Source organism: Capricornis sumatraensis, chromosome 8, assembly GCF_032405125.1.
Source record: "Capricornis sumatraensis isolate serow.1 chromosome 8, serow.2, whole genome shotgun sequence".
Lineage (NCBI taxonomy): Eukaryota > Metazoa > Chordata > Mammalia > Artiodactyla > Bovidae > Capricornis > Capricornis sumatraensis.
In genome coordinates this window covers 7,764,285-7,832,560 of record NC_091076.1, presented here as the reverse complement: position 1 = coordinate 7,832,560, position 68,276 = coordinate 7,764,285, and the positions used below count along the sequence as shown (strand labels likewise).

Below are 68,276 nucleotides of genomic sequence, written 5' to 3'. Positions count from 1 at the left end.
AGGAAAGATACCCCTGCCACCTCAATGCCCTTTTGGCTGCTCTCTGGCCAGACATTCATGACCACCAGCTCAGACCTGTCTGCTCTTTCTCCCCAGTGCCAGGTGCCTGAGCCAGCCAGCCTGGGATCTCCGCTCACCCGGGAGCTCCACCAGCCTCCTAAGTGGTGCGCCTCTCAAACTGCCTGATCTCTTGGCCCAGAGGAGACCTTCGCTGGCTGCAGTGCCAATGGGACATTAAAGCCCTTTAACGTCTCCCACAACTCCCCACGTGTGGTGGCCTCAGCTCACACTTCCAGTTTCATCTCTCCAGCTGCTCCTGATGCCCCCACTTCCTGTTCCTCAAATGGACTCTGCTTCCTCGCCACACTTGCAGTCTCCTCTGCCTGGACAATTCTGGCCCCGCTTCCCTGGCCTAATCCTGACATGGCCTTCTTGTGACAACTTAGAGGCCCTCTGTCCTGGACACTTCTAGGCTGCTCAGTGCCACTGCCAGACCTCCTCGACATCCAGCACTTGCCCACCGAGGCACTGTGGGCAGAGTCCAGGCTCACAGTTTACAGGTTGGCAGCACAGGTGTGCTCTCTTCAGCATTTAGGTTCTGTTCTGCTGAGCACTGGGTGGGAACCCGGTGGGACAGTAATCAGTGTGAAGTTCTAAACAACCATTTATTAGTATGATGGCAACAGTGGTGGAAAATGCAGAAGCAACTTTATTTCCACAGCTCATCAGACTCGGAGAAGGCAATGGCACCCCACTCCAGTACTCTTGCCTTGGAGAATCCCATGGACGGAGGAGCCTGGTGGGCTGCAGTCCATGGGGTCGCGAAGAGTCGGACACAACTGAGCGACTTTGCTTTCACTTTTCACTTTCATGCATTGGAGCAGGAAATGGCAACCCACTCCAGTGTTCTTGCCTGGAGAATCCCAGAGACGGGGGAGCCTGGTGGACTGCCATCTATGGGGTCGCACAGAGTCGGACATGACTGAAGCGACTTAGTAGCAGCAGCAGCAGGCTCAGTGACTTCCTTTGAGCCCCTTGCCCTGCCTTTTATGGACACTTTCTAAAAGAAGAAGCTGCAAGGGTGTTTTATATTAAAATGTTGCTTAAGCCATGGACTCAAAGTTCTAACAGGCCTCAGAGCCACCCACAGCCCCCCTCCCAAGCTGGTTTCTGCTGTGGAAGCTGGAAAGACATTTTAAAAACATGTCATTAGGTCACTCTTTACCTAAATTCTCCAAAGGCATCAATACACCTCCAGAAACTGGGTCACTTATTCATTCATTTACCACCCTCAGGTTGCTCAACTGTCACCTCCTCCGGGAGGGCTTCCCTAGTTAGGTTTCCATCACCCCACATGTCCCACTTCCTTCCCTGTTCCCTGCTTTAATCCTTCCAGGACACTTATCACTATCTGCTATCCCAAATACCTCATAGGTCATTTATTTGTCTATCTGGCTCCCCCGTGAAAATATGAGCCTTGAGGAGGGTGAACTGGACTTTTCTCTGCTGTGTTCACAGCTGTATCTCCAGTGCTTAGAACTGTGCTTGCCGCATGAGAGATACTCAGTAGGCATTTCTGGAAGGAAGGAATAAATGAGCTCATGAAGTCTCAACTGCCTCCAGGCATGCCATCCTGGGCATCAGTCCTCGTTCGCATGCATTGTACAGGGTGCTACTCTCTTAAGCTCATGCCAGCCCTATTTCATTTGCCTGCAATGCTTTTTCTTACCTTCATTTGGAAAACTCCTATTCATCCTTCAAAACCAGCTCAGACTTCATTTCTGTATCACCTTGACCCAACTATCTGTATGTTGTTCCTACCTATGAGTTCCCACTTTATTTTGACTCTATTGTTCACTCCAGAGAGAAATACTGAGTTCCTTCTATCTGCCAGGCACTGGTCCAGGTGATGGGGAGACAGTAGGCAGCAGAAGCGTTCCCTGCCTTCAGGGTGCTTACAGTCTGGTGAGGAAGACAAGCAATGGTCAACATCTAAACTTGTGATGCAAGGTCAGTGTTAACCAGAAAAACAAAGCAGAGTAATAGGTGAGGTCTATTTAGCTCAGATGTTTAGAAAGACCTCCTCCTTTTGAGGCGGTGACATTTGAGCCAAACACCCAGCAAGGAGTGAAGATCTAGCTGGGCTGCTGTCTGAAGATAGAGGGAGCAGCCGGGGGAGCCCCTGAGGGTGGACATGCTCCATCAGGAACACAGAGAACGAGGTGCAGGATGTTGGGAGAGGAAGGTGGACAGTGGGGGTGGGGTTGCAGAGACCGTAGGACCTTTGGGTGTGGAGGGCTCTGAAGTTTACTCATTGCAGTAAGGACTATCACGTATGCAGCCCAACCAAAGGCCAGGTCCTGAACCCAGCTCTTAACGGTCCCCCCGAGTTGTGTCCTTTCTGCACAGAGGAAGAAGGGAAACCCCAAGGTCAGGTTAGCATCTGAGGTCAGGTTACCATCCAAGGTGAAGAGGCAAGTGTGAGTAGAGCCTCCCCGCCCTCCACCCCACCAGGCTCCTTGGCCTCCTTTAGTCTTCACAAGGGTCCTGCCAGGGGGCAGGGATTTTTGGATGAGGACAGTGAAGCTCAGTGAAGGAAAAGACCTGCAGCTATGGAATGCAGCAGCTGGGACTCTAAAGCCAGCCCATCTTAACCCTGAACCAGTTTCTCGCAGACGGTCTTGGCCACTCACATCAGAACCCCGACAGGCAGAGTGATCGCTGCAGTGCAGCACCTCTGAGGTGGGTTCTGGATGGGCAGGGCTCAGGGACCTACCTTTGGATGAAGGCCTCACCTGGTCACTGGGCCAGGTTCTCCCTGTTTCCCTCCACTTCTTGTCTCCTCCCTCTAGACTGGGGGCACCTTGAGGGCAGGCCTGGGCTGAGAATGCACTGTCATGCCCCTGGAGCCCAGCGTGTATCTGGCACACAATTTCTGCTCAGCACTCAGGAATTTCTGAATCTCAGCTGCAGAGCCCTCCTCTCTCCCCAGGTTCAGGGCCCCTGGCACCTACAGCAGTGCAGGGGAACTGCTGATTAGTGGGACAGAGAGAGGTGGCCAGCCCGGGTGAGTGACGTCGGGGATGGGAAGGGAGGCGTCCCCACCTGGTGCAGGGCATCTGCCTTGCTCGTGTGCTTCTGCCGGCTTCTCTGGGCGGCCGCCCGGTTCTTCTCTTTCTTCCTCAGCTGCCTCTGATGCTCCTCAGCGTCCTGCAGGGGCCCGACAGGGGCGGGCTAGCTGTAAAGCCATTCCCTTCTCTTTTTGGGGGGTCAGCGCCATGCGGCCTGTGGCATCTTGGTTTAGCTCAGGTGTTTGGAAAGACCTTGTCCTACTGAAGCAGTGACATTTGAGCCAAACACCCAGCAAGGAGTGAGGGTCTAGCTGGGATGCTGTCTAAAGGTAGAGGGAGCCGCCAGGGTTCAAACCCGTGACCCCTAAATTGGAAGCCTGGAAACTTAACCACTGAACCACCAGGGAAGTCTTAGCCATATTCTTCTTGAATCAAGTCCCCGAGGGTCCCCTTTCCACCAGAAGCCCTCTCTGGCTCCATCGGTGTCCACACACCCCATCACAGACACAGCACAGCTCGGTGGAATGCCAGCCTCACATACATACCACTCACAGCTCATGACGGGGCAGCACACGCCCCAGACAGAACCCGCTTTACACCTACAGGCTCCTTATGCACCGTGTTGCTCTGGGTAGATCATTCACTTCCCTGAGCCCCATTGCCTGATCTGCCCCAAATGGAGGCACTGGTGCCTTCCTCACCGGCTGGAAAGCTGGCAGGGGTTAATAAAAGTCGCAGTTGTTCTAATCACTACTGTTTCCACTGTTAAGGCATTGATTTCTCTAGCCTGAGCTCCTTCTGTGAGGACGAGACGGGGGGTGGTTCTGATTCTACTCTGCGTTCCCCTGCCCAGCTCAGGCCCAAAGCTGATATTCATTTATCCCACAAATATTTGCACACCTACTATGTGCCACGCACTGAGCTGAGGGGACACAGCAGCAAACATAAGAGGCAGTACTTCCTGCCCTCAAGCTACTTGCATTCTAGTGGGCCAGCAGCCTAGAATGAGAGAATGAGTCCCTTCTGACAGAAGAGCGGACGCAGAGGGTGACAGCTGTGACTCTCCCCCTTCACTGGGGTTCATGAGCTTAGATGAATAGTTAACCCACATGCCCAGGGCTCTGGAAAATCAGACAAGAGGGAACACTGGAGACCCCACAACCCCTCCCTCAGGTCACTCTGGGAGGTGTGTTCTGAGTGTGGGGACCTCAGGCAGGACCCTGGCCTCCCTCGCTGAGGACTCTGCAACTCCTAAGTTCCTGGCCACAGCAGGCCCCTTGCAGGTGCTGGGGGACTGAGAGACTGGAGCCTTGAGGGGAAAGACCCGCCATAAGAGAAGGGCTTGAGCCTCTGGTACTTGGGTTCTGGACTAGAGGCAAGGCCTCCAGGGGAACTGTGGCCAGAAAGCTCGGGGAGGAAAGAGGAGGCTCCTGTAATGGCAGCGTAGGACAGGTAGGTGAGGAGAGAGCTGTAATCAGAGGCCAAGTTCTAAACTGAAGCCTGGATCTGCAATGTGAGATCAGGAAAGCCCTCAAGCCAAACCCCTAAGCAGACTGAGGCCCAGAGATGGGTGTGTGAGGCCTCCGTCCCCCAGCCCCCCCCCAGCCCCTGCGCCGGCCCCGGCACCCTAGGGCATATTCCCCTTCTTAGCCCCTGAACCTGCTCCCCTGCACTCACCGTCCTGGTCAGAGGCCCATCGCCCCCGCAGAGGTGCATGGTGGGGAGGAGAACACGGGCTCACACCGGTGGGGCGTCCCTCAGCTGCTGTGACCTCCCAGTGCCCTCTTGGGGCCCAAGGAAGTGGCAGCTCTTTAAATCCCCGGTGACCACTCCGCCCCCAACAAGCCAAGTTTCAGTTTCTCCTAAAGCCACCGGCTGCTCAGAATCCCAGGCTCGGCTTGGCTCACGTGGCTGGAATTTCCTAACATGAACGGGCCTTCCGGTTGGGCCCCTTTTCTGGGATGAGGATGGTGGAGTGTGGCCGGAGGAGGGGGGCTGAAGGCCAGGTGTGGGGAGGCTGTTGTAGGAGAGGGCGGGCAGGCTGCCAGAGACAGAGCCAAGAGGAGAAGCCAGTGGGGCACCGAGGGCTCACCAGGGATGTGGGGGCACCCCTGGGCTCCACAACTGCAGGAGCCAGGTTCACAGCCCACTTTTGGCTCGTTGGAGCTGTGCAGCTTTGAGAAGGTGATTTACCCTCTCTGAGCCTTAGTTGCCTCATCTGTAAAGGGAGATGATATAGATATCCACTCACATTCTTGATGTAGGGACTAAGCAAGATAATACAACCACCTCCCCCAACCCTGTGAGACTAATAATGTTGAGACAAGTCTGCAAAAATAAGCAACAGCCCTTAAATAGATGAACAGATGGCTAATGGCTGTGTTTTCATACAACAGACCACGCAGCAGTAGAGAGAGTGACTTCTAGCAGTTACGAGCACAGCTCCCGAGCTACGTGACTCGGGTACATCATTTCACTTTTCTGTGCCTCTGTTTCCAAATCTGTTAAGTGGGGACAAAGATAATTTTGTTGCAAAGGTGACGTATGTGAAGGCACCTGAAAGCATGCCTGGTGCAGAACGAGGGCTCAACCAATATTCACAATTGTGATGCGATGGAAGAGTCAAAGCTGCGTGTATCATCATGTCTAAAAGTTCATTCCTTCCACTTGGAAGAAAATGACAAGCGGCAACCAGATCTGAATAACACCATTTCTGAAATGTTGAATAATACGGATATGTAATTATGTAGGAAAAGTATAAAAATATGCATGAGAATCAGAAACACAAAATTCAGAGAGTGGTGGCTTGCTGGGGGTGGAGGTGGAGAGGGACTAAAGGGGACCCACAGAGACTTCAGTGTGTCTGTGACATATCATTGCTTCAGCTGTGGGAACACAGTTGTCTTGTGATAGTATTATTAGCTACACTCTGGGGTCCTGGAGAGGGAAAGGGCAACCCATTCCAGTATTCTTTCCTGGGAAATCCCATGGATAGGGGAGCCTGGTGGGCTACAGTCTGTGGGGTCACAAAGAGTCAGATACGACTTAGTGAGTAGACCACCACCACCACACTTTGGGGTAGTCCTGAAATGTTTCATAATAAAAACTTTTGTTAAAGATCTAAAAAAAACCTGAAGCCCCAGGCAAATCTGTATGATTTTTGTATGCTGTATCTCTAAGACAGACCATGCTTGGGAGCGACAGCAGTTCAGGGGATGGTGGAGCCATTAATCCCCATCCAAGAACAGCATCATAACTGATATACAGTGAAGAGTCAGTCCTGTGGTCTGCTGACCAGAGCATCTGGGGGTTGTGCCTGAGTCTCAGGGGCTCAAGGCTGATGGTGTGGGTAAATACTGTGGATTCCATCTTCTGACAGATAATGGTGTCCTGAGAGATAATGTGTTGAGGAGTTCACAGCTGTCTCTGAGCTTATTAGAAAAGAACACTGTCAGGAACTCCCGGTGGTTCAGTGCTTTGGACGCAGCACTTTCACTGCCGTGGCCTGGGTTCAATCCCTGGTTGGGGAACTAAGATCCCTACAAGACTCATGAGCAGCCAAAAACGAGAAAAAGAAAAGAACACTGCAATTGATTAGCAATGTCTGCCATGCCGTAATTGATCAGTGATGCCTGTCATGAGCAGGGCGTTGACAGCAATACTCCCCTGCTACCCACCCCAGTATTCTTGCTGGGAGAATTCTGGGGCAGAGGAGCCTGGTGGGCTACAGTCCATGGGGTCACAGACAGTCAGACACAACTGAGAGACGTGGGCTTCCCCAGTAGCTCAGACAGTAAAGAATCTGCCTGCAGTGCAGGAGACCTAGGTTCAACCCCTGGGTTGGGAAGATCCCCTGGAGAAGGGACTGGCTACACTCTAGTGTTCTTGCCTGGAGAATTCTGTGGACAGAGGAGCCTGGTGGGCTGCAGTCCACAGGGTTGCAAAGAGTCAGACAGGGCTGAGCGACCAACACTTTCATGCCTACAAGTGGGCATGAAACCTGTTTCTGCTTTAGAGTCAGACTGGACTCTGACACCTGGCACTCTCCTCACCAGGTCTAGCACCTGGGATCTCAGTGTCCTCTTATATATGCTGTGGATGACCAGGAAATCATACCTGTTTACAAAATTGATTTGAAGATGGGAAAGAATGAAATGAGAAGAGAGCTCTTTTTTTTTTTTTGGACATAGACTGGTGATTCGATTCTTACATGATAGTATACATGTTTCAATGCCATTCTCCCAAATCATCCCACGCTCTCCCTCTCCCTCTCCCTCTGAGTCCAAAAGTCCGCTATACACATCTGTGTCTCTTTTGCTGTCTCGCATACAGGGTCATCATTACCATCTTTCTAAATTCCATATATATGTGTTAGTACACTGTATTGGTGTTTTTCTTTCTGGATTACTTCACTCTGTATAATCGGCTCCAGTTTCATCCATCTCATCAGAACTGATTCAAATGTATTCTTTTTAACGGCTGAGTAATACCCCATTGTGTATATGTACCACAGCTTTCTTATCCATTCATCTGCTGATGGACATCTAGGTTGCTTCCATGTCCTGGCTATTATAAACAGTGCTGCGATGAACATTGGGGTACATGTGTCTCTTTCAATTCTGGTTTCCTCTGTGTGTATGCCCAGCAGTGGGATTGCTGGGTCATATGGCAGTTCTATTTGCAATTTTTTAAGGAATCTCCACACTGTTTTCCATAGTGGTTGTACTAGTTTGCATTCCCACCAACAGTGTAGGAGGGTTCCCTTTTCTCCACACCCTCTCCAGCATAAAAAATATGGTTAGATGCCACGAAGTAGGTGGCAATGCCTTAACTGTATGCATGTTGTTAGGCCCGAGAGCCTCTTCCATCCTTGTCAAGGGGAGTGCTAACCTTCTCTCCTTTCATACAACACAAGAGAAGAGAGCTCTTTGCATATTGTGAAGTACTATCTGGCTAGACTCCATTCCCATTCCTGAGATTTGTGGGGACACAGGAGGAATTATGCCACCTCATAATTTTAAATGCCTGGGTACACTTGGGATTGGGCATGACAGCGGGGCCTGGCCCTCCTTGTGTGTGAAGGGCCTGGGGGAGGAGGCTAAAGTGGGGGCACCCCATGCAGTGAGGCTGCCCCAACTGCTCTGAATTACTTCTGTTTCCCAGAAACCAGGAGGGCTGAGGCCTCTTGCCCGAGGCGGGCACCTGAGGGGCTCATTAGGCCATAAGCTCCTCAGGGAAGGATCTAGGGGAGCCACAGGCATGATGTAACCAAGGAAAACACACCTGGAGGTGGGGAGGGAGGGGTGAGTAGGGCTAGGGCCCAGGTATCCCCACCTCAAGCTCCCAGCCCCAGACATAGACCCCAAGTGTTCCCCTCTCAAGACTTTGGCTTCCGGCGGAAGAGCGACAGCAAGTGTTCCTGTGACCCCTCTCAGAAGGCCACAGCCCCAGAGGAAGATCACAGAAGGCAGCATTTATGGCTTGATGTCCCTGAGGAGTGGCAGGGAGTCAGGGACACAGAGTGGGTAATGTTTAACCGTGAATGGCCGTGCCAGGCTGGCAGAGTAGGCTTCAGGGCCACCCAGTCCAACTTCTTACTTAGAAGGTGAGGAACTAATGCCCAGAGAGGCAAGGTCATCTGGGGGAAGGGGGCGGAGCTGGAGGGGGGACACACCACCTTCCTCCAAGCCCCGTCTGTCTCCACACCCCGCATGGAAGGCCCCAGTCTATGAGTCCCAGGACTCGAGCACCTCCATGGATGAAGGCTTGGAGGCCTCCCCAAACCAGACTGTCAGAGTGAGCTCCTGGGCAGCAAGATCGCTGCCTGTCTTACTCTCTGAAGCATCTCCAGCACCTCAAACACTGCCTCCACCTAATGTTGTTGCTGTTCGGTCGCTCAGTCATGTCCGACTCTGCGACCCTGTGGACTGCAGCACACCAGGCTTCCCTGTCCTTCACCATCTCCTGGAGCTTGCTCAAACTCATGTCCATAGAGTCGATGATGCCATCCAACCATCTCATCCTCTGTTGCCCTCTTCTTCTCCTGCCCTCAGTCTTTCCCAGCATCAGGGTCTTTTCCAGTGAGTCAGCTCTTTGCATCAAGTGGCCAAAGTACTGGAGCTTTAACTTCAGCATCAGTCCTTCCAATGAGTATTCAGGGCTGATTTCCTTTAGGATTGACTGGTTTGCACTTGATTAACGAACACATGAGTGAAAGTCCAGCATGCAGGCAGCTTGCCAGCAGGGAACCCCACCAACTTCCTGGATGAGTTAAATACTTTCGCTTTCCTCATTCCTAGGTTCCTGGGGGACTCTCCCTAACTAACTTCTTCATTTTACCAGTGGGGAAACTGAGGTAACAGGAGGGGACTGTCACACAGCTGGTTGGGAGAGGCCAGGATGCATTGATTACCTTGTCCCAATTCCCTCCCACACCTCCTAGAGTGAGAGAGATGCCCAGGGTCTTCAGTCACCCCCTCTCTTTCTAGGCCCTGTCCACGTGCACCCCTCGGTTGAGGCCTGGCCTCTCCAGGGCACCCCAAGTGAGCTTCAGATGATGGCAAGGAGAGAAACAGGCCAGGTGCCAGCTGGTGGGGCTGAGGCTGGCTATCGACTTCCTGCCATGAGCATGGATGGGCCCTCATGGAAGCTAAGCCTCAGCTGGGAGGGGTTCACAACCGAATGGGGTGTAGGACGCATGCCCAGCATATTGCTGGGCAGGGCAGGAGGGTGACAGCCTGCCTCTATGAAGGCGTCTGTGGCAGGCAGACAGCACTTCCTGTTGGGGAGATCAGAGGCTTCCCAGAGACAGGAAGGAAGGACGTTGTCTTTGGGAAGGACACTGAAGAACGGGGAGAGGGACTTGACCCAGGGCCCGGAACTTGATCTCAAGCAAGTCATTTAACTAACGGGACTTCCCTGGTGGTCCACTGGCTAAGAATCTGCCTGGCAATGGTGGGCATGTAGGTTCAACCCCTGGTCGGGGAACTAAGATCTCACATACTGCAGGGCAATGAAGCCCACGAGCCGCAACTACTGAGCCTGTGCACCGCAACAAAGACCCTGCATGCCACCACTAAGGCCCAACGCAGCCAAATAAGTAAATAAACATTTTTAATTACAAAAAAAACCTAACTCACCTCTTTCTGGCTTATTGTAAAATGGGGGTAATAACATAAGTATCTAGAAGTAATACATATGAAGTGCTTAGAACACTGCCTGGTGCACAGTAAGTCCCATAAATATCTTTTAAGCTTTTAACAGGTGCACTTAATAAAAAACTGATGGACTTTTTGTTCACATACCGCAGGCTTGTATTTTGGTTTTTTCATTATTACTTTTATTACTATTATTAATTTTAGGGAAAAAAATGGCAGAGTGCAAGATCAGGCATGAGTTTTTTTTATTCTAATGAAATACAGCTAGTGAAAAGAGGGTTAATGAATGTGTCCATATGTAAAGAGCAGCACATATTTGATGAAAACTGCTCAAAATTTCTCATGCTTACAAAGGAGTCTCAATAAGAGGTGGGAAATGAGCTGTCTCTAGACTCTTAGTTTATAAATGATCTGGCTAGGCTTAGGTTACTGACAAGTTTTGAGAATACCAGCTTCAGGCATGGGTTGATCATGATGCCCAAACAAGGCCATCAGGAGTCAGTGCTTCACCCTACCTGCTCTGTCCCTGACTGGCTTCATTCTCAGGCAGCTCCTGCTCATGGTGGTAAGACGGCCACTAGAAACACCAGCTTAGCTGCCCCGAGAGGGGCAACCCTGCTACTTTCCCATTATTTCCAACAAAGATATCAGACCTGGCTCTGCTTGGTCTGCCCTGAGTCACGTGCCTGTTCCTGACATCAGTCACTGTGGCCAGGAGACAAGGTGAGATAGGTACGGCTGGGGTCCCCTAGGGGCCAGGGGTGAGGGAGGGGAACTTGCAGAGGGCTTGGGGCACTGTTGGCAGGAGAAGGGGGACCGGATGCTGGGCTGATGTCACCACCTTGGCTGAGATTCAGATATGAGGAAGCTGCCTTTCCGCAGTATATCCCTTGGCCGGGTCATGTCCCCAGCTGGGACAGGCTCAATCCCCACGTGTCTCTCACACCGAGCCCGGCTCTCTCTCCTTTTATTGCCTCACAGGGACCTGTAAGTGGGAAAGATGAACAATGCTGGGCAAGGACGGGTAGTGACGTCGTGGGGACAACCCACGGCATAGGGAGAAAAGGACTGACTTTCACTTCAGCATGGCACCTTCACCGTGGGGGTTCTCATTAAAGCTGGAATCTGCAAATAGCTGGGCCTCCCAGGGAGAGGGCAACTTCATGGGGTCTCTGTGATGCCATTACCTCCCAATCCTGCCGGGTCCCCTGGGGCCTCCAAAGCTTTACGCTTCTGATTCTCCGCTATTTCTTGAATGTACATGTCTTTCTGGGAAGCTGACTCAAACCTCTGGAAGAGGGCAGGGACTATAAATAGTAAACAACCGAGCCCTGAAGAGTGGGCGAGCCTCCCAGGGATTCTCGGGTATGGCAAGAGAGATCACAGCACATGGATTTCCCCAGGTGGCCCAAGTCCCACACAGGTTGAGTTCAAATCCCCGCTCTGCATCTTCTATTCATGTGAACTTGGATAAGGCCCTTAGTTTCTCTGGGCCTCAGTTTCCTCATCTGTATAATGGGCCATGGTGATAACTGAAACCACATCTGGACAGCAGTCACTGGCAAGCTCCTTCTTGTCCCTGTGTCCCTGGCTGGGCCTCCCTAGTGATGTCACATTTAGACTGTCCACTTTGGATGGTGGAGAAGCCCAGGCTGGGCACCGTGCTGAGATCCTCGACACTGGAGAGCAAAGACCGTCTCCCTGGCCTTGGAGGGAGCGTTTCCCTTCTTCAAACAGTTCTCTCCCCCTGAGCTTCTGTGTCGGTTCCCACGAGAGCTCTGAGAGGCAGGAAACTCTCACTAGGAGGCTAGTTTGGGAGGCGGGCAGCCAGGGTCATGAGCAAGGGCTGGAGGACTGCGGTGGGATGAGGGCTAAAGCCCAGCCCCGAGTGGCCAGCAACTCATGAGCACAGACCAGAGAGCACTCGCCACAGCTAGCCCAGCCCAGGATTCATACCAAGGGTGCCAAGAGCTTTGGCAAGGCAGACTGGCAGTACTTCATGGTCAGAAGATTCTAGAGATTGTCATCCAGTCTCCTTGTTTTACAGTTGGGGAGGGGACTTGCCCCGGGGCAGGGAGGCAGCAGAGCCAGGCAGGTTCTGCTGCAGCCCCGGATTCTTGTCCCCTGTGACTTCTCACTTATCCAGCTAACGTCTGCCAGCTCTGCTGTGGAAATAGCAGGGACACAGGGCGCCCTCAGAAGAGCAGGAAGCACTCTCACTTGAGGCAGAAACCTGCCATGGGTCCTTGGGAGAAGGACTATGACCTTCGTCGTTGAAGCACCGTTGAAGACGGGGCCTCCCATGGGTCCTGGGCCAGGTGGGGGCCCCCAGTCAGAAGCAGCCCAGGAAGTTGTCCCAGGAGAACTGGGTTCACCTGCAGCTCAGGGACTGCCAGGGACGAGGCCTCTGGCAGACTTGGGCCCTCTCTGGGGCTCGATTTCCTCATATGTAAAACGAAGGAATGTGACCACTGACCTCTGAGAGCCTTTTTGCTCTGGGTGGAGGTTGGGAACAGCCTGAGGCCTACGGGAAGGAGACACCTCTAAGCTGGAGGGAGTTCCTGCCATTTGAGAGAAAAGAGTCAGTATTTTACTGAAACGGGCTGAGCACCGAACCGACGGTGGACGCACGGCCACCGAAGACCCAGCGCTTCCTGCCTTCCACGGCAGGCCCCAGCTCCCACTCGACACCCGCGGGTAGGCTGCCTGTGAGACGCCCTGCTTGGCTGGGGCCTGGTCTGGGCGTTGAGCTCTATGGGGTCTCAGAGGAGAGGGTGGGGGTCAGGCCTGGGCTGAGAAGCTTGGTGGTTAGGAACAAAATTGATGAGGCTCTGCTGCTTTCGGGCCACGTGAGCAGCTAGAAAGCAGTTAGCGAACCCTTTGCCCCATTCCTTTCACTCAACAGATATTTACTGAGCATCTATTATGTGGTAGGCCCTGTTTCAGGTACTGTGAACAGCTTAAAAAAAAAAATCCAAATCCTGCTGTTGGGACTTTCCTGGTGGTCCAGTGGTTAAGAATCTGCCTTCTAATGCAGCGGACGCAGGGGATTGTGAAGCCTTCTTTACATTCCTTTTATACTGATACATGGTAGTTACTTTAATTCTCAGATCCACCTTGCATGGCAAACATAATTAGTATACTGTTTGTACAAAGGAGACAATAGAAACTCAAAACGGTTAATGATTTGACCCAATTCACAAAGGTGATGGTGGTTCAGTCATTCAGTCTGACTCCGCGACTCTATGGACTATAGAACACCTGGCTCCTCTGTCTATGATTCTCCAGGCAAGAATACTGGAGTGGGTTGCCATTTCCTTCTCCAGGGGAACTTTCTGACCCAGGGATTGAATCTGGGTCTCCTGTATTGCAGGCAGCCTTCTGCATTGCAGACTGATTCTTTACTGACTGAGCCAGCACGGAAGCCGCCTGCCTTCTAATGCAGGGGACGCAGGTTTAATCCCTGGTTGAGGAACTCAGATCCCACATGCCTCAGAGCAACTAACCTTGTGTGTCACAACTACTAAGCCCGTGAGCCACAATGAAGATCCTGTGCAGCCAAAATAAAAAACCAAAACAAAAAGAAACAAATCCGTGCCCTCGTGGTGCTTCCATTCTTGAGGGGATGGAGGTGTAGGGGAGAATAAATTGGGATCAGTTAAGGGAATTACATAGGCTGATAGGAGGACTTAGGTGTCACAAGGGAATACAGAGCAAAACAAAGGATTTGGAGAATGTGGGTAGGGGATTGGGCTGTTTCAAACTTAACAAGGGTGGTCACACTGGACCTCGTTGTGCTATTTGAACAACAACAACAAAATTTTGTTTTTTTTAAATCTTTTTTTGGGGGCGCCACACCCTGTGGCTTGTGGGATCTTAATTCCCCAACCAGGGATTGAACCTGTGCCCTCAGCAGTGAAAAGCACGGAGTCCTAACTGCTGGAGCCCCAGGGAATGCCCCTATAAAATTGTTTTGAGACGTTGAACGTTTGAGCAAAAAATTGGAGAGAGAGAGGTGACAAGGAGGTTTGCGTTAGGGGTGCAGGTCATTCGGAGGACTGACCTGCAGGGGCGGAACAGGCGATGGGGGCATAGAGAATGGGGAGCACTCTTGCAAGGGGCTGGAAGGCCACTGAAGCCCTTGGGCTCCAACACTGAAAGATACAGGAGTGCCCAGCAGACCGTGCAGGGCTTTGAGCAAAGGACGGACATGATCTGACCAGAGGTTATAAAGGTCCCTTCACCTTGGGGAGGAGGAGCAGCGAACCGCTGGAGAGACTGCTGCGGCCATCCAGGTGAGTGGAGTCCTGGCTCATCTGTCTAGTGGAGGTAAGAATGGTACCGGCCTCTCAGGTTGCTGAGTGAAGGCGCAGCAGCTCCTCCCTCGCCCCCTTCCCCACCCCCCCGACCCGGTCCCATTCACCAGGCCAGGCCCTGGGGAGACAAACAAGAAGCAGCTGGCACAGCCTTGCTCTAGAGGTTGCCAAGGCATGGGTCAGATGGACGTGGAAGAGCTCAGATTTTCAGGTTCTTAATCATTCTTATGGAGAAGGGAATGGCAGTCCACTCCAGTGTTCTTGCCTGGAGAATCCCATAGACAGAGAAGCCTGGAGGGCTACATAACAGTTCATGGGGTAGCAAAGAGTTGGACACGACAGAGCAAGTGACACACACACACACACACAATCATTCTTAAGATTCTGGAAAGGTCTGAGGATGCCATGTGCCCTGAGGAGGATGACTGGGCTGTAACAGCTCATTTTGTCATCTGGGAGTTGGAGAAGATACCTCCCCTGGCTCCCACGAGAGGCATCTGGGCTGAGATGTATAACGAGAATGCTCAGACACTCTGACTTGCCATTCGAGGCCTTCAGCTGTGGCTTGCATGTTGCACACACATGCACTGGGGACACAGTGGCCCTTGGATACTTCAGGCCCACTAAACCACCACCGTGGGGGGAATGGGGTGGGGGTACAGGAGCAAGCCAGAGTAGGACCGTGGTCCACAGGCAGCTGTCGGTGACTAAGTCGTGTATTCAACCCTCCCAGTCTTCGTTTACTCGTTAGAAGGACAAAAGCTGCCGCCAAGTGCTGGGTGGAGCTTTCATCATACATGTGTGGTCCCCAAAATAAAACTTGCATCACAGATGTTTCACCAGAGAGAAAAACAGGAAGGATTCCTTTGATCAAAACTGTAACTTTTTAAAGATATATATATAAGATGGCAAGCTTCTTCACACTACTTTTTTTTTAACTCTATTTTTTTTTCAGCCACCCCTCCCATGGCATGTGGGATCTTAGTTCCCCCATGAAGAACTGAACTCTCTCTTCCTGCAGTGGAAGGATGGAGTTCTAACCACTGGACCGCCAGGAAATCCCTGTAACTTCATTTTAAACAACCTCAATTGAACATTACAGTTTAAAAGAATCAAATAGGAAATTGATCTGGAGCAACCTTAAATATATATACAAATAAATAAAATATATACTTTGATATATATTCTTTGCTGGGCTTCCCTGGTGGCTCAGCAGTAAAGAATCCGACTGCCGGACTTCCAGAGTGGTGCAGTGGATAAGAATCCCCCTGCCAGTGCAGGGGACACAGGTGCGACCCCTGATCTGGGAAGATCCCACATGCCTCAGAGCAACTAAACCTGTGCACCATATCTACTGAGTCCGTGTGCCGCCACTACTGAGGCCCAAGTGCCCACAGCCTGTGCTCTGGAACAAGAGAAGCCACCGCAGCGAGAAGCCTGGGCAAAAGCAGCAAAAACCCAGCGCCGGAATAAATAAAATTAAATTTAAAAAAAGAATCCGCCTGCCAATGCAGGAGATTTGGCTTTGATCCTTGGGTCAGGAAGATCCCCTGGCGAAGAAAATGGCAACCCACCCCAGTATTCTTGCCTGAGAAATCCTATGGACATAGGAGCCTGGCAGGCTACGGTCCATGGGGTCGCAGAGTCAGACACGACTTAGTGTCCAGGTGTCTTAGTGTCTGTCTTAAACAACAATAATACTACTCGGTGCTAATGCTTAATGATCAACAGTTTTACTTAAGTGAGTCTTTTCCCTCGTTGCTTTTTAAAAATTTTATTATTGTTGTTATTGTTCCATAATAACAAAGTTTCCTTTATGATTATAAAGGTGATGCAGGAAGTGGACTGTCTGGATCCAAAAGGTTACACCTCTGGGACTTCCCTGGCAGTCTGGTGGTTAAGACTCCGTGCTCCCAGTGTAGGGGGCACAGGTTTGATTCCTGGTTGGGGAACTAAGATCTCGAATGCCATGGGGTGTAGAAAAAAATTCTACATGTCTTAAAATTAAAACCGTAAGGCCAAATTTTCCTCCTCAGATATTGGATGAATATTCCCTTTTAGAAGGCATCTAGAACTCTATCCACAAGTTAAAATTCACTTACTTAGTTCCAAGAAACTCTCCCTTCCAAAGCCGGTTTCAGAGCTGTCAGGATTTGGGTATTTTAAGCTCCTGAGTCTTTCCTGTGAATATGTATATATTCAAAAGATATATATATATTCACAGTTATATATAACTACAGCTCTAGAGATCTTCTTTCCCAGTTTTCTTTCAAAGGTATTCCCCAAAGATTTTATTTCCTCAAGAGCAACCTTTCCTCCTTTCCATAAGGCAAATGAAAATAACTTTCACCAGGCTCCTAACAGGGCTTTCCAGGTGGCGCTAGTGCTGGAGAACCTATCTGCCAACGCAGGAGACGGTAGAGATGTGGGTTTGATCCCTGTGTCAGGGGCGTGCTGTAGTCCACGGGCTCACAGAGGCGGGCGCGACTTACTGCCTTACTCACAGCAACAACAGCAGTAGTGAAGTAAGACCACCCAGAAGTGCTTACAGCAATAATTTTAAGTTTCCCTCAAACCTGCTCCAGCGTTAACAGCGGAGTTGCAGCAGTTTTCAAACTTCTGTGACTATGACCTTGTGAGTACATATATTCTGATATAAATCAGAATCTGATATAAATATCAGAAACAAACGTGCTAACAAATACCACGTACCTTCTCTTCAAGGGCACAGGCAGCAATGTTTTCTTTTATTTATTTATTTGGCTGTGCCAGGTCTTCGTTGCAGCACATGGGATCTTCAATTTTTTGTTGCAGCATGAGGGATCTCTGACCAGGAATTAAACCCGGATTCCCTGCATTGGGAGCAAGGAGACTTAGCCACTGGACCACCAGGGAAATCCCAGAAATGTTTTCTGTTTTGTTCCTTCTGTTTAATTTTTGCTCATGCTACCTGGCCGAGCTATATGAACCTGGTATCTGTGTGGTCCAAACAGTCAAATATGAGCAATTTCATATGGTCCAATTTATCTGCGACACTAAAGTAACTCTACAATCTACTTAATGGGCTACTTAGTATCCCATAGTTTAAATAACATTGTTTAGGGGTTATTGTCATTTTAAAAATTAAAATGGGCCTGAAATTCATTTTTTTCACTTAATATGGCCTGCACATCTTTCCATGCAGGTATTGGGTTGGCCAAAATGGTCATTCGGGTTTTTGTAACATCTTATGAAAAAACCTGAACAAACTTGTTGCTCAACCCAATACTACACCTTTCTCAAAGGCTTAATAGAAACCACCACACATGATTACCCCAACTTAGGTAACTGATGTCCACTGAAGACTCTTCGATTTTTTTCCAATTTCTTGCTGTTCCAAACCATGCCAAAGTGAACTTCCTTGTCATAAACGTTCATGTGCTGGTGCTAGAATTTCTGTAGTGTAGACTCAGGGAGGCATGATGGAAACACACTGTGATCTTAGCTGTATTTCAAAGCCTTTGAAGAAAAATTACTGTCACTTTTTCCCCTTGGGGGCGCTTGTGGAGCGCAAGTGGTGCTGACCGAGGGGCCCCACCAGGCACCCCTTTCTGTTCAGCCCTCATCTCTCTACAACCTTCTTCTGCAAGATGGGAAGTTCCAGCTCACCCCAGACCTCTCCCTCTGTAGACAAACACCATGGAGGAACCCAGAAAAACAATGCTCTGTACTGCCCACCAGACCTAGTTTAAATTGCTGCCCAATTTCCTTAAACTCTGGGGACTCCACTATCACATCTACAAAAAGGAAATAAATCTCTTAGGCTTGCAGGGAAGATAAAGCAGGAAACGTGGATGCTTTATAAAATGTCACAGAAATCATTCTTTTCAGCTAGTGCTGCACTGGTGTTTCCCAGTCATTAGACACAGCTGCTTCTACTGCCTACTCACATTCACCCCATCGTTCTCTTGGGAAGGGCTCAAAACAAAGACACTAAGGCTCACCCTTCATTTTTTATTTTAATTTTTTGGCCTCCTGGCACAGCAGGAGGGATCTTAGTTCCCCCATTAGGGACTGAACCCACACCCCCCTGCAATGGAAGAAAGAAGTCTTAACCACTGGATCGCTAGGAAAGTGCAAGGCTCACCTTTCTTTTTCTTGGAGTGGGGCACTGAGTGGCATGCTGGATCTTAGCTGCCCGACCAGGAATAGAACCCCTGCACCCTGCAGTGGAAGCAGGGAGTCTTAACCACTGGGCTGCCAGTGAAATCCCAAGCTTATCCTTCTGAGTTTACAATCTGCAGAGTCCCTGGCCTCGGCTTCCTCACTTATTCTGGACTTGAGAACGTAAAGAACCAAACTCTTGGACAAAGTCATTCATTAAACTACAAATATTTATTGAGCACCTACATGTCAGTTATGCTAAGCACATGTGAGCATCAATTTTCTTATTGGCAAAATGAAAAATGGTGCTTCTCAACAGAGAAACTATGGGCATCTTGGGCAGAACAATTCTTTGTGCAAGTCTGTCCAGTGACCTCTAGACGACAGGCGCTCTGCCTTGTAATTGGAACAACCCACTGACAGCCCTACACATTTCCTCAGGGGCATTTCCACCCTGGATGAAGAATCCCCAGCCGACCCCCTACGATTGATTTCGGAAGCCAGGGAATGAGGGGAAGCCCTAACACTGGCAGATTTAGGATGACGCCTTCCAAGGCCCAAGACAGCAGGATCTGGATCCTGTTTCCGCGGAACAAAGCCCTACGGTAGCCCCAGGGTGACGTAAACGGCCTTGGGGCTCTCGGTTCTGACTCCAGAACTACTCTCTCTGCAGCTAAGACACAGCACCGGAACTTCAGGTTTCCGTTCCAGTCGGGCCTGAGGTCCTGGAAGCGCGGTGCCCTGGTCTCCCAGGAACTGGGGATGCGAAGAGTTAACGCGAGGGGCCGCGCAGAAGCGTCCCCCACCCGGCAGGCTAGAAGGATTGTGCATCCCAGCACCTCCCGGCGCCTTCGCGGTCACGTGGGAATGAGGGCGGGCCCAATCGAGGAGCCAGCCAATAGGCTGTGCTGTCCGTGGGCGTGACAGCCAATAGGAGCAGGGAAAGGGGTCCCGGGATACGAAGAAACGGCGGCCGGGAGGGGGCTACTGGGACATGGGGCTTCTGACCATACTGAAGAAGATGAAGCAGAAAGAGCGGGAGCTGCGACTGCTCATGCTGTATCCTTCCTGACGCCGGAGCCGGAGCCGCGAGGGTAGCGGGGTGGGGCGGGGGGGGCCCGCCGGGCGGGCAGTGTCAGGCGCCCCCTACCGGGCGCTGCCTGTGCGGCCGGCCGGCCTGTACCAACTGCCCATTGTGCGTCACGCTCGTGGGCCCTACCATCGCTTTTGGCGGGGGGGAGCCGGGAGGAGGCCGTACCACCGGCTCGACGCGGTGGGGGGGGCTTCGTTTCCAAGATGTGGGCGTCACGGCGCGGCGGCCGGACCAGGTGTCCCAATATAGGGGGAGGCGGGGCTGGAGACTGGAACACTACCACCCGTCGGCCCGAGCGTGGGGCCGCGGTCCTCCCCCGCCCTGGGCGCCTCCTCCCCTAGTTGGAGGGTGCCAGGCCTCGGCCCCGCCCTCAGGGTCGGCCTCTCGGGGGCGTGCGGGCCCCGCCCTACTCTCCCTGTAGAGGGCGGAGGAGGGGCGCCGTCTGCGGGTCGCTAGGTTCGTGTGGGTCCGACGGTCCATCTCTTCGCTGTCTCACGGCCAGTCGGAGTCCCCGCGGTTGACGGCTTGTAGGCCCGAGGGCCTTGCCGATTTTCTGAGTCTCGCTCGCAGGCGTGCACATCCGTTCCCCCCTTTCGTGCCAGGCTGTGGCGGGGTGGGCGGCAAGCTGAGATCCAAGAGCTGGGCTTGCCTCACCCCCAGCAGAGAGGAGACATTTATGTGCACAAATAACTTAGTAACATTTACATCATGTTTGTTTTTAAGACAGGCACAGAGAATTCACTCATCCAATAAACATTTATTGAGCGCCTGTTAGGTGCTAAGTTCTGTCCTGGGCGGCTAGGGAAAACAGCAAAACAAACAAAAATCCTACCTTCGGACATTTTGTGTGATACTGAGGGAAGAAAATGTTAACAAAGTTAATACGTAAAATATATAGCACTTACAGAGAATAATCCTGCATAAATGCGGTGGTCAAAGAAGACCATCCTGAGAAAGTGACAGTTGAGTCTAGACAGGTGAGGCGTGAATTATGTAGAGATCTGGGGAAAAAATGTTTAAGCAAAGGAAACAGCAAGTGTCAAGGTCTCCGAGGAGGAAGCCGACTGGTGTGTTCAAAGGACTGTCAAGGAGGGAAGTGTGTGACCTGAGGGAGTGAGAACACCGAAGGCGAGGTCAGATGGAAGAGGTATTTCAGGTGGGGCCTTTAGTTCTGAAATTTTCCTCTGTTTATTTATTTTTGTGGATTTTTTTTATGAGGACCATTTTTAAAGTCTTTATTGAATGTTACAATATTGCTTTTGTTTTATGTTGTTTGTTTTTTGGCTCTGAGTCCTGTGGGATCATAGCTCCATGACCAGGGATTGAACCCACAGCCCCTGAATAATTGGAAGGTGAAGTCTTAACCACTAGACCACCAGGGAAGTCCCATATTTTTGTTATTTTTTTTCAGTAAATTTTTTTTTTTGCATTTTAACTTTATTTTGCATTAAATTTAAAATTTTTAATTTAATTTTTATTTTGCGGTTGATTTTGGGGCTTCCCAGGTAGTGCAAGTGGTAAAGAATCTGCCTGCCAATGCAGGAGACGAAAGGGACAGGTGTTCAGTCCCTGGGTGGGAAGATCCCCTGGAGTAGGAAGTGGCAACCCCTTCCAGTATCCTTGCCTGGGAAATCCTATGGACAGAGGAACCTGGCGGGCTACAGTTCATAGAGTTGCAAAGAATCAGACGTGATTAAGCACACACATGCACATTGTTAATTTACAATATTGTGTTAGTTTCAGGTATATAGCAGAGTGTTTTGGTTATATACATATATACACACATTCTTTTTCCATCCATTTTTTAAGATGGTTGGATGGCATCACTGACTGGATGGACATGAGTTTGAGTAAGCTCCAGGAGTTGGTGATGGACAGGGAAGCCTGGTGTGCTGCAGTCCATGGAGTCAGAAAGAGTCGGACACGACTGAGCGACTGAACTGATTCTTTTTCAGATTCTTTTCCCATATAGGTTATTACAGAATATTGAGTAGAGTTCCCCATACTATACAGTAGGGGATGTTTCCTTTAATGAGAAGTGCAGAGAGGAAGTGAGAGCTGAGACCAGTTAGGCTACTGCAGTAACACAAGTAAGGTAGGATGGTAGCTTGGATCAGGATGGAAGCAGTGACGGACGTTGATTTAAATCTTGATAGACTAGCAGCAGTTGCTGCTGGATTGGCCGTGAGCTTTAGAAGAATGGTGTCAAGCGTGGCTCCTAAGCGATAGGATGAATGAGGAGCCACTTGCTGACAGGGGAACACATTCAGGGGGAAGATGAGAGCTCAGATTGGGCCTGTAAGATGCCGCTGAGACATCCTAGAAGTGTTACCCGGGTGGCTGGATCTAGAGACCAATGTCCAGGGGAGCAGCCAGGTGGGACGTACGAATTTCAGAGTCATTAGCAGAAAGATGGTATTTGAAGCCATAATTCTGGGTGAGACCACTGAGGGAGTGTGTGTGGATAGGGAAGAGAACCTAGGGGCCGAGCTCAGATCAAAAGGTCAGGGCGATGAGGAAGGGTGACCAGAAAAGTCAGGAGAGCCAGGCAAGGCCGTGTCCCGGAGTGGAGGAGGGGGCTGGCCAGGAGCAGGAGGAAGAGCGCTGAGGATACCCGGTCAGTGGAGAGCAAGGCATCTCTAAGGACTGACTTGGCTAGAGCAGTTTCGGGGAAGCAGTGGGAGCAGAGGTCTCATGGGTTCACAGAGGAGCAGGAAGACAGAAACTGCAGAGGGTGAGTATGGACAACAGTCCTGAGATTTGCTGTAAAGGGAACGAGATAAAGGAAAAAGTTGGGGGGAGAGGGGTCAAGAGAGGGTGTTGTCCGCTTCTTCTTGGTGGGGGAGACATCTGCTCATCAGCTGATGAGAATGATCCAGTGGAGAAGGAAGCAGGGTGATGGAGCTGGGCTGGGGGGCGATGAGGAGAGCAGTCAGCCACCAGTGATCAGGGACTAAGGGTGCGTCTCGGGAGAGGTCCTCTCACCACCCCCCCGAGTCCCAGCTGTAAGCCCCCATGGGTGTCAGAAGGAAAAAGGAGGGTGGTTTTCTCCGGCTGGTGAACTTACCCATTTGTTTGCACACTCAGCACCAAAGGCTTTAGAATATTCCAGAAACAAAAGGGCCACGGTGGCTGCCTCCAGATACTTGCTCCCTGGAATGCTCTTCTTCCCCTAGTCCTTCCAAAAGCCAGCTCCTTGCAGTCTGGGCCTCAGTCCAGCTGTCTCACACTGGAGTGGAGGCTGCACAGGGCAGGGACTGTGATTCCAGGGCACCCCCAGAGCCAGAGGTATTCTGGAGCAGCGTAGGCCTTAAGCATGGGGTTGGCAATTAGTCCATCAGGTTTTTCTGTAACATCTGTGGCGAAACCGAAGGGACTTTTTGGCCAGCAGAACATTTTTATTTTATGTCTTTGTATTATTTGGCTGTGCTGGGTCTTCGTTGCCGCACAGGCTTTCCTCTAGTTGCGGTGAGTGGGGGCTCCTCTCTAGCTGTGGTGCGCGGGCTTGTCCTGGTGGCAGCTTCTCTCGTGAAGCAGGGGCTCTAGGGCCCGCGAGTTTCAGTAGTTGCGGCTCCTGGAGCACAGGCTCAGTAGTCGTGCACGGGCTTAGTTGCTTCTTGACGTGTGAAATCTTCCAGACCCGGGAGCGAACTCAAGTTTCCAGCATTGGCAGGTGGAATCTTTACCACTGAGCAACCAGGGTAGCCTGGCCAACCGTATATATTGTGGGATGAATTAAGAGCATCTGGTCAGAAGATGATATATTTTCACATTTATCGTGTAGGTCAGGCAGGTACTCAACATACTTTTATATGTGGTCAGAGAGGGGCCCTGGGATGATGTCACCAGCCCGCAGAGCCTGAGGGCTTCTCCTTAACCCAGCGTGCCCCCAGGGGCCTGGACAATGCCGGCAAGACGACCATCCTCAAGAAGTTCAACGGCGAAGACATCGACACCATCTCCCCCACACTAGGCTTCAACATCAAGACCTTGGAGCACCGAGGGTGAGCGGGGTCCCCGAGGGTGGGCCTGCCCAGCGCAGGGCAGGGAGGGCGGGCGGGGGCCAGACTGACCCTGCGGCCCCCACTGCCCTGTCCAGATTCAAGCTGAACATTTGGGATGTGGGCGGCCAGAAGTCCCTGCGGTCCTACTGGCGGAACTACTTTGAGAGCACCGACGGCCTCATCTGGGTGGTGGACAGCGCCGACCGCCAACGCATGCAGGACTGCCAGCGGGAGCTCCAGAACCTGTTGGTGGAGGAGGTGGGCAGGGGGCTCCCCCAGTGTCCAGGTCCCAGTGCTTCGTGCACCTGTGTGGCCGTGTGAACACTACCCTCAGCCGATTCCCCGCGGGGTCCATGATCCCAGGGGGACGCTCATGTGGGATCTGTTCCTTCACCCAGCCCTCACCACATGTCCAGCACCCTTGGGGAGGCAGAGACAACCTGTACGCCCGCCCCGGGGAGGCTCACAGCGCCATGAGCAGAGCACGGGTCCGTGTGGACTGAGATGTGGGTCCATGTCCCTGCAGCATCACTGCTTCCCCACCCTGAGCTTCAGTTTCTGCACCTTGAGCCGGGCTTTGGGGAGGATGACTCGAGGCTGGTGTGTGAGGCTTTGGCAGGCAGTGGAGTTGGACTGTTTGCTTTGTGACCTTAGGCAAGGCACTTAGTTTCTCTGAATCGCCACTGCATTTCTCAGATGGGCATTATATTAATAATTACGGTGATCTTAAAATGTACTGTCTGGGCCAAAATGCTCTTTAAATAAAATTTTAGATTTATAGAAAAGTTGCAAAGATAGTGAAAAGTTACCCATGTATCTTTCACCTGGTTTCCCTTAATGTGAACATCTTACAGAACTGCCAAACATTTGTTAAAACTATTTAAGAAGAAATTAACAAGTTGCTGTTAACCAAACTACAGGTTTTGTTTGGATTGCACCAGTTTCTCCATTAATGTCCTTTCTTTGTTCCAGGATTTAATCCAGGTTACTCCATACATTTAGCTGAAAATCAGGACCCTTTTGAGAGTTAAAGAGGGAGTTGTTAATAATTATTTAGGGACAACAGGCCTAACCAGCAGTCGAACAGGTCCAGTGAGATCCTGGCTGTTGAGTGTTCAGCCCTGGCCTGGCACCTCAAGGCCCTTTTTAAGGGCTAGAGCCACCATCCACCTGGAAGGACTCCCGGTCACAAACACACAGAGGGAAATAACTGGAATCACAGGCAGAGAGGAAGGCCTCTCAGGGTAGTGGGACAGTTAGGGGACTGAATGAACTTGGAGGAGGGGAAGCTCATTGCCCACAGCCCCACAGGCCCTAGGATAGTTGCATTCTTTTTGATGTCAGGTCATCAGGTCAGAGCAGTCTAGGAGCAGAGGCTTAAGGATCATCTTGTCCATCACCCCCTCCCCTTGTCTCTAATGCCTCCCCTTGTCCCTCACCCCCTCCCCTTTTCCATCACCCGCCCTTGTCCATAACCCCCTCCCCTTTGTCCATCTCCCCCTCCCCTTGTCCACAACCCCCTCCCATTTATAGAAGAGGAATCTGACGAACGGAGGAGAGAGGTGCCCACTTGGGTGTGACTGTGCTGGAACCAGGGTCTCACCCCAGCCCACAGCTCCCTCCAACCCATAACGGCTGGACAGGAAGGCCGTGTTCACACTGCCCACCCTAGTTGTGTCTTTGCAACCACCATGGGACCTTGCTCTAATCTTCCAAACTGCTCTCTGACCCCAGCTGCTCTGGGTGATTAGCGCAGGGGCTGGGCTGCCCTCTGAGCCTCCACCCCGCCTCAGGGTAACTCTGTTTCTCTTCTCCAGCGCCTGGCCGGAGCGACCCTTCTCATCTTTGCCAACAAGCAAGACCTCCCCGGAGCACTGTCCTCTAACGCCATCCGCGAGGTGAGTCCAGGCCTTGGCACAAGCTCACAGAGGAAAAGGGGCATGTGATTCTTTGTTGATTTATTTAGAAAGCATTTATTAGCCCCTGCTGTGTGGCAGGACCTGTTCAGGGTCCTGGAGATTCAGTGATGGAAGACAGAGTTGTGCTCCGCAGCCTGGGGCATGGCAGACCGGCAGGTAGATTGTCCCCGGGGACAACTAACTGGCAAGCAGTGGGTGCCTTCTCTGTGCCAGGCTCTCTGCATGGACTACCTTACTCAGTTCCCGCCACAACCTCCTGAGGCAGGAACCATTATCATCATTCTACAGATGGTGAAGGAGGCTTAGAGAGGTTAGGTAACTCACCCAAGGTCACACAGCCAGGAAGCAGACAAGCCAGGATTTAAACACAGGCCTATGTGACCGCAGGTTACATCTTAACTCTGAAGCTTGAATACCAGAATGAGAACGAGTGGGGTTAGAATCTAGGTTCTGCCACTGATTAGCTGTGTGACTTTGGGCAGGCTGCTTAGCCTCTCTGAGGTTTTCTCCTCAGTGAAATGGCCAACACAATCCCTGGCTTACGGAGCCTTGGGGGTGAATGGATAAGAGGACATTTGTAGGGCCCACAGCACAACGTCGGGGGCCCTTGTTGCGATCTTATTATAAGGGGTAGTGCTGGCATGGTGGTGACAGAGAGCCCAGGTGCCCTGGGAGGCCAGCAGATCTTCACCAGGGGAGGCTTCCCAAAGCAGACCTTTGATGGGGGCTTGGATTTCCCCGGGGCCAGGGGAGGGAAGGGGCTGAGGGTGGGCAGGGCCTTTGGTCCCTGGGGCCCACCGTCACCTTCCGCCCTCCCAGGCCCTGGAGCTGGACTCTATCCGTAGCCACCACTGGTGCATCCAGGGCTGCAGCGCCGTCACCGGGGAGAACCTGCTGCCTGGCATCGACTGGCTCCTGGATGACATCTCCAGCCGCATCTTCATGGCCGACTGAGCCGCTCCTGATGCCCCCCCACTCAGCTCACAGTCTAGGCACCCCCCACCCCCCCACCAAGCACCATCCCTGGAAGGGTGGGAGTCCGCCAGCCCAACTAACAGCCCCCACCCCCCTCCATACCCTGCTGCTGCTACTGCTGCCCACTGCTGCCCTGTGGCCAGCCGGCTCCCGAGGCGGGAGGCCTGTCACCCTGGCTGTCCCCCTGGCTCCTGACCCGGCCCGCCTGCAGCTGCGGGACCAGGAAGAGAGGGCTGTGGCTGGGAGGGGGCTGCCTCTGCTGCTATCGAGGCTGTGGGCCTCACCATTTGCTCAGCTGTGAGAATAAATTGTTCCCCACTCCCATTCCTGGCTGAGTCATTTGTTGATTCTGCAGCCCTGCAGACTGCCTAGAGCCCGCAGCCCAGTGGGGGACGAAAAAGACATCATTTCAGTCAGAGGATCAACTGTCGCTGTATCAGGGGAGTAGCAGAGAATTACAGAAGCACGGGACAGGGTATTGGAATTCCCTTTGGAAAAGTTCAGGTGGGCTTCCCAGAGGAGGTGACACGAAAGCTGAGAGTAAAGGATGAGTAGAAGTTTTCTGGCCAGAGGAAGGGGAAGGACAATTTACTGGAGCAACTGCTACCTTCAGAGGTATGAATGAGGAAGAGGAAGGCACCCCGACATCAGGGCTCTCAGCTTGCCACACGGAACATGGGCTGAATCTCAGCTCCCGGCTTCCCACTGCAGCCAGGCATCTGTGCACGGTGGGCAGCCTGCACGGCTGTGTGAAGCAGCACTGGTTCAAGCAGAGGGACTCACAGGACAGAGGCCTGAAGAGCAAGGGCTCTTGGGAAACGGAGGGGTGATGACTCCGGTGTAGGAGGACGTGGACGTCAGGCCGGTTAGCTAACCGAGAACAGGGCTAGGAAGTGACCTTCCCTGAAGGCTAAGGGGCACTCTTTGAGGCAAGGGCCAGGGTGGGAAAGGATGGGAACTGGGGGGACCCCAGGGCCCCCATCCAGGTGGCAAGATAAATGGATATTTGGACAGGGCGCCCTGCTTGTAGTCCTTCCAGTGGGGGCTTACTCTGCAGGGCTCTGTTTGAAGTACTTCTCACTTACCATCCCATTGAATTATAAGCCCAACCATACATGTCCCCATTTATGTAGGAACAAAGTGTCCAGGAGGTCATGTGACTTACTCAAACCACCCAGCTAGGAAGTAGAGGGCCTGGGATTTGAACCCGGCACACTGAGCCACCACATCCTGCTCACCGTTTTGTTCTCTGCTCAGAATTCCAGTGCCAGATGGAATCTGGCATAACGTGTTTATGAGGGAAGGTGAGTTTTCCTGAGGGACAGGTGAGGAAGAGACACAGATTCACTGCTCCAGGAGCCCTGCCTGGAGGGTGGAGACCGCCGCAAATCTGCACTCTGTTAGGATGGAAGAAGGGAAATGGATTTTGGATGGACAACCTTAAAATATAAACTTGTCGGGACACCCCTGGTGGTCCAGTGGTTAAGAATCTGCCTTCCAGTGCAGAGGACGCGGGTTCGATCCCTGTTTGGGGAACATGCTGTGAGGCAGCTAAGCCCAGGTGCCGTAACTACTGAGCCCTCGCGGCTCGATGATGACCCCATGTGGCAAATAAAGACCTGACGCTGCCAAATAGAGTAAGAAAATCAGTATTAAAGTGTTTAAACTGTCCATCACCATAGAAATTGAGAACCACCTGCCATGTCTTCTGTGCAAGATAGACACCATGTCCCAGGCTCCCATCCCTATGAGGAGCAGAAATAGCCAGTCCCCAGAGCCGAACCCTGGCTCTGCCACTCACCGACTGATGAAAAGCTAGTTGCTTAACCTGTCTGTGCCTCGGGGTCCCCATCTGGGTTGAAGATAGTGTCACCTACTTCCTAGGGTTGGGAGGAGAATCAGATGGGTGGGTTGCCTTGTGTGTCGTACGCACTATAGGTCAGCTGTAATTATCTTTATTTGAACCAGTAGGAGTTCAAGCAGATCCAATCAATGTGAATTCAGACATCCACTGATCTGGGTGAGTCAACCCAGTGTTCAAGCCTTCCTAGGGGCCCTTAGTAAGCAGCATGCTTTCACTCAAAGGTGAATTATACATGGCTAATGACAAATATTTCCCAGGCAAGAATACTGGAGTGGGTTGCCATGCCTTCCTCCAGAGGATCTTCCTGACCAGGAATCGAACCTGGTCTCCCACATTTCGGGCAGATTCTTTACCATCTGAGCCATCAGAGAAGTCCAGAGACAAATAAGAAAACTAACAAGCTTACAGTCATCACAAGTCCTCTGAATGTGGAGGATGAGCTGCAGCAGAAAGTCTGCATCACGTGGTCAAGCCGACCCAGTGGGAACGTGGGGAGCAGACCCCCTGCCCCTGTGCATTTGCAGCTCTTCCTTCTCCCCTGCCTTCTGAGAAGGCTCTTCTGTTCACCTCTACCAGTGATGGAACACCTGATGGAAGGAGAAAGGCCAGGGGCTAAGCTGACCTATTTGGGAAAGGTCTTAGATGGATAAAGAAGGCAGAAATGGGAGAATGGGGAGCTGCTGGGCAAGGGAGGGGAGGGAATGATGGGAGAGAAGGGGACTTGAAGCCAGGGCCCTGCCAAGAGAACTCTGAAAACCAGGTGTGTGTGTCTGTTAATCGCTTAGTCCTGTCTTGACTCTTTGCGAACCTATGGACTGTAGCCCACCAGACTCTTCTGTCCATGGGATTCTTGAGGCAAGAATACTGGAGTGGGGAGCCATTCCCTTCTCCGGGGTTCTTCCCAACCAAGAAAGGGGTCTTCAGAGGAGCCCTGTGTATGCTGTAAGAGGGGACACAGCCCATCCCAGCCTCCTCATGAACACCTCCGGATGAACTACCCTGTTTCCACCGCTCCCAAGAGTCTGGTCTGGGAGTTTGCTTTGTGTTTCTGAAGTTATAGCACCCACTCATCTGAGTTCCAGTAAGAAGAACGGCCACACTTGCTACTCCATTTAGGCTTCACAGCGTGGTGGTGGTGGGATCAGTCAGGGTCCTGGGTGCGCTGTCCAGACACAGATCACTGCCTTCAGCAGAAAGAACGTTTCTTGGACAGATACTGGGAACTCAGGGCATATCAATGGAGATTGGACAGCTCCAAAGGCTGGGCAGCCAAACCCACAGCCAACACTGTACTCTAGGAACAACGTTGTCCCCTCACCAGGCACTGTGCCTGTCCCTCACTCAAGAGTCAGGTCTTTCAGGAGGGAATCCCCAACCTCTACTTGGGACCTGGGGCAAGGAAAGGAGCTGGTACCTTTGGATTCTGAGCTAAGAGGCTGGAGGGCTGCACATACTAGTGAACTACCTTGAAAGATCTGGTGCTATGATGCTAACAGAAAGGCAGGGGTGAATGCTAGACGGACCCACAAAGGAAAAAGAGAAACATCCACTGCAGCAGATTCTATATCAATATGCCCATTCTAGAGATGAGAAACTGTCGCTCAAGTAGTTAAGAGAAACTCTTGTAGTTAGTAAGACATGTGGCTTCAGAACCCATGTCACAACTGTACTTCTCTGGAGTTCTTTATGTTCCCCTAACTTATATGCAGAGTAACTAATGAGAAACGCTGGACTGGAAGAAACACAAGCTGGAATCAAGATTGCTAGGAGAAATATCAATAACCTTGGATATGCAGATGACACCACCTTTATGGCAGAAAGTGAAGAGGAACTAAAAAGCCTCTTGATGAAAGTGAAAGAGGAGAGTGAAAAAGTTGGCTTAAAGCTCAACATTCAGAAAACGAAGATCATGGCATCTGGTCCCATCACTTCATGGGAAATAGATGGGGAAACATAGGAAACAGAGTCAGACTTTATTTTTTTGGGCTCCAAAATCACTGCAGATGGTGATTGCAGCCATGAAATTAAAAGACGCTTCCTCCTTGGAAGAAAAGTTATGACCAACCTAGACAGTATATTCAAAAGCAGAGACATTACTTTGCTGAATAAGGTCCATCTAGTCAAGGCTATGGTTTTTCCTGTGGTCATGTATGGATGTGAGACTTGGACTGTGAAGAAGGCTGAGCTCCGAAGAATTGATGCTTATGAAATGTGGTGTTGGAGAAGACTCTTGAGAGTCCCTTGGACTGCAAGGAGATCCAACCAGTCCATTCTGAAGGAGATCAGTCCTGGGATTTCTTTGGAAGGAATGATGCTAAAGCTGAAACTCCAGTACTTTGGCCACCTCATGCGAAGAGTTGACTCATTGGAAAAGACTCTGATACTGGGAGGGATTGGGGGCAGGAGGAGAAGGGGACGACCAAGGATGAGATGGCTGGATGGCATCACGGACTCGATGGACATGAGTCTGAGTGAACTCTGGGAGATGGTGATGAACAGAGAGGCCTGGCGTGCTGCGATTCATGAGGTCACAAAGAGTCGGACACGACTGAGTGACTGAACTGAACTGAGGGAAGGAGAAGGTAATGGCACCCCACTCCAGTACTCTTACCTGGAAAATCCCATGGACGGAGGAGCCTGGTGGGCTGCAGTCCATGGGGTCGCGAAGAGTTGGACACGACTGAGAGACTTCACTTTCACTTTTCACTTTCATACATTGGAGAAGGAGATGGCAACCCACTCCAGTGTTCTTGCCTGGAGAATCCCAGGGACGGGGGAGCCTGGTGGGCTTCCGTCTATGGGGTTGCACAGAGTCGGACACGACTGAAGCAACTTAGCAGCAGCAACAGGGAAGGAGAAAGGGAAATGATTTGCCAATGTCGGGCACATATTGAACACAATAAAATTTGAGGGAATGGATGAAAGAAGGGAATTGGGAAGCAAAGAAGTCTTCACGACCCAGATAATCACGATGGTGTGATCACTCATCTAGAGCCAGACATCCTGGAATGTGAAGTCAAGTGGGCCTTAGAAAGCATCACTACGAACAAAGCTAGTGGAGCTGATGGAATTCCAGTTGAGCTATTTCGAATCCTGAAAGATGATGCTGTGAAAGTGCTGCACTCAATATGCCAGCAAATTTGGAAAACTCAGCAGTGGCCACAGGACTGGAAAGGGTCAGTTTTCATTCCAATTCCAAAGAAAGGGAATGCCAAAGAATGCCCAAACTACCACACAATTGCACTCATCTCACATGCTAGTAAAGTAATGCTCAAAATTCTCCAAGCCAGGCTTCAGCAATACGTGAACCGTGAACTCCCTGACGTTCAAGCTGGTTTTAGAAAAGGCAGAGGAACCAGAGATCAAATTGCCAACATCCGCTGGATCATGGGAAAAGCAAGAGGTTCCAGAAAAACATCTATTTCTGCTTTATTGACTATGCCAAAGCCTTTGACTGTGTGGATCACAATAAACTGTGGAAAATTCTGAGAGAGATGGGAATACCAGACCACCTGACCTGCCTCTTGAGAAATCTGTATGCAGGTCAGGAAGCAACAGTTAGAACTGGACATGGAACAACAGACTGGTTCCAAATAGGAAAAGGAGTACATCAAGGCTGTATATTGTCACCCTGCTTGTTTAACTTCTATGCAGAGTACATCATGAGAAACGCTGGGCTGGAAGAAACACAAGCTGGAATCAAGATTGCCAGGGGAAATATAAATAACCTCAGATATGCAGATGACACCACCCTCATGGCAGAAAGTCAAGAGGAGCTAAAAAGCCTCTTGATGAAAGTGAAAGAGGAGAGTGAAAAAGTTGGCTTAAAGCTCAATTCAGAAAATGAAGATCATGGCATCTGGTCCCATCACTTCATGGGAAATAGATGGGGAAACAGGGGAAACAGTAGCTGACTTTATTTTGGGGGGCTCCAAAATCACTTCAGATGGTGATTGCAGCCATGAAATTAAAAGACACCTACTCCTTGGAAGAAAAGTTATGACCAACCTAGACAGTATATTCAAAAGCAGAAGTATTACTTTGCCGACTAAGGTCTGTGTAGTCAAGTCTATGGTTTTTCCAGTAGTCATGTATGTATGTGAGAGTTGGACTGTGAAGAAGGCTGAGCTCTGAAGAATTGATGCTTTTGAAATGTGTTGGAGAAAACTCGAGAGTCCCTTAGACTGCAAGGAGATCCAACCAGTCCATTCTGAAGGAGATCAGTCCTGGGATTTCTTTGGAAGGAATGATGCTAAAGCTGAAACTCCAGTACTTTAGCCACCTCATGAAAAGAGTTGACTCATTGGAAAAGACTCTGATGCTGGGAGGGATTGGGGGCAGGAGGAGAAGGGGACGACCAAGGATGAGATGGCTGGATGGCATCACGGACTCGATGGACGTGAGTCTGAGTGAACTCTGGGAGATGGTAATGAACAGGGAGGCCTGGCGTGCTGCGATTCATGGGGTCGCAAAGAGTCGGACACGACTGAGCGACTGAACTGAACTGATGAGGGTTTACCATCACATGGGGTTGGTTTATCTCTAAGCAGACCTGAGTCATCCAGCTTGCCCAATCCTTGCTGCTGCTGTTGCTGTGCGACCCCATAGACAGCAGCCCACCAGGCACCCCCGTCCCTGGGATTCTCCAGGCAAGAACACTGGAGTGGGTTGCCATTTCCTTCTCCAATGCATGAAAGTGAAAAGTGAAAGTGAAGTCTCTCTGTCATGTCTGACTCTTCGCGACCCCATGGACTGCAGCCTACTAGGCTCCTCCGTCCATGGCATTTTCCAGGCAAGAGTACTGGAGTGGGTTGCCATTGCCTTCCTTACTCTTCCCCAATTCTTTCCCAAATCACTTGGTTCCGGCTTTACCAACCATCGAGAACTTTTTAGACGCTCCCTTGGCCAAGCGCCTGGCCGAGAATTGTGCTGTCACTTGCGACCAGCTCCCTGGGCCGTAGGATGAAAGGCGCAGGCCCGGGCGAGGCGGCGACTGGGGAAGGCTGAACTGGAGGGGCGGGGGCGGCGTGGAGGAGGCGGAGGCCGGCGGTCAGCTCGGCTCCAATTTATTTGCCATGTCCCGGCAGGCGAAAGACGACTTCCTGCGACACTACACAGTCTCCGACCCCCGGACCCACCCCAAGGGCTACACTGAATACAAAGTGACGGCGCAGGTAAGGTGGGGCCCAGCGGGAATTTACCCTTTTAACAAGAGTGGGGCCGTGTTTTACTTTAAAGCAAGACGCTGCTGGAAGCGCCCGTTTTAGACGACAGAGTGGATTTCCCCTTTAAGGGGTTGGGGGGTGGTTAATCGGCCCTAGTTTACTTCTTTAGCCATCAAGGGGCGGGGCCACAGGAGGGCGCTGCTCTTTTAAAAGGGCGTGCCGGCAGTTCCCAGACTGCGAGGTGTGTCCACGCCCAATGCGTGGCAGCTTGGCGTCAGGCTGTGAATTTCTTTAAATTAAGCTGAAAACTGGCTCATCCCAAATATTGATTAGGTCTCCAGTCTCTTGGAGTAAGTTTTGTTTGTTGGTTTGTTTGATATTCATATGAAAACTCTTTAAGGAGTTGAATTACTTTAAATTTTTTCAAAAAATTATGCCTGTGTATGACTAAAAATGCATACACTTCAAAAGAAATAAAGGAATAAGTCTCTTCACAGTCACAATAGGAAGTCAGTAGATAAAGACGAAAGTTGGTATACGAAGTAGTAATAACGTTATAGGTGTATAGAGACAGAGGATATCATGAAAGGAATTAAAAATAGAAACTATATTATCTGTAGAATGACATACAAGAACTAATTGGGGAAGATTTTTCACTGTAAATATTTTTGTATTTTTACAATTTTGAAGTAGGCAACTATTAAACTGGTGCATTAATAACTTAAAGTAAAGCAGAAATGTAAAGATTTCAAAATGATTTAAATGCAGAATCCTAGATGTTTAAAGTGGTCTTTCCTCAAATCTTTTGTGTCATTCCTGTATCTAAAAAATGCAAATATTAAAAAAAATTTAAAAAATGAAAATAAAAAGATAATCCAAGACAAATGTCATATGGTATCCCTTATATCTGGAATCTAAAAAAATTATACGAATCAACTTATTTTAAAATGAACAGACTCACAGACAATAAACTAATGGTTACCATAAGGGAAAGGGGGGTGGGGAATAAATTAGGAGTTTGGAATTAGCAGATACAAACTACTATATATAAAATAGATTAGGGCTTCCCTGGTGGTCTAGTGGTTAAGAATCTGCCTGCCAAAGTGGGGGACGAGTTCGATCCCTGGTCTGGGAACATGCCACATGCCACAAAGCAGCTGTTAGTGCTCCAGAACTACTGAGCTTGTGTGCCCTAGAGACCATGCTCTGCAATGAAAGAAGCCACCACAATAGGAAGCCTGTGCACCGCAACTAGAGAACTAGAAAGTCTGCACCCAGCAATGAAGACCCAGCGCAACCAAAAATAAATAAATAAATCTTAAAAAAAAAAAAAGGGGGGTGAGCAACAAGGCCCTACTGTATAGCACAGGGAACTATAGGCAATAGGCAATATCTTTCTCTTTTTTTTTGCCTCACCCCCAGGCATATGGGGTCTTAGATCCCTGACCAGGGGTCAAACCCATGCCCCTTGCAATAGAAGCCTGGCATCTTAACCACTGGACTGCCAGGAAAGTCCCTGTAGTTGATATCTTGTAATAAGAAGAAGTATTAGTCACTCAGTCATGTCCGACCCTTTGTTACCCCATGAACTATAGCCCGCCAAGCTCTCCTGTCCATGGAATTCTCCAGGCAAGAATACTGAAATGGGTTGCCATTTCGTTCTCCAGGGATCTTCCCCAGCCAAGGATCAAGCCCAGGTCTCCTGCATTGCAGGCAGAGTCTTTACCGTCTGAGCCACCAGGATCCCATCTTGTAATAAACTAATATAATGGAAGAGAATCTGAAAAAATATTATTTATGTATGTGTATATACCTGAATATTGTAAATCAGCTATCTCAGTTCAGTCAGACTCTTTGCGGCCCCATGGACTGCAGTATGCCAGGCTTCCCTGTCCGTTACCAGCTCCTGGAACCTACTCAAACTCATGTCCATTGAGTCGGTGATGCCATACAACCGTCTTATCCTCTGTTGTCCCCTTCTCCTCCCGCCTTCAGTCTTTCCCAGCATCAGGGTCTTTTCCAATAAATAGGTTCTTCACATCAAGTGGCCAAAGTATTGGAGTCTCAGCTTCAGCATCAGTCCTTCCAGTGAATATTCAGGACTCATTTCCTTTAGGATTGACTGGTTGATTGCCTTGCAGTCGAAGGGACTCTCAAGAATCTTTTCCAATGCCACAGTTCAAAAATAAGTTCAAAATCAACTATAATTCAATAATAAGTAAGAGTTGAAAAAGAGAGAGTACCTGGGCATTGCTGGGCCATTTGCTGGGCATATGTGTAACTTTTCCTAGTAATTTTCAGTTTTCCAAAGTAGTTGTACCATTTTATACTCTCATTCTCACCAACACTCGATATCATCAGCGTCTTTAATTTTAGCCATTCTTGGTGGGTGTGTAGTATTTCACTGGGATATTAAAATTTGCATTTCTCTTAGGACTAATGAGCATATTTTCATGATCTTTTTGGCCATTCAAACATCTTCTTTTGTGGGAGTTGCCTGTTCAAGTATTTTGTCCATTTTATAAAGTTGGATTGTTTGTCTTTTTGATATTAATTTATAGAACGTTCTTTTTTTAAATTTTCTATACTTTGTTTCCAATAATTCTTACATGAACTGCAAGATTTCCCCTTCTTGTTTGTTTTTTATGTTAATTTTATTGAAGTATCATTGATTTACAATGTTGTGTTAGTTTCAGGTGTACAGCAAAGTGATTCAGCTATACAGACACATATATTCATTCTTTTTTAGGTTCTTTCTCTTATCGTTTATCACAGAACATTGAGTAGAGTTCTCTGTGCAATACAGTATGTCCTTGTTGGTTATCTATCTTATATATAGTAGTATGTCCATCCTAAGCTCCTGGTTTATTCCCCTATTTCCCCTTGGGTAACCATAAGTTTGTTTTCCATATCTGTAAGTCTATTTCTGTTTTGTAAATAAGTTCATTTGCAGCTTTTAAAAAAACATTAGATTCCACATATGAGAGATGTCATATAATATGTCTTTCTCTGACTTACTTCACTTGGTATGATAATCTGTAGGGTCACCCGTGTTACTGAAAATGGCATTATTTCGTTCTTTTTTATAGCTGAGTAATATTCTGTGTATATATGTACCTATAGGGGTTCTCTCGGCTTCCCTGGTGGCTTAGTAGTAAGGAATCCTGCCAATGCAGGAGATATGGGTTCAATCGCTGGGTTGGGAACATCCCTTGGGGAAGGAAATGGCAACCCACTACAGTATTCTTGCCTGGGAAATCCCATGGACAGAGAAGCCTGTGGGTTACAGTCCGTGGGGTTGCTAAGAGTCAGACACGACTGAGTGACTGCGCACACACGTGGGAGGTATTTATATATCCTGGAAAGGAGTCCTTTGGCAGGTATATATTCCTCAATGGTTTTTCAGTATAGTTTATTTTACCCAAAATATTTTAGGCAAGCCTGTTATGAAAAGCAAAGACCAGGGTTTCAATGCTAGCAGTCCCCCGACAGGTCAGGAGCCCTCTCTAAGCCTCCATTTCCTCTTCTCATAAATGGGCATGTGAATCATATGTGCCTCCCTGGGATGTAGAGTAATGAACTGGAGATGTCTGGAAACTGTCGGAGCTACTTCAAGCTGTAGGGTGTTATTTTTTTAATTCTTATGAGCGTGCCCTAGTGAAAATGGAGTCTTTTTTCCATGTCAGACACCAGTCTGCTCTTCACAGCCCCGGGGAGGTTTCTTCCGTGTCCAGGAGTGTTCACTTCCATGTCCAGGAGTGTTCACTTCCGTGTCCAGGAGTGTTCACTTCCGTGTCCAGCAGTGTTCACCCACAGCAGCTTCCTCCTTGAACGGAGGGGTGGCTCCTGGGACAGAACCTCATTCTTTAGAGAACTTGGAGGTCTTTGGTTTCAGAAAGAGATGCAGGGGCTTACCCTCTGAAGGAAGTGAGATAGAAGCTGGGTTGAGGATGGAGCCCTCTAGACGGGCCTTTAAGGCTCCTCCCATTTTGAGAATGGCTGGGACCTGGGACCCTGTACTGGCCTACTTACGCTTGCACCTGGACAAACAGAACACAAAGAAACTGTAAGGGTAGCACTTGCCTGGTGGTCCGGTTGCGAAGACCCCACACTCCCAGTGCAGGGGGCCCAGGTTCGATCCCTGATCAGGGATTTAGGTCCCACATGCAGCAACTAAGGGTCCGTGTGCCACAACTAAAGGATTCCGTGTGCTGCAACTAAGGCCTGATGGAGCCAAGTAAATACACAAGTAAACAGAAAAGTGTGTGTCAGCCGCTCAGTCGTGTCCAACTCTCGGCTTCCTCATAGACTATAGTCTGCCAGGCTCCTCTGTCCATGGAATTCTCCAGGCAAGAACACTGGAGTGGATAGCCATTCCCTTCTCCAGGGGATCCTCCCAAGCCAGGGACCAAACCCGGGTCTCCTGCATTGCAGGCAGATTCTTCCTTATCTGTGCCACCAGGGAAGCCCAAATAGATAGATAGATATTTTTAGAAAAGAAAGAAACTATAAGGAACTCAAAATAACTGCCTGCATGCTGCTGCTGCTACTGCTGCTAAGTCACTTCAGTCGTGTCCGACTCTGTGTGACCCCATAGATGGCAGCCACCAGGCTCCCCCATCCCTGGGATTCTCCAGGCAAGAACACTGGAGTGGGTTTCCATTTCCTTCTCCAATGCATGAAAGTGAAAAGTCAAAGTGAAGTCACTCAGTCGCGTCCAACTCTTAGCGACCCCATGGACTGCAGCCTACGAGGCTCCTCCAGGCTAAGTCTAGGCAATTGTGAACCGTGAGATACAATAAGGCCACAAACCTACTGCCACTTCAGAGGTGCCTGGCACAAAAGCAGGGTGCTGTGCATGGTCCCTGCACACCGCACCACCAAGGGGATGAGCTGATCACTCAAGCCACTCCTTGGGCCCAAACCATTTAAGGAACCAGCCAGCCCTCCTCGGAGAGAGTGAATAAGGGTCCCTGTCAATTGTTTTCCATCCCTTGTGCTGCATCTGGGTCCCGTTAAAGCCTTGCCTGATTTTTCTCACCCAGCCTTATCAGTTTCTGTTGATTAAAGAGTCCAAGGACCCAGGTCGGTAACAGTTTGACAGATGAAGAAACTAAGGTACATGGTACAAAAACTGCTCAAAGTTATTCTCAAGGCCTTAAACCAGGACCCCTTGATACCACTGGCTGATGGGCTCTGCTCTTCTGAAGGGGGCTGGAAGGTAGCTGGGCCATCTTTGACAGGGGATGGATGTCGGTCTCACTGGTTTTTGCCTTTTTTCCTCAGTTCATCTCAAGGAGGGACCCGGAGGATGTCAAAGAGGTGAGCCTCATAGGAGGAAGGGGACCATCTCCCGATTCCAGATCCAAAACCAGTGAAGCGACGGTGGTAACTGCACAGGAGACCAGCCCCCTTCTCTCCCTGTCTCTGGGAGGAGGGGCTGCTGGGCCCTAACGCACACACTGCCTGGAGCCGGGCTGGGGCTGGGGAAGGCCGCGTCCCACCACTGCTCAGCCCAGTCAAGTCACGTGTCCCTCTTAGGTGGTGGTCTGGAAGCGGTACAGTGACTTCCGAAAGCTGCATGGAGACCTGGCCTACACCCACCGCAACCTCTTCCGCCGCCTCGAGGAGTTCCCAGCCTTCCCCCGCGCCCAGGTGTTTGGTGAGTCTTGATTCAGGCATTCAGGCCAAAGATGGAGGGGGCACTGGGCAAAGGGGACGCTTGCTGCTGAGGGGTGGATGGAGGGGGTCTGAAACTCCTGGCAAAGATGTGTTTCAGACCACCGGAAGGGCCCTTGTGTGTGTGTTTGCTAAGCCACTTCAGTTGTATCCGACTCTTTGCGACCTCTTAGACTGCAGCCCGCCAGGCTCCTCTGTCCATGGGATTCTCCAGGCAAGAATACTGGAGTGGGTTGCCATGCCCTCCTCCACGGGACCTTCCTGACCCAGGGATCATTAAAGACGATCTCATTTTACACATGGGGAAATGGCCCTGCCCTTGTTGTGTCGAGCCCTTTAATATTAATTCCTGTCCTCATTAGCCCCATTTTCGAGATGAGGAAACTGAGGCTCAGGGTGAAGGGGCTTGAGCCAGAACTCCAAGCCACAACCCGGTGTTCGTTCTAGACCTGCACTTGGCCAGAAAGAGCAGCCATGAACCACCTATGGCTGAGGAGCACCAGAAATGTGGCTGGTCTGGACTGAGATGTGTTTATGGGTCAAATACACTGAAAAAACAACACAGACTATCTCAATAGTTGATATATTGTTTATATGTTCAAATGAGACTATTTTGGATATACTGGGTTAAACAGAATATATAATTAAAATTTAATCTGTTTCTTTTCATTTTTTTAAAATGCGGCTCCTAGAAAATTATAAATTACACATGAGGCTCATATTATATTTCTCCCAGACAGGGCTGGTCTGTTACTTGTGTCTCTGGACTCACAGGAGATGTTCTTGTGTAGCAAGGTGAAAAGTCCTCGCTAGCAAATTATGCCAGGCAGTGGGATAACTCCCCCGGGCAGCATGATAACTAGCCCAGAGTTAAATAACTCTACATGATGCCTGGAACCGAACAGAGAAGCTATAAACATGGGGCTACTTTCTGTGTGACCTTGGGCAAGTCACTTCCCCGCTCTGTGTCTTACTTTCCTCCCTAATACATCGAAACCATCTGAAATTATTTGTTTCTTGTTGGTTGCCTGCTTCCCCCTTTCTGGGATGTAATAACCATGAGGGCAGAGACCTCGCTTCACTCTCATTCGCCTCCTGAACCAACCAATAGTAGGTGCTCAGTAGTCATCCAGTAAATGGATGAATAGGGAGATAGGTCCCTCCTTGCAAGACCCTCACCCCAGGCAGAGCCAAGGAAGATTTCTGGGAGAATTGGGGGCCAGTGGGCTGCTCAGATCCTCTCAGGCAGGACCAGGAAAAGTGGCCTGGAAACCAGAAGTCCCCGTGGGTCACTCTTGTCTCCTTGTCCCTTGTCCTGGCGGGTGCAGGCCGGTTTGAAGCCTCGGTGATTGAGGAGCGGCGGAAGGGGGCCGAGGACTTGCTTCGCTTCACTGTGCACATCCCCGCGCTTAACAACAGCCCCCAACTCAAGGAGTTCTTCCGGGTATGTGCGCCTGCTCTTCCCCAGTCCTCAGCACCTGGGGAGCCTACCTGCCCACAGGCTGTCCCCTGTGACTACCCCGGCTGGTCTTTCTCTCGTGCAGGGTGGGGAGATGACACGGCCCTCCGAGGTGTCCAGAGACCTGCACATCCTGCCCCCGCCTCTGATTCCCACACCACCGCCTGACGAGCCCCGGGCCCAGCCTCATGAGACTTGGTTGCCCCAGCCGCTTCCTACAGAGAGAAGGGGCCTTGAGGAGTTGGAGGTGCCAGGTATGTGGGGTGGGAGAGCGAGCCAGGGCTGGAGGGTCCAGAGCCTGTCTGTATGGGGAGTGGGAACCACTCCCTCCTCAGTGGAAAGCCTTTCCTGACTCCTCTACCACTATCCTGCTGAGGAACTCTGCCCAGGTCATTTTCCTTCTCAAGGCTATAGTGTTAATCTGTAAAATGGGCACAAACTTTAAGAATGGAATTGTCTACGCTGTGGTTGCTGCAGGGCTTCAGTGAGCAGGTAACGACATTTTGAAAGCTGGGAAATAATAATAAAAGCAGGCATGAATGTCCCCACTGATCTATTCCTCAGCGGACCCGCCACCATCCAGCCCTGCTCAGGAGGCCTTGGATCTCCTCTTTAACTGTGGGAGCATCGAGGAGGCATCCAGTTCCTCTGCCCGAGGCCCCCTCACCGAGGCTGAGCTTGCCCTGTTCGACCCCTTCTCCAAGGAAGGTAACAAGTTGGGATGAGTGGGGTGGGGGTAGGGTGAGGGGGCTGGAGCTGGGCAGAAAGTCCTTGTGGTAGGGAGGCTGCACCAGCCACCAGCTGCACCTTACCTGTGTAAATCAGAGAAAGGTGCCCCCTGTGGGCGAAAGGTGGCTTTGATGAGAATTAGAAGCAGTGCCCCTTCCCAAGGAAGGTGTTGGAGAAGACTCTTGAGAGTCCCTTGGACTGCAAGGAGATCAAACCAGTCAATCCTCAAGGAAATCAGCCCTGAATATTCATTGGAAGGACTGATGCTGAGGCTGAAGCTCCAATACTTTGGCCATCTGATGCGAAGAACCGATTTATTTGAAAAGACCCTGATGCTGGGAAAGACTGAAGGCAGGAGGAGAAGGGGACAACAGAGGATGAGATGATTGGATGGCATCACCGACGCGATGGACATGAGTTTGAGTAGGCTCCGGGAGTTGTTGATAGACGGGGAAGCCTGGCGTGGTGCAGTCCATGGGGTTGCAAAGAGTCAGACATGACTGAGGAACTGAACTGAACTGAACTGCCCCTTCCCAGGTGCTGTTGCTGCCCTGGCCAGCTGGGTACTCCAGCACAGTGAGCAACTGCAGAGGAAGTGAGCCCCTTCCCATCATGGGTCCTCTCCCTGAGAACGCTTTGGAACCAGGAGGGTGTCACACTGCCCTGGGAGGGTCTGACTTCTTTCGGTTGAAGCTCAAGGTGGAGGTTTCCTGGCTGGCTCAGGGTCTGGCTGTAGATCCTGAAGGCTATAGATCCTGTCAGTGAAGGGCAGTCCTGCTCCAAGGACAGCAGAGGAAGCCCCTGGGGCAGCGTGTGAGGGCACCAGACGTGAAAGGGCCCCCCATGGAGGCCCTGGTCCTAAGCTCCTTTTCAGATCAGGAGCTTGACAATCCCCAGCTCTGAGACTCAGGATCTTTTCATTTTAAAATTCTGAGTTTATGCTGTTACTGCAGCTAGGGTGTTGAAGTGGTCGGTTGCACTTCGGGTCATCATGACACAGTTTCATTTTGGCTTCTTCAGCTGTCTTTTTCAGCCTGTTTTGTTGGCTTCCCTTTACCCTTTGGTGACCTCTTGGGCAGGCCCTTAGCTTTCTGATTTTTTCAGGCACTTGAGTTCTCTCACTCTGAGGTCCGATCCAAATCAGGACCTCAGTCTTGCATTCAGTTTTCAGCCTTACCCTACATCCCCCACCCCCGCAACTCTGGCCTGATTGGTGGCTGGGCCCCTGGCCATGGTAACCAGGGTGTGAGGAATGTCCTTTGGAGGAGAAAGGCAGGGGTGATGTCACCGTGGCTGATGAACCTGGCAACAGAGAGGCAGGATCCAGGCACTCTGCCTGGCCCCAGCCAAGCTTCCTGGGGTGCCCAGTACCCAGGTATTTGGGCAAGAGCCTGGCAAGACTCTTCAAAGGCAGCTCCCATAAGATGTTCCCTTGACCCATGGAAAAACTCCTAAATTCTCGCCCCCACCAAGCTGGAAGGGCACTTTGCTTAGATGCTGCCTCCTGTCCTTGCCCCACTTTGTGGGTTCGTCCAGCCAACCTTTTACCATCAGAATTCTCCAGGTGAGGGCTGGCATTCATCTCTCTCTCTCTTCATCACATACACCAGGCTCTTGAACTCAAGTCCTAGGGTGTCCCAAGATCTCTTCTGTCTTCTGCTTCATGAAGAACACAGGAAGGGCTGTAGTCCAGCTGGACAGTGAAATGTCACCTTACCTTCCTATAAGGCCCCTGGGCTCCACACGGGGTCCCTCTGGTGGGGCTCTAGAGAGGCCCACCCTTCCCTCTCCAGGCCAGTGGTGTGCCATGGTGGTTCCTAGTCCTGCACCTTCCCTTTAAAGGCCTTTTCATCCAAGGTTCACCAGATCGCCAGCCTTCTATTGTGGAATCTACAGAGGGAATCTTTGACCATCTCCTTGCCGGTCCTAGAGGATATATGAGCCCTTCTCTCTGGAATGTGTGAATACCTTCCACCCACTTCTTCCCATTTGGGGTCTCAGCTCATACTGAAAGACTTGAAAAAGCCTGGAGGTTCTCTGGATCCATTATTCTAAGATTCCAAAGCTTGGAGCATTTCTACCCTTGACCTGGCATGCTTGGCCTAGCATCCTTCAGTTAAACTTTGTGGAGGAAATTCTTGGATTTGTTGTAGTCAGGAGGGAAGTAGAACCAGTGACCTGTAGCTTGCAAATTAATGTTAATGATGACTCAGTGGTAAAATGTTAATAATGACTCACCTCAATGCAGGAGACAGGGGACACCCGGATTCGATCCCTGGGTCAGGAAGATCCCCTGGAGTAGGAAATGGCAACCCACTTCAGTATTCTTGCCTGGAAAATCCCATGGACAGAGGAGCCTGGCAAGCTACAGTCCATGGGGTCTCAAAAGAGACACAACTGAAAATGCACACACACAAAGAAAGAATTAGGTTATGTTGTACACTTGAAACTTATATAAGATCGTAAATCAACTATATCTCACTATAAACAAAGAATTAGGGAAGTAAGACTTTTTTTACAAAAGCACACAAACTCCACCAACCAAATAGATCACGGCTAGTGTGCTATGCACAAGTGGCTTTTGGATTGCTCAGGCACTGAGAAACCCAGGACAGGTTGGTGGGCCAGAGAGGTCTGGGGTTGGGCAGCAGGCCCAGGGAAAAAGAGGGCCGATCTGACCTGAGTCCTCCATATCTGATTACAGAAGGTGCAGGACCCAGTCCTACCCACATAGGGGAGCTGGCAGCATTGGAGGCAGAATCTGGAAGGCCGGACCAGGAACCCTGGGAGCCAGGCGGACAAGCAGAGGAGGACGACGAGGGAGGAGAGCCCGCCCCTGCCTATCTGAGCCAAGCCACAGAACTCATCACCCAGGCCCTACGGGACGAGAAGGCAGGCGCCTACCCTGCTGCTTTGCAGGGCTACCGGGACGGTGTGCACATCCTGCTCCAGGGAGTTTCTGGTGAGCAAAACTTGAGGCTGGAGGGTCAGGCCTGGGATCCTGGATGGTACAGTGAAGGGAAAGAAAAGTGAAAAACAAGGAGCAGAATTGCTCTTCACTGACCAATTGTGTGACCTTGGGCTGCTGCTTTATCTCCTGTGGCCTCAGTCTTCTTATTTGTAAAATGGGGAGCATATATCTGACTCCCAAGGAACAGGGAAAGACACATGGTGATGCTCTGTGGACAGTAAGGAGCTAGACCAGGGGTTCTGAATCCAGGTACCCGCTGAGCCATTCTGTCTTCCCAGGTGACCCATCACCTGCCCGCCGAGAGGGTGTGAAGAAGAAGGCGGCCGAGTACCTGAAGCGGGCAGAGGAAATCCTACACCTGCATCTGTCCTAACTCCCACCCCGAGATGGGAGTGGACCTGTTCCCAGGACTCTGGCTCCAGCACTGCCGGCCACCCTCTTCTCTCCCTGGTGCCTGATCTCCTGGTCCTGTAACTGGCCATTTCTATATGTAACTGGACCAGGAATGAGAAAAATAATGATTTCTCAGCTCCCCGACCACTTTTACTTTGGAATCAGGGACTCACATATCTGATCCTGCCTGTCTCTGTCTTGTTATGGGAGGCTGCAGCTCTGGTCCGTAAGCCATCTGTTTATCCATCTAGAACCGGGGTATGCAAACTACCGCTCCCAGTCAGATATGCCCCACTGCCTTTTTTTGTAAGGCGCATGAACTAGAAGAGTTTTTACTTTTTTTTAATAGGTGAAAAAATCCAAAATAATAATATTCTGTGACAGGTGAAAATTATAATGAAACTTAAGTATCTAAAAAATAAAAGTTTATTGGAACACAACCAGGCTTTTTCATTTAGTGTTGTCGACAGTTGCTTTCTCACTACACCGGCAAGCCTGAGTGATTGGTTGTGACCTGTAAATCCAAGAATATCTACTATTTTGGCTCTTTGTAGAAAAAGTTTGCTGATCCCTGACCTAGAAAACAGGAAGAAGAGCCCTCAAGGAAACAGAAAAGAACGGCAGTAAGTCTGACTGAGTCAGGTTATCGGGTGAAGAGGAACCAAAGCGGGTGTCCCCACTTGGGTCGGGTGGTTCAGAGCTAAACAGTGATGGGATTAGAGGACAGGAGCCCGGGAAGGCGTGGCTCCTGCCCCGCCTCTCCTGCAAAGCGATTGGTTACGGAAGGGAACTTTAAAGCGGTGCATCATGGGAGTGGTCTGACTATGGCGGTGCACTATGGTTGGGCTTTAGTGGGACCCGACCGTGAGGAACAGTGTTGGCGACGCTGAACTACAACGCAGAGGCTCTCGGGAGGCCTGCGCGGAGATCTGTGGGAGGCGACAGGACTCGGTGAGGACTGCGGCGGCCAGACGGGCGGGGGGAAGGTTCAGACCCGGGCGGGGAGGCGGGCCGGGAGGGGTCGGCCCCGCCTTCGCCAGCCTTGGCGTGCTCTCCCGCAGAATGGGGCGAGGGGCCGCCGCTGTCCGCTGGATGCTGAGCGCCCGTCCGTTCCCCCCAGCCCACCTATGCCCGGCTACGAGCTGCCCGTGGGCACGTGCCTGGACATGTGTCCGGCCGCCGAGCGCACACAGCGCGAAAAGGAGCGCCGCCTGCACCGCTTCGAGGTGGCGCCGGGCTGCCGCGGGGACCGGCCCCGAGCCGACCCGCAGCGCGCGGTGAAGGAGTACAGCCGGCCGGCCGCCGGGAAGATCCGGCCCCCGCCGAGTCAGCTTCGTCCGCCGTCCGTGCTGCTGGCCACTGTGCGCTACCTGGCCAGCGAGGTGGCCGAGCGCACCGATGCGTCCTGCGCGGAGGTGGCCAGCTTCGTGGCGGACCGGTTGCGCGCGGTGCGGTTGGACTTGGCCCTGCAAAGCGCGAGCGACGTCGAGACGGCGTTGGTGCTGGAATCGGCTCTGGCCGTGCTACTGGCCGTGGTGGCGCGGCTCGGACCCAACGCGACGCACGGGCCAGTGGACCCAATGTTGCTGCAAGCCCAGGTCCAGGAGAGCTTCGGTTCTCTTCGCCGCTGCTACGCGCTGGGCGCCGGCCCCCACCCCCGCCAGGCCACCTTCCAGGGCCTCTTTCTGCTGTATAACCTGGGTGAGTCAGGGTCCCCGCGGCAGAGCAGAGGCCGGGACAGTGGAGGCCGAGAAAGGAAGGAGAAGCTTTCAGACCTCACCAGTAGCTCCCTCTCCATCCTAAATGTCTCCTAAATGTGTGTCTCAGCCATTGCACAAGAGCCACTGAGCCCCTACATGAAGCTTCTGACCGGTTCTTTCCCTTCTCTGGGTCTCGGCTTTCTCATTATGAAAGTGGAGGGGATAGAGTTGAAATGGGACAGTTGAACCTAGATAGTGATTTTCAAGCTTTTTATTTTAAACCTCCATTTCAGTCAGTATTGCAAAACAGCCAAGAACACATATGCCAACAAATATATCTGAGATAGAAGGTTCAAGACTAGATTTTTTCCTGTGGATGGATGATGCTTTTTAATTAATTCTACTTAATTTAATGAAATGCTGTTGACTTAACAACCCACTCATGGGTCAGTCAATCCTAAAGGAGATCAACTCTGAATATTCACTGGAAGGACTGATGCCTGATGCTGAACTGAAGCTCCAACACTTTTGGCCACCTGATGTGAAGAGCCAACTCATTGGAAAAGACCCTGATGCTGGGAAAGACTGAAGGCAGAAGCAGAGGGGGGCAGCAGAGGATGACATGGTTAGATAGCATCACAGACTCAATGGACATGAATTTGAGCAAAGTCTGGGAGATAGTGGAGGACAGAGGAGCGTCAGACACAGCTTAGTGAGTGAACAGCAGATGGGTCAGAAGCTTCAGTTTACCCAAGGTCCCAGTGTTGTCATTCTCCTTGGAAGGGGAGAATTTGAAAAAGAAACTGCCTTACCAGGTGGACAGCTGAAGGTGTGGCAGAGCCAACTGCCAAACCTTGGGGCAGCTAGGGCAGTGGAGAAAGGGCTGGGCTTTAAGTCAGAAAACTTGGATTTGATTGGGTCACCTTCTTAAATATATATGAGCTCTAGGACAGTCTCAGGCGAATCATTAAATGATCACAGCCTCTTTCCTTCATCTGTAAACACTGCCTCACTTTATTATGAGGACCCAGACCATTTGATGGGATTCTAGAATCACTGGCAACAAATTCTGATAAGGATCAGGAAGGGGCTAAGGCTTAGGGAGGGTTCGCTTGCGTGGGATGGGGCATGGCCAGAGCAGGAGCTGGTGGGGGAGGAGTGAGTTGGGGGTAGGGGAAGGCCAGAGAAGGTGGCTGAAGATTCATGAAGGTGGGAGGGGAGGGGGGAAACCTAAGGGGATGGGCTTCCCAGGTGGCACCAGTGGTAAAGAACCTGCCTGCCAATGCAAGAGATGTAAGAGACAGGGATTCAGTCTCTGGGTTGGGAAGATCCCCTGGAGGAGGGCATGGCAACCCACTCCAGTATCCTTGCCTGGAGAATCCCATGGACAGAGGAGCCTGGCGGGCTACAGTTCATGGGGTTGCCAAGGGTCAGACATCGCTGAAAGGGGATGGCACGGAAGGTGGGCCTGCTCCCGGACTCAGCATCCTCATTCGGGCTTCTCACCCTTCCAGGCTCGGTAGAGGCCCTCCACGAGGTTCTGCAGCTGCCTGCAGCTCTGCGTTCCTGCCCGGCCCTGCGCACCGCCCTGGCAGTTGACTCCGCCTTCCGGGAAGGCAATGCCGCCCGCCTCTTTCGCCTGCTCCGGACGCTGCCCTACCTTCAGAGCTGCGCTGTGCAGTGCCACGTGGGCCGTGCCCGCCGGGGAGCCCTGGCCCGCCTTGCTCGTGCGCTCAGCACCTCCAAGGGCCAGACCTTGCCCCTGGGCTTCATGGTCCACCTGCTGGCCCTGGATGGGCCCAAGGAGGTACGGGACCTGTGCCAGGCCCACGGACTACCCTTAGATGGACAGGAGAGAGTGGTGTTCCTGAGGGGTCGTTACACTGAGGAGGGGCTGCCACCTGCCGGGACCTGCCAGATACTGGTGGGGAACAAACTTGGAGGGCGCACTCTGGAAGACGTGGTCATGGCAGAGGAGGAAGATGAGGCTGTGGACAGACCCGTGACCAAGATATGAAGAGGACTGTGTGGTCTCCCAGAGCCCCGAGACGGGCTGGAGCACTCAGGTTTCTTTTTTCATGATTCCTGCACGATACAAGGAACAACAGCTCGGCTTGATTTATTTGGGGAGGGCAGGGAGGAGTTGAGACGTGCTGGGGGTGTGGGGGAAGAGGAACCCAAACTGGACCATGCCCTGTCCACCCTGGGCCTTAGTTTCCCTGGTGATCACTGGGGGTGGCTCTGGCGGTCTCTGAGTTGACATCTAAGATTGGCATTGTGGGTCCCATCCTCACCCATCTTCACCAAGAGCAGTTGGTAGTTTTGCCATTCCCCTCATCCCTGTCTCCTGTTCACCTTCTGCCAAACAGGATCCAGCAACGGGGACATTTTCATCTGCGGCTTGTCACTCCCTTCAAGCGTCCACACTTGTGGGACCCCTCAGAAGTTTGAGAGGGTCCTGTGGTCGTGCCCCTTCCTAGCACGAGGGGAGATGGGGACATACTCAAAGAAAACTGGAGGGGGAGAGGGTAGGAGTGGGAGCCGAAGAATGAGGGTGGAGTCAGAGATCAGCCACGGGCCTCAGGGTGGCAGCCGCGCCCTCCAGGGCTGCCACCACGATGCTGAGCTGTCTCTGCACCTCAGCCCAGGCTGCAGGTTCGTGGCCTGTGTTCTCGGCCTGGGAATAGGCATTGGACAGGCCAGGGAACGTGGCCACAGAGCCGGTCCGGGGTGCCCAGAGCACATGGCTGAAGGGAGAAATGGAGAAGGATCAAGGTCATGCAGGGGCCAAGAGTGAGCAGAGCTTCAGCCTGCAACAGCTCCTGTGTACAGCTAGGGACACAAGCACCTCTCTGCTGGGAGTGGGAGGAGCTGTAGGCTCTAGTCCCAGGGTGACCTTAACTGACTTGCCTCCCCCCTCTTAGCCTGACTCCCCAGCCATCTCAAGGGACTGGGTTGTGCTCTAAAGGCCAGCAAAAGTGACATTCTCCTCCCTCGGATGGGTACCCACTGCCCAGCCTCATCTCACCACACCTCCCAAGAGCTTTGGACAGGCTCACCTGTAGTAGCGCTCTTCTGGGAAGGCTTGTGAGTTCAGGAAAGTCCGTTCCAAGAGCATCAGCTGGTCATTGATCATCCGCACCTGCAGGGGACTGAGGGTGACAAGACCCTCTGGTCACCCTACAGCCACCCAGCTGCCAGCCTGCATCCTGCCCTGCATGCTGCCCGCCCAGATACCTGCTTGCAACCCTTGCTTACTCAGAGGTGCCCTTTTGCAGTGTTGCTATGCGTTGGTTGAACGACGTGGCTGCCCCCTCAAACTTCTCCACCGCGGTCACCAAAGGTCCTGTGGGGGAACAGCCGGCATCTTAGCCCTGGGGGCACAAGGCTCCCCATGCCTTGATATCGGGATCTCCGTACCGAGGCTGATACTGTGCTGCTCCAGTAGGACCCTGAGGTTTTCGGCAGCCTGCAGGAAGCTGCGGAGGGTCTCGCTGTAGTCACTGACGTTAAGAGGCAGGAAGAGGCTGTCACTGAGCCGGAGAAGCACGCTTCCCGCAGTCCGGGCCACAGCCTGATGGCTGGTGAAACCTGGCGGGGAGGGCGATGAGGCCAAGCTCGGCCTTCAGCCCCGGCTCCTCCTGCCGCAGGAGACCCCTTGCCCCCTTCCTCACCAGGGTCCAAAAACTTGTTCACGTAATCAAAGGTGTCAAAGGCTGTGTGGTAGGTGGGGTAGATCCGGGCTGAGGTCTTGCTCTGAGGAAACAAGACCCACGGGTGACAAGCTTGGGATGAGAAGTGGAAGGAGTTCAATGTAGAGCCATTATCTCAAGTCAGTTGTCACCACACCTGTGAGGCAGGTTCTGGGGTTCCCACCTTACAGAGGTGGAAATGGGCTCAGAGAGGTTAAATGACCTTCCTGACATCGCACAGCTAAAAAGTGGCAAAGCTGGGTCAAGTGCCAGTTTCCTGTTTCACATGAAGGAGAAGAACCTGAGGCTGTGCCGTCAGACGGGAGAATTCAGATGCCAGCGCCACCACTCAGGAGCAGAGTGGCCATGGAGGGAAGAAAGGGTATTTTGGAGCATCAAACAGGGGAACAGTCTGGCACTCTGCAGCCCTTATCTCATTTTACCCTCAAATCACCCGTTTTATAGTGTTTTTTAATCTACTCTGAGACAAACGTTTTTTCACATTTTAAGATCTCTGAAATCAGGATGCTTCTTACAGTCAATGTCACCCTGCAATCAACTGGCCATGTATTTTTTCCCTTCTGAATAATGCATATCACAACAGTGCATCTGATACTCAGTGGTGTCTTAAATTTGATAAAATAACATAGATGAGGATGAACATGCTCAAGAGAGGTAGAGAAACTTGGTTGAGGTAGCACAGCTACTGAGTGATGGATTCAGTTTGCACAAGGAGCAGCCCGAGGGAGAGGAGGGGGCTAGTGGAGCAAAGTCCCGGGCTGGGGACTAAGGGGTGCCTGCTTACCCGGTCATAGGTGTAGGCAATGTCCATGGAGGAGATGCCCAAGAAGTGAATGAAGGGGGCATAGTCGCTGCCAGCGCCCAGAGTCCCCACACTATGGGAAGGAATATGGTCAGGCTGCAGGGTGCCCGGCCAGCTCACCAGCCAGGGGTCCCCATCCCGGCCCCGGGCTCACCTGGGGACCAGGCCGTACACGGAGCTGCTACGGTTGTAATATCGGATCCAATTGTCATAGATGCTGAGACCGCTGGAGCCCGGTGCGGAGATCTGAGTGGAGGGGAATCTAGTCTGCGGCTGGGCCCTCCCCAGGTCCAACAACCAGGCAGGTCCTCCGCGCCACCCACCAGGGTCTCCAGCCCTTGCGCAATCCTGCAGGTCCTACAAGGCCCTCCCCGCAGCCTCAATCCCACCCCCGGCCCCTCTCCGAAGTATCAGCTCCGCCTACCCCGTGTAGGCCCGCCCCCGACAAGTCTCCCACCCTGCTCCCAGCCCTTCCCCTTTCCACCTGTTTGGTAGCCGAGAAGACGACGCTTTGGATCGGGGGCGTGCCCTGCACCCTCAGGGTGGCATTGGCTGTGAGAGGATCCAAGGAAGACTCTTTTCGGGCCCTGTCTTTTCGTGTCCCCGCTCCCCGAGTCCTCCCCGCCGGCCCTCATACCAAACACCGAGATGTCCACGTTGATGTAGGCCACGGCGCGCTCCTGCAGCTTGCTGAAGAACTCCTGCCGGTGGACGCGGCCACGTCAGCCCCGCACGGCCCGCCCCGCGAATCCCCTCGAGCGCCCAGCTGCGGGGCTCACTCACCTCCGTGAATTCTGTGGAGCCGATGAGCCCAAACTCCTCTGCCCCCCAGCTGGCAAACACGATTGATCTGCGGGGACGCCAGGTGCCTGGGGAGGGGGATAAAGTGCTAGAGGGCAAGATCCCCCAGGTCTCGGAGTGGCTTAGGGGGGAGGTTGGGCATGTGGAGGGGAGGGAGGGCCGGAAGCCACAGGGCAGCTGGCGATTGGAGGTAGATCTTGGCACCTCTCCGGCCAAACCTTCGCTGAGGCTCCGCCCTCTTTTTACCAGGGCCTCTCATCTGTTGCGACACCCCCAACTTGGCCCCCACCCCCGACACCAATCTCCTTCAGTCCGGTGGTCCGTTCTGCCAGAATGCCCTGCCCCTCTCTTCTCTCTGGATGTGATGGTTGGAGATCCCCTAACTCTCTTTCTGGCATCTTATGCAAAACCGGCCCCTACTCCTATTCATTTGGTGATGAAACACTCACATTGACCTTAGAGCATTATCCATATTGAGCCAGTCCTTACAAGAAGGTCTTGAGAGACAGACTCTCACTGTTTCCACTGACGAAATGGAGCCACAAAGAGGTTTAGTGACTTGCCCAGGGTTACACAGCTGGTAGGCAGCAGAGCCAGAGTTCAAATTCAGGGTCTGGCTCCAGAGTCTAGGGGCTTAACCAAAGCCCCACATCGCTCTCATAGCCTCCTGCAGGCTGGCTCCCATCCCATCTCATGTCCTCACTGCTCTTGCCACAGTCCTCGGTCACCTCCTGGAAGCCTCGGAGCCCTTGCTTGCCCCTCACCTCCAGATGCCCCTCACCCTCCATGGCGCTGTGTGCTCTGGGCTGTACTCCCATCTCCAGGCGCAACTCAGTCCCCTTTGATCATTTCTCATCTTTTTGCTTTGAATCAAATTTTTTAAACGATGAAATGATTGTATGCTTGCAATGGAAGGTTCCCACACTTTTTTCTGCCCAAAATGCATAAGCTGAATCTAATCCGACAAACCGAAATTGAGGGACAGTCAACAAACTAAATATCAGGATCAGGAAAGAAAGAACAGCTAAGAAACTATCACAGATGACCCATGCGATGACTACACAGGCAACCTGTGTTCCTGGATTGACTCTTGGACCAGAACATTCTTTTGCTCTAAATGTTATCGGAGGGAATCCCCTGGTGGTCCGGTGGTTAAGAATCCATCTTCCAGGGGACACAAGTCCGATCCCTGGCTGGGGAACTAAGATCTCACATGCCTCAGTGTAACTAAGCCGTGCGCTGCACAACAAGAGAAGCCTGCACATTGCAACCAGAGAAAGCCCTAATCATTTTTGAAATTTATTGGAACAATTGGTAAAAAATGTCATTTTCTGATTCTGATCATTGTAGCGTGGTAATGAAAGGAAATGTCCCTATTTTCAGGAAATACACAGCTCTGCCACCTGGTGCAGCCACTCTTTCCCACCTGGACCCCCACCCCCACCTGGAACTGCCACCTCCCTGAGCTCTGGCTTCCACCTGGAAAGCCCGGTAGATATTTTTCCTAATAGCACGTTTCATAGTTGTCATTACAGTCAGAATTCTGGGGTTCTCTGGGGGGACGTCCAGTGCCTAGAGCTGGCCTGGCACACAGTAGGCATGGCTGAAGTGTTTGTAGACTTAACGACTGTCTGTCCCCCTGTCTCAACCAAGCTGAGACTCCCCAAGGGCAGAGCCTGGGCACGGCCTTGCCTGCGACCACAGCTGATCTCGCTTTACTGGAGGGGTGCAGAAGACCCTCAGAAGGTATTGCAAGAGTTCTCTGTACCGCACTGGGCTACTTGAGCGAAGCCAGAGCTAGTGTCATGCATGTCTGCCCCCAGGGCCCTCAGGCTTGGGCACAGGCGAAAGCGAGAGTGGAGGGGGTGTCAGCGCCCAAAATTCAGGGAGGACTGGGTTTAGGTGCCCTCTTGGGGAGCGAGTCCCTGGACCGGGGCAGGGCGGCCCGCTCACCCTTCTTCAGCAGAGTCCCCAGGACGCGGGAGAGCTCCAGGAGGACGGCAGTACCAGTGCTGGGGTCCACGGCCCCGTGAACCCAGCTGTCCCGGTGGTTTCCATATAGCACGTAGCGGTCTGGCAGGAGGAGCAGAGTCAGAAACCTCAGAGGAACAAGGGTGGGCGGGGCAGCCAGGCGGGGCCGAGGGGCCGTGGTCAGCGGTGCCCGGGGTTGGGCGGGGTTCCTGGGGGAGCCGGAGCCATGAGGAGGCGCTCACCTGGCTCCACAGCCCCTCGGATGATCCCCAGGACATTGGAGGAGTTGCGCAGCTCCAGGCGGTTGTGGACACTCACGTTCACCTGGCTGGAGGGGAACAGGAGTCTTGGCACCGCCCACTCCCCCTTCAAAATGCATGAAAACCTGAGGCCCAGAGTCAGAAAGAAACCTGGCAAAGTCACCTGCTTGGAAATATCAGGAGAGACAGCGAGGCTAGAGCCCAGCTCTTCTGACTCCAATTCTCCTTTGTACTCACTCGGTTACCGGACACTTAGTGTATGTCAGCATCGTACCAGCTCTGGGCAATGGCTGAGACAGACATGGACCCCACCCTCGTCGGATCTCCCGCTCCTGGAGCAGCCAGACCCCAAGGAAGTGAGCAACCGCAGACAGTGAAGGAGCTTGGGGGGACACTGAAAAGGTGCCTGGTGGCAGGTGGGGTGTTAGGGCAGGCCAGGAATGGCAGGGCTTGGGGAAGAGTGTTCCATCAGCCGGAACAGCAAGTCCAGAGGCCCTGATTTGGGAAGGAGCTTGGTGTGTCGGGGCTCCTCCAGAGAGGGGCTGGCTGGAGAACAGAGGTCCAAGGTGAGGTCGGGGGACTCCATAGAGACTTGTGGGGCACACAACTGATTCACAGGCTTCCCCAGGACAAGACAGGTGTTTTGGAATCAAGGAGGGGTTGGGAGAGAGGAGAAATGGAAGGGCCAGGCCTCGAAGTGAGCAGAGAGGAAGCCCAGGGTCAGGGAAGCATAACCGACTTCCGTGGTTGTCCAGTGGTAAAGAATCTGCTTTGCAATGCAAAGGATACCGACTTGATCCCTGGTCCAGGAAGATGCCATGTGTCGTCGAGCAGCAGAGTCTGTGAGCCACAACTACTGAGGCCACATCTACTAAAGGCCACATCTACTAAAGCCCGCATGCCCGAAAGCCTGTGCTTGGCAACAAGAGAAGCCACCGCAATGAGAAGCCGGCACGCCACAACTAGAGAGCAGCCCCTGATTGCCGCAATGAGAGAAAGTCTACGTGCAGCAACGAAGACCCAGCACGGCCAAAAATAAAAAATAAATACATAAAATTTTTTTTAAAAAAGAAAGCATAACAAGGGAAGAGAATGGGAGCGTTGAGGGAGGAGGGAGCTCCATCTTACCTGTCTTCTGGGAAGGTACCATTCGACCGGAAGCCTGGCCCCAAATTGTAGTCACAGCCCAGTCCTCCCTGCCAGTCAGCCGGCGCTAAGTTTCCTCCAAGGTTACTGCGGAGGAGGGGGAGGTCCTTCAGAGCAAATATGCACGTGGGGGTTGAAGTCGGGGGGCCACCACGGGAGAGTGGGCAGGAGACCCCAGGGCACAAGCTCACCAGAGAAGGACCTGTGCATCCTCGAAGCCAATGGGCTGAATGGGAATTGGGGGAAATCCAGAGGCATTGTCAGAGTTTAGGCGGAAGGAGGAGGGCGTAGCTGGAAGGTAAGGAGTCAAGGGGTCCCCAAAATACTCGAAGTAGGAGCCTCGCTCCACGCCCGAGGGAGGCAGGCACCAGGAGTGTGGGAAGGTCTCATTTGGCAAGCTCTTCCCGTCGTTGATGTCTTTGGGGTCCGTGTACACTAGCACTCCAATCACCCCGTACTTGGCAGCATTCACAGCCTGCAGGAAGCAGAGGAGGCTGTGTTTAGGGAAGGGAGGTGAAAAGGGGGCACATCTCACATCCCTCCTCTTCTTCCCTTCATCACTCTGGAAGCCAGTACAGGTCTGTCTTCCTACCAGCAAGATGACTCTTACACAAGTCACTTGTTGCAGTGCTGCTTGAGACAGCAGAAGACTGCTGAGTGTAGGCAACGGCTCATCGGTGGGACCGTTAAACTGAGGTACCCTGCAGTGGAGTAATGTGCAGCTGTATAATGGAAGGAGAATGTGCTCCTACACCCCTATTCATATCAGCACTATTCATAGTAGCCAAAAGATAGAAACAACTCAACTATCCATCACTGATGTACAGACAAGCAAAACTGATTATATAGCATGCAAACGTAAATTACTCAGTCTTAAAAAGGAGTGAAGCTCTGATATCAATGAACCTCAAAACATTGTGCTAAGTGAAGTAAGCCAGACATGAAAAGACAAATATTGCATCATTCCTCTTATGTGAGCTACCTAGAATAGGCTAAGAAAGTCAAATAGAGGTTACTAGGGGCTGCAGAGGGAGAATAAGGGTGTTAAATGGGTATAGAGTTTCACTTGGAACCATGAAAGCAATCTGGAAATGGGTCGTAGTGATGGCTGCACGACACTGAATGTTCTTAATTGCAACGTACATTTGAAAAACAGTTCACCGGGCTTCCCTAGTGGCTCAGTGGTAAAGAATCTGCCTGCCAACTCAGGGGACACGGGTGTGATCCTTGAACTAGGAAGATCCCACATGCCTCAGAGAAACTAAGCTCATGTGCCACACCTGTTGAGCCTGTGCCCTAAATCCCAGGAGCTGCAATAAGAGAAGCTGCTGCAATAAGAGAAGCTGCTGCAATGAGAAGCCACGCTCACTGCAACCAGAGAAAAGCTCTCACAGCAACGAAGACCCACTAAAGAATGGTTAACATAGTACAGTTTATGTTACATAGATTTTAAGTCAATGAAAACAAAACAATACGTTAAAAAAGCAGATCAAGGACAGAGTTTATGTACCACTTGAGAATGATCTCCAGGATAACTTTTTGTTTGGTTGGTTGGTTTGGGTTGTTGTTGGTGGTGGTTTGTTTTTTTTTTCCCAGGCTGAGTGGCTTTTGGGATCTTAGTTTCTCAACCAGGGATGGAACTTGGGCCCCCTGAAGTAGAAGCAAGGAGTCCTAACTGCTGGACCACCAGAGAATTTCCTCTAAGATATATTAAGATGAAAAGAGCACAGTTCAGAACAGTGGGTACTGTATGCTATTTTTATATAAAAAAAGAGAAAAAAGAATATACCTTCATATGTTCTTCTTCCCAAGGAAACTCTGGATCACATTCCATAAACAAATAAACAAAGCTATCTCTTTGGAGGGTAGGATTATGAGAAAACTTTTTTTTTTTTAACTGAGAGTTTCATTGTCTGTATCATTTTACCACACCTGTTCCCCTTTCCTTTTTTTCCCCACCAGCTCTTATCAAGGACACTTCTTTTACGTATGTATGTACATGTGTATTTATTTTTACTTCTTTTAAAATTGTGATGAGAGGGCTTCTGGTTCAAAATGGTGGAGTAGAAGGATAGGCACTCATCTCCTTCTGTGAGAGCACCAAAATCACAACTATCTGTTGAACAACCATCCACAGGAGGATGCTGGAACCCATCAAAAAAAGATACCTGGCTTCCAAAGACAAAGAAGATGCAGCAACGAGAGGGTAGGAGGGCACAATCACGACTAAATCAGATCCCTTACCCGCCGTGTGGGTGACCCACAAACTGGAGCGCAATATACCAAAGAAGTTCTCCCACTGTTGTGAAGGTTCTGAGCCCCACGTCAGGCTTCCCAGCCTGGGAATCTGACAAAGAGACTGGGAACCCCTAGGGAATCTGACCTTGAAGGCCAGCGGGATTTGATTACAGGAGTTCCACAGGACTGGGTGAAACAGACTCCAGTCTTGGAGGGCACAAACAAAATCTGTGGGCACCAAGACCCAGAGGAAAGGAGCAGTGACGCCACAGGAGACTGAACCACTTGCTAGTATTGCAGGGTCTCCTGTGGAGGCGAGGGTCAGCAGGGGTGGGGACACTGGCAGTAGCACTCCTGGAAGGGCCCCCTTCATATAAGCTGTCTTGGAGGTTGCCATTAACTCTATCATAGAGCCCATAGGCCCCAGGGCTAGGTCCTCTTAGGCCAAACAACTAACAGGGAGGGAGTGCAACCCCACTCATTAGCAAAAAATTGGATTAAAGCTTTACTGAGCACAGCCCTCCCCACCAGAGCAAGACTCAGTCCCTCTCATAAGGAAGCTTACACAAAACTCTTAGCCTCTTCCATCAGAAGGCAGACAAAAAAAGATAGAAGAACCACAATTGGTTAGAACAAAAACCACATTTCAGAAAGTTAATCAGGATGAAAAAACAGAAAGTTACATCCCAGATGAAGGGACAAGATAAAGCTCCAGAAAAACAATTAAATTCAGTGGAGTTAGGTAACCTTCCAGAAAAAGAATTCAGAATAATGATAGTGAAGATGATCCAGGATCTTGGGAAAATAATGGAGAAGATGCAAGAAACTAGAAGAACTAAAGAACAAAAAACAGATGAATAATACACGAGAAAGAATCAATAGCAGAATAATTGAGGCAGAGCAGATACATGACCTGGAGGATAGAATATGGAAATCACTGCCAGAGAATAGAATATAGAAAAAAGAATGACAAAAAAAAAAAAAGAAAAAAGCCTAAGAGACCTCTGGGACTACATTAAAGGCACCAACAATTGTATTATAGGGGTCCCAGAAAGAAATGAAAGAGAGAAAAGACCTGAGAAAATATTTGAGATAATAGCTGAAAACTTCCCTAACACGGGATAGGAAATAGTCAACCAAGTCCAGGAAGCACAGAGAGTGCCAGGCAGGATAAATCCAAGGAGGAACCCACTGAAGCACATAGTAATCAAACTGTCAAAAATTAAAGACAAAGATAAAATATTAAAGGCAACAAGGGAGGAACTTCTCTGGTGGTTCAGGGGCTAGGACCCCTCACTCCCAATGCAGGGGGTCCAGGTTAGACCCCTGGTCAGGGAACAAGTTCCTACATGTGACAACTAAGAGTCTGCATACAGAAACTAAACATTTAAAAACCAAATACTGCAATGAAGACTGAAGATCTCATGTGCTGCAACTAAGACCTGGGGCAGCCAAATAAATAAATATTAAATATATATCTAGTTTAAAAAGCAACAAGGGGAAATTGATAAATAACATACATGGGGACTCCCATCAGGTTATCAGCTGATTTCTCAACAGAAACTCTACAAGCCAGAAGGGAATGACATGATATATTTAAAGTGATGAAAGGGAAGAACCTACAACCAAGAATACTCTACTCACCAAGATTCTCATTCATATTGATGGAGAAATCAAAAGCTTTCCAGACAAGCAAGAGTTAAGAGAATTCAGCACCACCAAACCAGCTTTACCACAAATGCTAAAGGAACTTCTCTAGGTAGGAAACACAAGAGAAGGAAAGGATCTACAGAAAATAAACCGAAGACAATAAAGAAAATGGCAATAGGATCATACATGTCAGTAATAACCTTAAATGTAAATGGATTAAATGCACCAAACAGGAGATATAGACTGGCTGGGTAGCATACATGTGCATGTATGCACTTCCACTTACTACATCACTCTGCTTGACCCCCCAAATTGTGTGTAACTATTTTATATTGTTAGAAAGTTAAGTCACTCAGTCACGTCTGACTCTATGTGACCCCATGGACTGTAGCCCACCAGGTTCCTCTGTCCATGGGATTCTCCAGGCAAGAATACTGGAGTGGGTTGCCATTTCCTTCTCCAGGGGATCCTCTCGACCCAGGCGTCGAACCCAGGTCTCCCACATTGCAGACAGATGCTTTATATTGTTAGGTTAATCATATTCTCATTATGGCTTGCAATTATAATCTTTTATTTTTTTCTAGCTATTGATTCTGAAAACTGATAAATATATTTTACTATTGCAGAAAAAACTGATGAATACACATAACATAAAATTTAGTATCTAAGTGTACAGTTAGTTCAGGGACTAGATCCCACATGCCACAGCTGAGTTCACATTCTGCAGCTAACGAGTACCGCGTGCCACAGCTAAGACCCAGGACAGCCAAATAAATATGAAGAAAAAAAAGAGTGGCATTAAGTACATTTCTATTACTGTGCTACCATCACCTCCATTTATCTCCAGAACTCTCTTCATTTTGCAAATTTGAAGCTCTTAACCCACTAAACACTAATTCCCTATTCCCATCTCTTGTTATGTACCTTTTTATATTCAAAATAAGTAAGTAAATAAACATTTAAAAACCATAGACAGGGCTTCCCTAGTACTCCAGTGGTTAAGAATCTGCCTTGCAATGCAGGGACACTGGTTTAAACCCTGGTCTGGAAGATTCCACGTGCAGCAGAGCAAGTAAGCCCTTGAGCCACAACTGTGGAGCCTACGCATCGCAACCACTGAAGCTCGAGTGCCCTGGGGCTGGTGCTAGACAACAGGGGAAGCCACCACACCGCAGGGAAGAATAGCCTCCTACCCTGCTCCCGCAGCCAGAGAAAGCCAGCACCAAGCAACCATGACCCAGTGCAGCTTAAAAGAGAATAAATAAATAAAATAATAATAAATAGCAATAGGCATGGAATCCTCTGTCAAAATTCTGTATTGCAACGAAGCAAACTGGTGGGTGGAGGGGACAACAGGAGGGATTTAAGTCAGATATTCAGAGAACTTCACAGGAGATATTCACAGGAGAACTTAGACTTCCAGAATATGAAAGCTGAAATTTTCCCCCAATTCCTTTATTTCCCAAGGCTCAGGGATGTTGGGAAAGGCACCCACGGTTACATAGCACATAAGTATTCTTTGGGCCTACCCATGGACTAGAACCTGGGTGGGCGGAGTCCCATAGCAGCCATCGTGGGTGGAAGGAGGAATCACCCTCTTCTTCTGCCCCAAGCCCAGGGCTTGGTGCCCCACTCAGCACTGCTCATCCCCTTCCCCTCACTCCTCCTGTCCATTGCCAGCCCCTCTCTCCACCCAGCCCCTTGCACTGGGGGCTGCTGCTTACCTTAGCCCCGCGCCCTACACCCCCATAGCGGGTCAAGACGATGCTGTCTTGGAGTTTGACTCCCTTGTTCTGTAGTTCCTTGAAGTCTTCTTCCGAGCCCTGGTTGGCATAGACGAGGGGGCCCTGCTCCCAAGAGAAGGTGACTTGAAGCCAGGCTCAGGAAAGAAAGGGAAAGGCTGAATGGCAGGATGAAGGATTTAGATCCCGTCCCCCCACCTCACCCAGAGCTTCTCAGCTCCCCAAGACCAAGTCACACCTGGTTTTCTCTGTGCTCTGTGTCCAGGTACCCTGTATCAGGCCAGGCCTGGAGCAGGGCCCGTTAGTGTTTGAATGACTAAGCGATGGGCAAAAGGAGTAGTAATGGAGTGTGGAAGCGAGTACATTCTGGGTGGGGGCTGAGCCCCAGTTGAGGCACTTCTCTTCAACAGCCCCTGGGGTCAGGATGGGAGCAGCTGAGGAGGGAACCAGGGGGAGTTGGGCCGGCAGTGGGGAGGGGGCATCCCAGGCCCACCTGTGGGGTTCCCGGGGGAGCATAGGCAGCATACGGCGGCACCACGTTGGGGCCCCCCTGCTCCCCAGTCAGGTTCTCTTCACTGTGTCGGCAGGAGAAGAGGATGGCGCCAGTGGAGTTCACTGTCGAGAGAGGGCAGTGTCGGGGCACAGCCGGCGGCTCCCCCAGCCCACAGGCATCCCGGAGCCAGAGCCGGAACTCACCCACATCCACACGGTTGGGCTGCTCCTCGCTGGGGAAGGACAGCAGCACTTCGTACTCAGTGGTCCTGGCTGAGTCCAGGCCTGACTCCGGGTCCTGCCAGCGCTGCAGCAGCAGCTGCACCAGCGCCTCATCCCGGGGGCTGGTGGCCAGATGCGGCTCCTTGGAGAGTTCTCTGCAGGGTGGGCGAGAGAGGGGTGGGTCCAGGGTCAAGGAGGGGCCTCTGGCACACGGGAGAGGTGCAAAGGCAGGCCTCTGACCTAAGGTTCTCCCGGATCCTGTTGGCATCTAGCTGTTCTATGACAGTCTTGAGGATCTCCAGGTCCAGGTCCTGGGAGGCTGAGGCACTGGGGGCTGGCGAGTCAGCCCCCTTGGGGATGGCAAAGTGACCCACAATGATCCCCAGCCCCAAGAGGGCAGCGGCCCCCACCACCCCTCCCAGCACCTTCACCCACTGCATCCTGTGGGATCTTGGCCAGCTCGGGGGCCTCCTTATAGACGGGGCCTCCTTATAGATGGGGCCTCAGATCCAGTTAACCATTATCTAATATGCGGCCCTGCCCTTTGGTCACTAGCTGGCAGAGAAAGGATGGGACGTCCCAAGGAAGGGCCAGGAGCTCCTTACATCCACCTCGATTTCTGCAATATTCACTTGGAAGAGACCCCCGAGGGGGAGCAGATCCACGCGTGGACACTGAGGCTTGGAGATGGGCAAAGTCTCACCCGCTGTCTGCCAGTAAAAGAGGCCAGGCCAGGACTAGAACTCAGAGCCCCTGTCTCCAGAGCAGGGCTGGCCCTGCTGCTCACCATCCCGGCCTCTGGTTCCTCGGTGTCACTCGATCTCTAGCCCATCCAGCCCTGGCTCCTTGCGTAGGTTTTAAGTTCAAATTCCATCCTTTGCTAGACATTAGCTCTATGACCTTAGACAATTCACTTAGTGTCTCTGAGCCCGTTTTCTTAGCTGTAAAAATGGGATAATATAATAGAACCAATTTCACAGAACTGGGGTGCTATTTTTATTAAACAAGGCCACATCTGTAAAAATGTCTAGCCTGGTGTTAGACCCATAGTGGGAACTCAGTATGTTTTAGCCATTTCTGCCTCATCTGAACTCCCTAAAAATGCTAAGCCTAGAGCTAAGGGAAGAAGAGAGACCCAGAACTCTCTGTATCTATCCCGCAGGGATCTGAGCTTACGGAAGGAAGTGGGGCCCTTAAAATGAAAACCGTTGTAGAGGATGCAGCTGGGGAAGCCCACACTTTCTTGATAAGGTGACCTCCTCCTCCTCCTCATCCCCTGACTGTATCAGGAATCCATCCATCTGTTCATGCACCCACCCCATTTATTCACCCATTCTCCCATCCACCCATCCTCTGCCCTCCCCTCCATCCATTCATTCATTTATTCATTCCTTCACTCTTAACTGCCAGCATCTTTCATTTATTCAGCCCTATGCCAGACCCATGCCAGGCTCTGGGGAAGCCAAAGTGCCCAGGAACTCAGATCCAGCAGAGGAGCCAGACAGGCTTTGGGTTCAACCATGTGGTGAGCACCCCTATAGAGGGGAGGACCAGCGTGCTCCCAGTGGAATGAATGACAAATTCTGTCCAGAGGGGAACATTTGAGGGGATCTTCCAATGATAAGATAGTATTTGGCATGCAGAAAAGGCAAGGGGCAGGCCATCCATACAGATGAGGATAGGTGGAGAGGGAGCCACCAAGTACTTAGTGTAAGTGTTGAGACTCTTTCTGACTTCAAAGAGAGCCAGGAAGGGCTGGGAAGATCCCTGGGGCTCAAATGTGACTCCTTCTACCCTCCATGGCTTATCCTGCCTTGGGATTTTGTCCAGCCAGGCTGCAATCTATTGATCGGCCCAAAGATGCCTGGAGATCCAGGAGAGCTGGGCATGGTAGACTTTGTGTGTGTGTGTGTGTGTGTGTGTGTGTGTGTGTGTGTGTGTGTGATTTCACAGCACCCTCTCAGAGCAGAGCAGCCCCCTTCCTACTGCTTACAGCCCCATTCACCTGTGCCATGGTGCCCACCTCCCTCGTGCTATTGGTCAGGTGTATTAGCACAGTAGCTTGTCAGGACTAGGGGTGGGGTACAGTGTGATCAGGGACTTCAGGGAGGTGCCCCAGAAAGCCAGGTATTGGAGAGATGATTATCAGCACCCAGCAGGTGATCTTATCGGTAGCCCATCAGTGTGCGGAGTGCACACATTCCTTTCCAAGGGCATGAGAGGACAGTCACCACTGGGCAGCCAGCCAGACACCAAGGTCAACTGATAATTAAGGAACAGATGTGGTGATGACACCATGAGACAGAAACCCCATGGTCCTGCCCTGCCCCCGTCCTGGAAAGTGTGAGGCCGCAGACAAGACACCTGGGCAGGAGTGGGTGACATCTGAGCGGGTGGCATCGGAGAACTCCGGCTCAGGTTGTTGGAATCAACTGGCGTCAACTCTGCTGTCTGCACCAGACGTTAACTTGATCAATCTTCTTTCTCCATCTTGGCTGGGAGGGTGGTATGGCCCCTCTGAACATTTTGGATGGACTGTGGGTATTGATGGAAATCCCTTCAGAGAGCTAATGCATTTGATTTCCTTTAGTGAATGATTCTGTCCAGCCACTCATCCATTTATCTTACGTTTGGGGCGCACCACCTGGCATGTGGGATGTTAGTTCCCTGACCAGGGATCAAACCCACACCCCCTGCAGTGGGAGGGTGCAGTCTTAACCGCTGGACTGCCAGAGAAGTCTCTTGATTTCCTCATCTTCCCACCTCACTCCGTCCATCCCTCGGACTCAGAGTTCTTTGATCCTCCAGTACGGCCAGTCCATTGGTGCCGGCTCCTGTCCTCTCTCAACTCCCAAGTGTGCTTATCTTCCTCACCCAGCCGGAGTCTCTTGCAAACCCTCTCCACCGCCTTGATCCTCTCTGCTTTGGTCACATTCACTGGAAAAATCCCTGACCTGGTTACATCCACCCCTCTGCCTACACTTCACCTTCACCCTTGACCCCAAACGTACCTGTGCAGTCACCTTAAGTTTATAATCCGGGACCTCAAGCAGGCCAACACTGCCCAGCAGTCCTACCATCCTTCCCCAGTCCACAGTCCCTCCCCCCATCCTAGATGGAGGTTTCATATTCCCTCCTCTTTTTTCAAGCTTCAGACACGTTCTTCTCCACCCTTACTCTCAGCTGAAGACTGTGCTTCTTATTTCACTGAGAAAATCAGAAGGAACATCCCCTTGTGTGATCCACACTTCCATCCAAGGGAGCCTCTACCCTGGGCAAAACCCACCCTGCCCTCACCGCTCAAGGATGTGGCCCCACAAGTCTCCCTGCCTTTACTGGATCACTTCCACCCACCTAAAGCACCTGTTTATGGTGCTTAACACTATCTTTAAAAAACAAACAAACAAAAAAAACACCTCTCAATTCTACTTGCTCGTCTAGTAACTGTCCCATTTTCTGTCCCCTTTTACAAAAAAACTCGGAAGATAGACCATGCTCGTCTCCAATTCGTCTCCTCCCATCCTTCTTCTTCATTTTAGATATTTGGCTGTGCTAGGTCTTAGTTGCGGCTCTTGGGATATGCGATCTTTGTTGTGGCATGTGGGATCATTAGTTGTAGTGAGTGAGGTCTATTTCCTGACCAGAGATTGAACCCAGGCCCTCTGCATTGGGAGCGAGGAGTCTCACCCACTGCACCACCAGGGAAGTCCCTCCTCCCATTCTTTCCTGAGGCCACTCCGTTTAGGCTTTATTCCACTGAAATCGCTCTTGAGAAGGCCCACTTTGCTCCATGTTGCTCGGTGCGCTGGTCAGCTCTGTCCTCTTTTCTTACGTGAACCGGCTGCAGCGCTGCTCACAGCAGATCACCCGTCGTCTTTCTGTGCTTTGGTCACTTGGCTTCCAGGACATCTCATCTGCCCGGTTTCCTTCTTCCCTTTCAGTCTCCTTTGCTGGGTCCTCTCCATCTCCTGACCTCTTAGTGTCAGACGACCAGGGCTCGCCTTGGACGGCTTCCCCAGCTGCACCCATTTCCTAGGCGATCTCATGGCTGTACATCCCCCTGTGGCCCCTCCCTCAGGTCCTCCACACCTCTGCTCAGATGTCACTTCTGCACGCGATCTTCCCTGCCACTTTCTCTAAATTGTGTTCCTTTACCTCTCAGGTTTTCCCTCCCCTCTCCCGCTTCATTTTTCTCTATTGCATCCATCACTGCTCTGATATTAATTATCCCTTATCTCCCCTTCTAGAATGTAGGTTCTGCTAGGGTCCGCATCTTTGTTTTACTGAATCGCCAGAGCACACAACAAATACTTGTAGAGTGGATGGAGACCTGACCCGAATGAGCTCAGCTCCGCCACCCTGGGCATTCATACTCAGCTGTCTGATATTTAAGGGGCGTCCAGGGCAGCCACAGGGATACCAACTGCGGGCACGTGGGCCTCCCTGGTGCCTCAGTGGTAAAGAATCTGCCTGCTAATGCAGCACACTTGGGTTCGATCCCTGGTCCAGGAAGATCCCACATGCCGCAGAGCAGCTAAGCCCGTGCGCCACAATTATTGAGCCTGTGCTCTAGAGCCTGGGAGCCACAACTGCTGAGCCCAGGTGCCCCCTGAGAGCACCCTCTCATTGAGAAGCCCCCTCAATGAGAAGCCCCCATTCTCTGAAACGAGAGAAAAATTTGCACAGCAATGAAGACCCAGCACAGCCAAAATGAAAACAAATAAATAAATAAAACTAAACTAAAATAAATAAATACATAAATAAAAACTGCTGCCTAGCTTGCCAAGGTGGGGTAAGGGAGGGATGTACTAAGAGTTTGGGATTAGCAGGTAAGAACTATTACATATAGTATAGAAAAAAGCAAGGTCCTAAAACATGCTGCAACTAAAGATCCCCCATGCTGCAAATACAGCACAGGGAACTATATCCAATATCCTGTGATAAAACCAGCCTAAGGCAGGCATCCCCCCCCTGTCCAGGTTTGCTGGGCAGTGCCAGCAAACTGGTGCCAGCAGACTTCACAGGGAAGACAGAGCTGTTCCAATAAAGTCTGCCTTCTGTGGAGGGGGTTACTGAGACAGGGAAGAAAAGTGCAAGAAATTGCCCCTGCTCCCACCTGACGGCAGCTTTGACATGGGTTCTTCTTTATTTTTTTAAATCTTTGTGATTCTTGGGCTTCCCTTGTGGCTCAGCTGGTAAAGAATCTGCCTGCAATGCGGGAGACCTGGGTTAGATCCCTGGGTTGGGAAGATCCCCTGGAGAAGGGGAAGGCTACCCACTGCAGTATTCTGGCCTGGAGCATTCCATGGACTGTATAGCCCATGGGGGAGAAAAGAGTCGGACATGTGAGCGACTTTCACTTCACTTCACTTGTGATTCTCACCTACCCTAATCCAATCTTCATAAAAGAGGCAGTCTAGAGAGAAAAAAAAAAAATGTATGCATATACACATAAGATGTTATGGAAAAACCCAAAATAAGTTTTTGGTCAATCCTATTTAACTGAATTACTTTGCTATACAGCAGAAATCTGGAGGAGGAAATGGCAACCCCCTCTAGTATTTTTGCTTATAAAATCCCATGGACAGAGGAGCCTGGCGGGCTACAGTCCATGGGGTTGCAAACATTCAGACATAACTGAGTGACTGAGCGTGCAGGAACAGCAGATATTAACACATCAGAAAACAACTATACTTCAATGAAATAAAATTTTAAAAACCTGCCACCTATCAAATGAGACCATGCAATATCTTGGAGATAGAAGTGGTTAAACTGATTTAATTATTTAGCTGATCTAACTATCTTCCTCAATATCATTATGGAATGACTCCCTTCAGGAAAAGAACACAGCTGTACCACTGGGTCACTGGTTGGCTAAGGGAGGAGGGTGGAGTCTTGGGAGTGGAGGGCAGGTAAATCAGAGCCCAGCTCAGGTGGCACTACTGGTAAAGATTCTGCTTTCCAATGCAGGAGACACAAGAGACTCAGATTCAATCCCTGGAGTAGGAAATGGCAACCCCACTCCAGTATTCTTGCCTGGAAAATTCCATGGACAGAGAAACCCGGCAGGCTACAGTCCATGGGGTCACAAAGAGTCGGACATGACTGAGCACGCACACACACACAGCTCAGTATAAAGTGAAAGTGAAGTCGCTCAGTCGTGTCCGACTCTTTGTGACCCCACAGACCAGAGCGTACTGGGCTCCTCCATCCCTGGGATTTTCCAGGCAAGAGTACTGGAGTGGGTTGCCATTTCCTTCTTCAGAGGATCTTCCCAACCCAGGGATAGAACCCAGGTCTCCTACATTGTAGGCAGACGCTTAACCATCTGAGTCACCAGGGAAGTCTCAGTCTAAAGCTGTCAGTCCTTCACTGGTCCAGTGGATCACGAGGTTTTGGCCTGGGCAGGATCCCACGGGTCTGGTATAAGTCAAATGGGTCTGACAGGGGCCCAACCTGGACTTCCATCCCCCCAGCTAGTGTACCCCGCAGTGGGTATATGAAGGCGGAGAGATGGTCACAGTTCTTTCCACGCCACACTACAGGATTCTGCCCAATAAACAATACCACCCTTAGGGTTATGGGGCTTTGCCAAAAGTTG

The 68,276-nt window shown here is 51.1% G+C and overlaps 5 protein-coding genes and 1 non-coding gene across 7 annotated transcripts in view; 3 read left to right on the top strand and 3 right to left on the bottom strand.

The window, feature by feature from the left end:
• BATF2 (basic leucine zipper ATF-like transcription factor 2) overlaps positions 1–4,850 on the bottom strand; it is a 5,632-nt gene extending 782 nt beyond the window's left edge. Inside the window, exons 1-2 of the mRNA XM_068978996.1 lie at positions 4,749–4,850; positions 3,106–3,210 (exon numbers count right to left, since the gene is read on the bottom strand). Coding sequence (XP_068835097.1) covers positions 3,106–3,210; positions 4,749–4,787 — 144 coding nt within the window. The 5' untranslated portion in view covers positions 4,788–4,850. The remainder of the gene's footprint in view (positions 1–3,105; positions 3,211–4,748) is intronic.
• A 3,007-nt stretch (positions 4,851–7,857) lies between these two features.
• On the bottom strand, positions 7,858–7,983 carry LOC138084926 (U6atac minor spliceosomal RNA). Its single transcript, XR_011145324.1, has one exon. It is a non-coding gene; the product is annotated as a U6atac minor spliceosomal RNA (small nuclear RNA).
• Positions 7,984–19,643: 11,660 nt separating this feature from the next.
• ARL2 (ARF like GTPase 2) lies at positions 19,644–26,981 on the top strand. The gene is made up of 5 exons (XM_068978379.1): positions 19,644–19,746; positions 23,674–23,784; positions 23,880–24,042; positions 25,602–25,682; positions 26,523–26,981. The coding sequence occupies exons 1-5, from the start codon at positions 19,682–19,684 to the stop codon at positions 26,655–26,657; spliced, it is 555 nt and encodes a 184-aa protein (XP_068834480.1). The 5' UTR covers positions 19,644–19,681; the 3' UTR covers positions 26,658–26,981.
• A 6,597-nt stretch (positions 26,982–33,578) lies between these two features.
• On the top strand, positions 33,579–45,359 carry SNX15 (sorting nexin 15). 2 transcript variants are annotated; one of them, XM_068978408.1, is made up of 8 exons: positions 33,579–33,716; positions 38,994–39,029; positions 39,249–39,369; positions 40,715–40,830; positions 40,931–41,099; positions 41,410–41,553; positions 44,279–44,536; positions 44,824–45,359. In XM_068978408.1, the coding sequence occupies exons 1-8, from the start codon at positions 33,618–33,620 to the stop codon at positions 44,916–44,918; spliced, it is 1,038 nt and encodes a 345-aa protein (XP_068834509.1). In that variant the 5' UTR covers positions 33,579–33,617; the 3' UTR covers positions 44,919–45,359. The 2 variants fall into 2 exon arrangements, with proteins under 2 accessions (XP_068834509.1, XP_068834510.1); XM_068978409.1 differs by lacking the exon at positions 44,279–44,536.
• A 434-nt stretch (positions 45,360–45,793) lies between these two features.
• On the top strand, positions 45,794–48,711 carry SAC3D1 (SAC3 domain containing 1). Its single transcript, XM_068977160.1, has 3 exons — positions 45,794–45,889; positions 46,059–46,639; positions 48,153–48,711. The coding sequence occupies exons 2-3, from the start codon at positions 46,066–46,068 to the stop codon at positions 48,653–48,655; spliced, it is 1,077 nt and encodes a 358-aa protein (XP_068833261.1). The 5' UTR covers positions 45,794–45,889; positions 46,059–46,065; the 3' UTR covers positions 48,656–48,711.
• Positions 47,871–62,115, bottom strand: NAALADL1 (N-acetylated alpha-linked acidic dipeptidase like 1). Its single transcript, XM_068977159.1, has 18 exons — positions 61,916–62,115; positions 61,658–61,830; positions 61,455–61,576; positions 60,944–61,066; positions 55,523–55,806; positions 55,314–55,418; positions 54,168–54,253; positions 53,908–54,027; positions 51,937–52,022; positions 51,791–51,854; positions 51,638–51,705; positions 51,308–51,399; positions 51,136–51,226; positions 50,313–50,394; positions 50,059–50,229; positions 49,897–49,984; positions 49,698–49,790; positions 47,871–49,385 (listed from the first exon to the last, which is right to left on the bottom strand). Exons 1-18 carry the CDS (start codon positions 62,113–62,115, stop codon positions 49,199–49,201), a joined length of 2,235 nt encoding a protein of 744 aa, XP_068833260.1. The 3' UTR covers positions 47,871–49,198.
• Positions 62,116–68,276: the final 6,161 nt, after the last annotated feature.

Bases quoted from the DNA above. Each gene is read 5' to 3' on its own strand.
- ARL2 (XM_068978379.1), top strand. From the start codon at position 19,682: ATGGGGCTTCTGACCATACTGAAGAAGATGAAGCAGAAAGAGCGGGAG. The intron at 19,747-23,673 runs GTATCCTTCCTG...GCGTGCCCCCAG, and splicing joins GAGCTGCGACTGCTCATGCT to GGGCCTGGACAATGCCGGCA. The intron at 24,043-25,601 runs GTGGGCAGGGGG...TCTCTTCTCCAG, and splicing joins AGAACCTGTTGGTGGAGGAG to CGCCTGGCCGGAGCGACCCT.
- SNX15 (XM_068978408.1), top strand. From the start codon at position 33,618: ATGTCCCGGCAGGCGAAAGACGACTTCCTGCGACACTACACAGTCTCC. The intron at 40,831-40,930 runs GTATGTGCGCCT...TCTCTCGTGCAG, and splicing joins AACTCAAGGAGTTCTTCCGG to GGTGGGGAGATGACACGGCC. The intron at 41,100-41,409 runs GTATGTGGGGTG...TCTATTCCTCAG, and splicing joins TGAGGAGTTGGAGGTGCCAG to CGGACCCGCCACCATCCAGC.
- SAC3D1 (XM_068977160.1), top strand. From the start codon at position 46,066: ATGCCCGGCTACGAGCTGCCCGTGGGCACGTGCCTGGACATGTGTCCG. The intron at 46,640-48,152 runs GTGAGTCAGGGT...TCACCCTTCCAG, and splicing joins CTTTCTGCTGTATAACCTGG to GCTCGGTAGAGGCCCTCCAC.
- NAALADL1 (XM_068977159.1), bottom strand. From the start codon at position 62,115: ATGCAGTGGGTGAAGGTGCTGGGAGGGGTGGTGGGGGCCGCTGCCCTC. The intron at 51,855-51,936 runs GTGAGTGAGCCC...GTCCACCGGCAG, and splicing joins GCTCCACAGAATTCACGGAG to GAGTTCTTCAGCAAGCTGCA. The intron at 50,395-51,135 runs GTAAGCAGGCAC...TTGTTTCCTCAG, and splicing joins TTGCCTACACCTATGACCGG to AGCAAGACCTCAGCCCGGAT.